General features: G+C 34.8%; 3 protein-coding genes and 2 pseudogenes across 3 annotated transcripts; 4 read left to right on the top strand and 1 right to left on the bottom strand.

Moving 5' to 3' along the window:
* Positions 1-10,691: 10,691 nt before the first annotated feature.
* On the top strand, positions 10,692-12,511 carry LOC113689431 (peroxidase 7-like). The gene is made up of 2 exons (XM_027207201.2): positions 10,692-10,988; positions 11,649-12,511. The coding sequence occupies exons 1-2, from the start codon at positions 10,692-10,694 to the stop codon at positions 12,393-12,395; spliced, it is 1,044 nt and encodes a 347-aa protein (XP_027063002.1). The 3' UTR covers positions 12,396-12,511.
* A 1,955-nt stretch (positions 12,512-14,466) lies between these two features.
* On the top strand, positions 14,467-16,668 carry LOC113690058 (amino acid transporter AVT1J). The gene is made up of 2 exons (XM_027207875.2): positions 14,467-15,353; positions 16,012-16,668. Exons 1-2 carry the CDS (start codon positions 14,592-14,594, stop codon positions 16,531-16,533), a joined length of 1,284 nt encoding a protein of 427 aa, XP_027063676.1. The 5' UTR covers positions 14,467-14,591; the 3' UTR covers positions 16,534-16,668.
* A 2,265-nt stretch (positions 16,669-18,933) lies between these two features.
* LOC113690185 (tryptophan decarboxylase TDC2-like) lies at positions 18,934-25,298 on the top strand (annotated as a pseudogene).
* A 10,549-nt stretch (positions 25,299-35,847) lies between these two features.
* Positions 35,848-37,718, top strand: LOC113690089 (tryptophan decarboxylase TDC2-like). Its single transcript, XM_027207906.2, has one exon. The coding sequence runs from the start codon at positions 36,032-36,034 to the stop codon at positions 37,544-37,546; it is 1,515 nt and encodes a 504-aa protein (XP_027063707.1). The 5' UTR covers positions 35,848-36,031; the 3' UTR covers positions 37,547-37,718.
* An 8,513-nt stretch (positions 37,719-46,231) lies between these two features.
* On the bottom strand, positions 46,232-57,551 carry LOC113688799 (protein DETOXIFICATION 40-like; annotated as a pseudogene).
* Positions 57,552-72,089: the final 14,538 nt, after the last annotated feature.

Below are 72,089 nucleotides of genomic sequence, written 5' to 3'. Positions count from 1 at the left end.
TACCCTAATAAATATCTATTCAAATAAAATACAAATTTTTGTATGAGTAGAATCGAATTTATAGGGATTGGAAAACATTTGTTTCTTCTACAGTTCAAAGAGGAGTTTTTATAAAAATGAGAATAATTAAACAACACAAATAAAAGGCCCAACTAATAATTTATTAAAAATGAAACAATAATAAATAAACTCTAGCCAAGAAATAATTTCAGAGATGGTTCACTCAATTGATCATCGATGCGTGATAATTTCATTTACTCACTGATAAACAAGTTATTATTACCAAACAAGCGATGACAATCAACTCCTCCTTATTGTAATAGCGGTTAAGGTACGACTATTAACTAATATACTAATCAAGAAATAACCCTAGGTATGATCTTAGAGTTCAATTTTTCAATTGCCTTAACAATTAGAGAAACCTTGTTCTAATCAAATAACACGGTACAAGGGTTATTTTAAGTCAGTCCATATGTTCTCCTGACAAAAATCCAATCATGCCGGTTACCACTAAATTAAAGCAATTAAACAATTACAGATTTAGCTGCTTTAATGGATTTTAGGTTATTAAATTAATCTAAATACTAGGCCCTTGATATTCAAATAACATAATAATCATGAGAAATTAAATCATAGAATCTACGAATACCAGTAAATAAAAGAAATAAATATAATTAATTTGATTTCATAACTTTAGATGAGCCAAATCCTCCATTGTTCCTTGACTAGAACACTAGTTCATCTCCGTTGAAGAAGAAATCGCACTCAAAATAGTCGAACGAATTGACATGGCTATTCTCAAAAATATGAGATGGAAGTCTGAAAGAAAAGAAGAGAAAGATGTTCCTCTTCTTTTTTGCTAAAGAGAAAGATACCTACTACTAATACTACTCGTCTCCAGTCCGGAGAAAAGAAAAGATAAAGAAAACTAACATGGCTTTCTTTTTCGCTTCCTACTACTAGTACTAGTCAACTACTACTACTTAGCGAAATCTAATTCCTCCTGGATAAGGGATTCTTTCCACAAAGTCAAGATAAATAAATTAGACTAGTGTTCTAACAGAGATAGAAGACCAATCATCCGATGAAGAGTGTGGCTTCGATTTAAGAGTGGAATTTGCGTGTCAAATCCTGAGTTTCCGACATGTAAAGTTAGATCTTGACGCACTCATACTAATTGCACAAAAATCCAGTTAAAAATTATGTTTTTAATCTCTTTTTGATCCGGATCCTAACAACCAATACAGTTATCAAATATAAGTAGAATCTACCAATTAATGCAATATTTGGCTAAAACAAGGGAAAAATATCATAATTAAATGACAAAAATGCAACCTATCAATTCTTTAATGATATGCTTTGTAATTCCTTAACTTTGGTTAGCTATGCTCTTAGTAGCCATGCAACATTTCGGAGGCTAATCTCCAAGCTACAACTATCCAGTCGCCAAGACTTTCTTCATTTTGGTCTTTACCTCCAGTTCCCCACTTCAAAGTAAACTTTGATGCGTCTATATCAACAATTCACCAAGTCGTTGGTATTGGTGTGGTTATCCGTAGCTGTAATGGTTTGTTCATTGCTAGCTTATTCAAGAAGGTGCACATCCTATCCAGGGCAGAGTTGGCAGACGCCCTTGCTACAAGGGAGGCGGTTTTGTTGGCCAAGGTATTGATGATCCCAAGCTTCATTGTTGAAGGAGACGCGTCCTCGATTATAAAGCAAATTAGTAGCTCCAACGAGATCCTCTCCGATTTAGGCACTGTTATAGAGGATATCGTATTTCCTTGTTTGACCAACACATTATGGATGTAGTCTAGATTTCTAGAGATGCAAATAAGGCTGCACATAATTTAGCAAATTTTGCTAGATCATCCAATCTCCTTGAATCTCTTTGGAATTCAGCCTGACTTTTTTCAAACAGTTGGTGCTGGACAATTTCCAGCAATCTAATTGCTTAATACAATCTTTTATTTTTCAAAAAAAAAATAAATTTTGTACCCCAAGTTTAATTCCATCTATCTAATTTCAGTATAACTCATTTCCTCTACAATTACTATTCTAATTGCTGATATTCTGGGTTCCTTAAGTTCATATCATAACAATTATCAAAGAAATGCAACAGCTTTTGCGTTGCTGTTGCCGATGAGTATCAAACTATCAATTCACCATTGGATGTATAAAAAGATATATCAGCATATAGATAATTTTAAAAATTTAAATTATTGAATGATATGACAAGAGTTTATTGAATTATAGTAATGGTATGGTATCCAAAAAGGATAATAGGAAATTCCTGAAATTCATACCCACACTTAATCCTATTCATTTACTTTCAAAAGAACCTGTCTCCCGCTATTGCTTGTACCTTTCAATCACTACAGTAAATGCAGAGAGCTTGGACCCAGTAATTCGCTATTGAATAGACAACCACCAAAACGAAAGATAAAAAATAAAAAAAACTACTCATAATAACAAAAGTTGCCTTGAGGTAACTTTCTAATGATCCAATCTTTCATGATGAAATTATAGACATCATTCAATAAATACTACCTTGAGGTAACTTGTCTGACGATCCTATCCTTTTTTAGCACAGCGTAAAATATGACATAAGTCACCATCTTTCCTCAAAGGCTATATACCGATTTTGTTTGTGATTTCGGCCGGGATACGCTAGTCCTGTTATAACGAAGGTAAGAACTCCACAGCTATTATGGTCAAAGGTAAGAGATTCCACACCATTTAAACAGACTCTATATTCTAATTAAGAACTGCAGTGGCAGAACCAAAGGCTAGGATTTTGGGCCAAGACTAGGAAAACTATATACTTAAGAAGGCACCCTTACATTTTAATTAAAAGTTTTAGCAGACAAATTCTAATTTTTTTTGTAAGAAAGTTTATTTTTTACAAAGATATGAAAAGTTTTAAAATTTTTAAGGGAATGTAAGACGATTCTAGAGAATAAATGATCATGCTCATGCACATATTATTTGGCATTGCAGACTTTTCAATACTTTATTCATGATTTGTTTAAATTTTTTTTTAGTAAATTCGATATACACTGACAGTGTATACATTATCACCATTGAATCCATGACATATGCGTACAAGTTGAATTTTGAATTCAAATTTTGCATAATTATCATTCATCTAGTGCTGATAGTGGTACACTGTCAGTGTAGAAAAGATTAATTCAAAATTTTTATATAATATATCTTGTTAATAGTTGTATATTTATTTTTGTGTAAGTATGATGAAAGAATAATTCTCCAGATCCCACAGATCCACAAACTTCTGAAGCAGTTAATTCGGGAAGAATTAACGGCAAATCTTCTCAGCACAAATGAAAATGCAAATTTTATGTTAATGACTAAAATGGAATGCTTGTTAGTTATGGTTTCTTAGTCTTTTTTTTTCTGATGTTATACAAACACCATAAAATAATCAAGAGAATATAGTCTGTAAAATGGTATATAAAATGATAAGGACAAGTTATTAAGGAAGAGAAACCAAAGAAAAGATCAAGAAGAAGATAATGACAAGCTAGTATATCATAATCGACAAATGAACAATTACGAATATCTTATATCGTATTAATGGAGGAATCTTGTCGTGACAAAGTTATTGCACATAGTATATAGGAAAAAGCTTAGACCATGTCACCAACATGTCTTCAATTTCATTCAGATCATATACAAAAAAGAGAGGAAAGATTATGACGATCATCATCTAGAAAACCAACTACTTTTAAAATAGTTGACCACCACAAATGACTTAAATTTGTATGAAGTGGGAGATTAATGATTCAAATCTTACCTTCCATCACTTTGCTACTAATGTAACTTTTCTAAATCTTTATAGATGCATAGTGTACTTATATGATGCGATCATGGTTCAATCCTTGTTTTCCTTGATCTAGTTGAGTCACCCTCTATGAGTATAGTAGATAGTGACGATTGACCGAAAATTTTTTTTTTGGTCATCTAGAATCTTTGTTGCTGACCCAAGAAGAAGGCTACATGAAATACCTAATACTTTGAATATAAGAACAGCCTAAGACGTAGATCCAAATGGTATCAGGACAAAAAGAAATTTAAAAATTTTGATCAGATTATTTAATGGAACCCTAAAAATTATGGTAAATTATCTTTTATCCCCTCTATAATTTGATGTTTTATCACATAGCTCCCTATACTTTAAAATCCTATATATAACTTCTCTGTGATTTAAAAATTTATATATTACCTTTTACCTTCCTATGATTTGGTGCTTTTTTTGGAGTTTTTGTAGAAAAAATATACTGTAACTATTTGAATTATGTGAAGATAAAAAAATGATTGAAAAATATGTTTACGATAAAAGTAAAAATTTTCTGGGGAAAAATGGCAATCCAACGGTTGGCAACGCTTCACTCTCTTAAGATAGATGCTTATATTTAATTGAAAAGAAAATGTTGAGAAAACAACTCATAAACTCGTTTGGACCGTACCTGGTGTGCATAACTAAATATAAAATTAAAGTTTCCCCTTTCCGCCATGAGAAGAAGACGTCTAAAATTAAAATATAGAGCAGAAGACGTCTGTTTCTGGATCTCCACATTTCTTGTACAGATTAACATTAGTCGTAATATGATGTCTAAATGCTCTTGCAACAATAGATGGACAATCGATGTCTAAATGCTCTAACCTCATATGATGTCTAATCACTTTTTTTAATAATGGTAATTGATAGTTGTTGATAATTAATTTGTTGATTATTTATTTCTTTTTGTCACAGAGTCATATTTGTCATATTTTGTTTCATTTTTACACAAATGAGACCATTACTTCTTTTTTTTTTTTCCAATTGAAAGATTTGAAATCAAAACCTTCTATTTATAATTTCTCTTATTTTATCACCCAACCTAAACCCCCCCTACTCACATTTCTCCCCAAATTAAAATGTTTACTTGGCAAATCGATTCAATTGAACAATGAGAGAACAAAGTAGGAATCGTGTACATTTTGAGTGCACATTCTATAATTTTTAGCTTTAATTGTGTTTTGGATCCAATAATAGCTTGAATTTTAATGACATTTTTTCTTTTTGACATGACATGTACAATTAGTTATGCTTTAATGGTGTTTTGTAATAACACCTTGAATTTCAATGACATTTTTTCTTTCGAACAAGTTACTTTTTCTGCCATGCACAGTTAGTTATGTTTTCTATAGGACTGAGGAAGTAGTTATTAGATTAAAATTTGAATGGAAGAAATCTTAAATACTGTGCACAAAGATTTCGGGCCTTTTTCTATTTGTTTTAAATGTCTACGATACAGCGGCAAGTGCTCGCCATTACAGGTAGAAAAGCTTAAAAAAGTACGAATTAGATCCTGAAATAAAGCCAAATCGATCGTGTCGGTGCTTCTATGAATCTACGTACTGTAGATAGCTTTTGTCTGGCTCGAGAAAAAGTTCGTGGCTTGCTGTTTCTTAACTAAATTTAGGATCTTTTCGTGTGGCTAGAAAATAAAGAGAAATCAAACGATGGTGTTAACGCCTGAATTTTAATTCCACAATGAAATACAGAAATAAAATCATGCGGATGTGGAGCTGCTAGGATTTGTCAGGGATAGAACCAAGGCAATGTTGACCAAACAAGATGATTTTTTTTTTGTACAAGAAAATTTGGATGGTTTCGATTTCAATCATCACCATTGGTATGTTTTTTCGAGATTATAATTTGTTTATAGAGTTATTTACAAATTATCAATTAATACAGTTCTAATTTGTAAAAGAAAATTTGGATGATTTAGATTTCAATCATCACCATTGGTATGTTTTTTGAAATTATAATTTGTTTTTAGAGTTATTTACAAATTATCAATTAATACAGATCTAATATCGATTGTGAGATTTAGACATACAACCTTTTATAAAAAAATAATTCGTTCTTATTAATTGTGCCAACATAAATTTGTACAATCAACAAGAGCGAATAAGCCTATGCGCCACAAGTGAATCTTGACTCTTGAGCAAGGACAAGGATTATAATAAGTAACCCCGGCTGTCCCTCGCCCCTAGCGCAATTCTTTGAGAAAATTAATTTCTACGGTTATAAAGTATGAAAATTTCTAATGTTGATCCATATTTGCTCCCCTTAAACTTATGAAATTGTATTTTGCCATCTATAGTGCTCCCTAGATGATTAAAAACAATTATTATGCATCTGCATCCACTTATAGTCAAATTTCAATATCAATCCAAGAATAAATTTTTTTGACATTTCTAAACTCTTGACTACTAAATTTAAGTACAATTTAGACTTGAAGCCTATTCAACAAAGACCAAGGATAATGTATGCTTAACAGAAATGGTCTTAATTCCACAATAAATAAATTCCATGTGTTGTGTCGGGAATTGACCCTAACTTAAAGTATTCGCTTTGCCAGCCACAGCTTATGAGTGACTGAATTTCGAGGCTCAAAAGTTTTTTATTAACTGGTCCGCACTCATGCATGATACGATGTTAATTGAGATTAAGTAAGGTCTTGTTTGATAATCTAATTTAATATTTAAATTTAATAAAATTAGATTTTAATATATTTAAATGTGTTTGATATACAAAATAAAACATTTGAATTAATTAGCTGACACTAAATTTCGTAACAAAACTTGCTATATAAATAAATGATAATTTATTTACTTATTACTTAATATGATATATAGTCAATTATATCATATTTTGTACTTAATAATAACGAATTCAGATCTTATATTTCAAATTTATAAATTCAGTTTTATCAAATGCACCTTGAATGATCTTGAGATTCTTGGTTCAACCGTTAAGTCCTCTCATTTCCCCTTCTCTTCGCAAGGTTCAAACTTCTTTTGTACCAAAATAAGTACTAGTTCCTATCACCTGTCTGACATGATGTAAGATTTGAAGGGAAGAAATATGAAGTAATCATGATTGTGTTGTTACCCACATATGTTGCCCAATGGGCTGTTCAATTGGGAAGTTTCACCAGATATGACGTCAAATTAATTGGTGGGCTTAGAAACACTTCTATAGATACTACTACTACAAATGATGGTCAATGGGCTTGTGAATTTGGACTACTTGGTTTTGGACGTATTTTGTGGATTAGAATTTAGAATGAGTCGTGAAGCCCTTTCTTTAAGATGATTTTGACAGCACCTCTTGTACGGAAGAAGGGAGAAAACAAAAAAGGTAAAAACGATCGAGGCCCTTCAAATTTCGGCACATTTTATGTTCCATTACAATTTCTTTCATTAGTAAAAACTAAAAGGTATTGCCATGACATTTGAAGGGAGGATTAGGATTGAGACAATCAACCCTACTAAACAAATCTAGCTTGGCCAAACTTAATTGGCAGTTGATGAAAGACACACATTGCCCTTGGGTTCAAATTCTTTCAGATCTCTACGTACATAGAAACCAACCTTTGAAAGAATTCCCTTTTAGTGTCATCAAGTCCAAAGGTTCCATAAACTTCAGAAATATTATAGTCAGAAACAACATTTTCAACCAAGGGTTGGGTTAGAACATAGGTGATGGTTAATCGATTAAGGTTTGGTCTGAAAAATGGTTATCAGCCAACACCCTCAGATTCTTAATTGAAGGACCACTACTACCAGAGGAAGATTAGTTATTGTTAGCTGATTTCTTTGACAGTAATGGTAATTGGAACTTCAATAAAATTTCTTTTCAACTTCCCCTCTCCATCCTAGATTTGATAAAAGCCATTCCTAGACCCCACCACTCTAAACAAACAGACAACCTCACATGGAGGATTTCTCCAGATGGGGAATTTCATCTCAAATCAGCTGATGAGATAGCTTGTAGGCTATATGTCAAGGCCCAAGAAAATAATCAAACACCCCACCCTCCAAACCAATCTTTCGCTTCGATTTGGACTACTCACACACACGTCTCATCGAACCAAACTTTTCCTCTGGTTAACTTCACAAGATAGACTTGCTACAAGACATCTCCTTCACAACAGAAACATCGTTCCTGACAATATTTGTCCTTTGTGCCCAGGACAGGTAGAGGATACTAATCATGTTTTGTGTAAATGTGTCCACGCCCAATTTGTTTGGATGGAACTCAATCCTATCTATTACCTATCTACTATACACATTCCTTTTCATATCTGGCTTAGAGAAGGATGTAAAATTTCCACACCCTCTCCTTACTACAATATTCCTTGGGGCACTCTCTTTTCCTTTACTTGCTGGACCATTTGGAAATCTAGGAATAAGAAGATTTTTGAGCCCAACACACCATAACCTCCACCAACCAAAACCAGCATTAAGTTAGCTATAATATTCTACTCCCTTGGACCAAATTCTAACCACCCCCCTCGCAGAAAATCCCAAATTCTTATCAGATGGATTTCCCCAATCCTTCATTGGTTCAAGCTCAACAGAGACGGATCAGCTTTAGGAAATCTAGGTCCTGCTGGATCTGGAGGTTTAATCAGAGACGCCTCCGGAGGCTGGATTAAAGGATACTACAGAAATTTAGGCTTTTCAACCAACATGCTAGCGGAGTGTTGGGGTATTTGGGATGGACTAGAACTAGCCCTTTCCTTAAATATTTTTCAACTAGAAGTTGAAGTTGACTGCGAAACTATTGTTACTTTGTTAAAATCTGCTACCAATCCTAATCATCATTTGAACTCTATCATTTTGGACCGCAGATTCCTCCTTTCGCAGCTGTGGCATGTTAAGATATCCCACACATATCGGGAGGTGAACAGATGCGCAGACACACTCGCAAGAATGGGAGGCAGATTACAATCCAACTTTATAACTTTTGCTAATTGTCCTCAAGAACTTGCCTTTGTCTATGATGAGGACTTGAAAGGAATCTGTTTTCCCTACACTATCTCTTGTGCACTGTAATAGATAGGGCGAAACTCTATTTTATTAATGTTTAATCCCTATTTCTACCAAAAAAAAAAGTTGTTAGACCTATAATCTCTATATTTGCAACAAGCACGCTCTCATCTTAAATTGTTAATTTTTTTTGTTCAATACATGCAAATTATTTAGTAAGTGGTTTGTATACAAAAATCACGTGTTTTGGAACTTAGTAACTTTAATTTTGGATACTTTGATACTTATGCATTTCGGTATCTTTCATTAGCTGTCGATGGGCATTAGCTCCACCACATTAATTTCGTTTGGTCACATAGCCGAATAATAGTAGGACCTTAATTTTGCTGATCGAAGGGCGGTCGAGAAAGGATTAAATCCAGGATCAATTGTGGTGGAGTCTTAGCATTTGAAATGAGATTAATAGTTGTCTAATTGGATTCTAATTCTCAATTGTGCTTGCCAAGAGTATTATTTCATAGTAGATAACGATTAGTGGTCTCAATCTGATGATCTTTGCAATGCATGGTTGAGCACTATTTTGACCAATTGATTTACATCAAGGATATGGTAAAATAATGGATTCTACAAGATAATGCATGAACCAGTTCCTAACGTAGTGTCCCTAGCTCATCCCACAAGGGCCACAACCTAACTACACTAATAGGTGCCTCGGATGATGTTGGACCAAGAAGTATTGATAAATTGGCTAGACTAAATAATTGTAGACTTTGAATGATTGGACTTTTATACCTTAAATTATTGTATTATGATTTTGTTGAATTATCACAGCTTAGTTAATGTTCTAAGATATGATTTGCAAAGGATGTAATCATAAATGGGGATTAGGCCCTAAATTGGATTTACTTCGTCTATCTAGGAAAGCATAGTGTGAAAATTTACTTCACTTTTTTTTGTTTTTTTTTTTTGGTTATGAATTTTTGGAAGGGAAGGAATGGAAAGAAAGAAATGGGGATGATATAGAATTCGTGAGGATACAATTTTCGTTTGAAATCATAATAAGAAGAACAATGACCCTTCTCCACATGCTGAACTTGCACATGATCATGCAAAATTAAGCAAGCCTCTGACATTTGAAGCTGGCTAGAAATAGTGCCATAGAAACTTTTGGAATATATCTTTAGCCTACCAAAGCAATTCTAGAGAGGGTTCTTGCTGACATTCTAACAAAAATAGTTCTAGCATTAAAATTTGAACCGTGAGAATAGCTCCTTTAAAGTTTTATTCATAAATGTTAAGTCAATATTCCTTTAAAGCTATTTTAACAAATCGAATAGCTTCTTACATGATGAAAGCAATAATTACAGTAATAGACATGTTTTTTTAACAAAAACAATAATCCATTAAGCTACGATAAGAACGAATCAACGTATTTCAACTACAACCAACTGTTTGTTTGTTATAATTTATAAAATTGTGTTTTATGTGTTGGCAGTACATATGCCATCACAACAATCTGTAAAGTTAATCTTCTTATACCAGGTGCATTTGGTTTTGCCGTAGTATCTGCACAAAGACTAAGGTTCTAACTTCCGCCCCCAGCTGTTACTCAAATCTACATATAATAATCACATCATTTGACTCATACATGTTGCCATGTTTCTACTAAGTGCTCCTCACGTATTCCATCAGAGCTTGCGGATCCCTTCAAATGGGAATGTATATATAGTCGTAAACAACAAAAGATATATACTACAAGCCAATTTTTGCATACATAATTCTCAATTTTCTCCAAAATTCAGCAATCTAAGATATTAGGATTGAGGTCTTAGAATTGAGCAAACATGAAATTGTGCTTCTATTTTGTTTTTGCCCTGTGTTTACTTGCTCATGTATTCATAGTAGTCTCAGCTAACCCTTTGATGCTACCAACTTTAAAAGCTACCAAATTACACAAGATTGAACCACGGAAAATCCCAAAAGTCATATCTCCTGCAGGTATCTTGTCCACCACTTACTATATTAAGTCTTGTCCAAACCTTGAGGGCATCATCCAGCAAAAGGTGAATGATTGGATCAAGAAGGATTACACGATTGCAGCAAGCATCATCCGCTTACATTTCCACGACTGTGCTGTTCGGGTACTTTCACTAATCTTATTTTTCCTCTTTTCATCAACGTTAATCATGTTTACTTGTTGGAGAAATGTGTATGTCACTCTGAGATTTCAAGTAAGATGATTTACTTTTCTTGATTAAAATTCTCCGAACAATATCTATATTTTTTGAGATTTATTTACTTCATACAAAAAACTTTGTTTTATGTACCTTAAGCACCTTAAATACATGGATTTACATGGATAATACCATTGTGCGTTAAATGACAATGACAACTTGGTTATTGTCTATATTTTCCTCGACCTCACTTTTAATAGTGGATTAATGACACATTATTTTAAACTTTTCTTTACCAAAAGAAGAATGACATTTCTCATACTACCATCTCTACGGCAATTTAGATATGACTTAAAGTAGTAAATTCTAGTTTGTTCTAGGCATGTCTATTCCGCCCTATAAATATAACAACATAGGTAAAAACAATCTTTCAGAGAGTATTAATTTTTCTTTATTAGAAAATACTACTTTTAGGCTTTTAGCACTCAATCTTTTGAAAACATTGCATTCTTTAATCTTCTTAAGTGCAAACTTTTCTTCTCAAAGAGCCAATTTTCTGCATCTGATTATGATCACCAATGTGGCCTCAAAGATATATAGAGTTAACCGTCATACTATGCATTGCAGGGATGCGATGCTTCAATCTTGCTGAACCATGCAGGGAGTGAAAGAGCAGCCCAGGCAAGCAAGACACTAAGAGGATTCGAATTAATCAACGAGATCAAAGCCGAAGTTGAGAGGAGGTGCCCAAGAACCGTCTCCTGTGCAGACATTCTCACAGCAGCAGCAAGAGATGCAACGGTCATTGCAGGAGGTCCTTTCTGGGAAGTGCCATTTGGTCGAAAAGATGGTCGAATTTCGCTCGCAAAAGAGGCAAACATGGTTCCGAATGGGCATGAAAATGTTACCACCCTAATTGATTTCTTCCAAAAAAGAGGCCTAAATATTGTTGATTTAGTCACTCTTTCGGGGTCACACACTATTGGAAGAAGCACCTGCATTTCGATCCAGCAAAGGCTCGATAACTTCAGAGGAACCGGGAAGCCTGATTCCTCAATGGATGTTGGATATCTGAATTTCTTGAAGAAACAATGTAGTCGTGACACGAACTTTGTCAATCTTGATGCGACAACTCCAAGAACTTTTGATGAAGTTTACTACAAAAATTTGCAAACAAAGAAGGGATTATTACAAACTGATCAGCTACTTTACTCGGATGCAAGAACTGCACCTCTTGTGGCGGCATTGGCATCTCAACCGCAACTCTTCATTAGCCAATTTGCAGTCTCCATGGTGAATCTTGGGAATGTCCAAGTTCTTACGGGTACTAAGAATGGTGAAATAAGGCATAATTGCAACTATGTCAATCCTTGATTAGATGAAGCAATGGGTATAATCTGCATTCGTGGTTTTCTTTCGTCTGATTTTACGCCTTTGTCTCAAACTTGAATTAGTTTATTTTTATCAACGGTATTTGATGTTGCCCAAATTGCTTTTTTATTCATTTACCTAATGTAATAGTTCCTTCTTGGACCTTTCACCTTTTAATTTGGTCAATACAATCTCTTCTGCGCTTAAACTTGACTGATTGGCGCACTAATTGTTTATCATCGTTTTTAAGGGAAGATCTTAATTAGTCCAAATGGGTGCTTGTGAATTCTACGGCTCGTACTTATCTATATTCTGTATATGGATGGATTGATCTACACATAGTTATAAAACCCGGTCCTGTCCGATGGTCAAACCGATCAACTCGGTAAATCGGTCATAGAACTGAGTTGAGTTGCTAATTAAACCACTTACATAACAAATTTGTTGACCAATCAACGATCGGACAATTCAATCGGTGAATCAGAAAAAAATTGTCGATTGAATCATTGGTTGAACCATTAACTTAAAAATTTTACTATTTTTATAATTTAAAATATATTATTATACTATATAATATAACTATTGCACAACTCAATTCGCAGTTAAACTGATGATCCGATAACTCGATCACCTCTTCAAATTGAGTTTCGGTTCGAGTTTAATAACTATCATATACAAGTAGACCATTTCATTGTCAAGTAGACTATATGCTCATTTGATTGCTTGTTCGATCATGAAAGTAATTGGATAATTATCTCTGTATCATCAAACCAGTTTTATCTGTAGAATGTTGAATGAATACAATAAGAAGTTTTTATATGCTGAAAAAATGTTTTAAAAAAAATCTGCTGTTGTATCCATCCTGTTTCAGCATGCAGAATTCACGTGGTTAATAAATGCCGAGAATGCGCATACATCTAACTAATAGACACGTCAGGATGTTGCTTCTAAACATTATTCTCCTAATTTTGGACGTAAATGAACGGCAAGATAGAGATGGCTATAGCATCCACGTTGATTAATTCGTTTGTTTCCAAGTTATCATTGAAAATTGACTAATGGATTTATGATTACACTTTAGAAATTTATTTGGCTACTTTAGTCGCCACAAAATTGACGGACTACAATTTAAAATAACCATTTCATGATTATATAGGGCCATGAAACTTAGATTGAAAATGTTATTAAAAAAATTGGTAAATTGCCTTTGCCCCCCTCCCCCTTTGATTTGGTGCTTTTACACATAAACCTCCTTATCGTTTAAAAACCTATACATAACTTGTTAGAAGGATTAAAGTGTAACCGTTAGTTTTCTGTTAAAACTAGAGATCAATAGTAGAAAGTCAAACTCAATCTAATAAATTGATAAACTCACCCTTTCACTACTTTTCTTTTTTTTTTTTCTTTTCTTTCTCTCTCTCTTTTTTTTTTTTGGGAAGAGAAGAGATGATTTTGAAAATCTATTCTTTGGCCTACAAAATTTTAATTTTTTCCAAATACAAAAGATATGGAAGGGAAATAAATAAATAAATAAGAAACAAAATAGATGGAAGGGAAACATAAAACAAATAAATAAGAAACAAAAATACCAGATCTTTTTTGTCTATAAATATCATTATAGGTTTTTAGCCAAATCTTTAATGGTATTTCTAGTTCTTATTTAGCTATTTTTTGTTTTAATTTGTTTTTTTAGGGAAAACAAGAAGTAATAAAAAGATAAATTTGCTAATTTATTAGTTTGATTTTGAGTTTTTTACTATTGAATATTGACCGTTAGTTTTAATAAAAAAATTAATGGTGATACTTTAACCCAAATTATGAGGAAGTTATATATAATTTTTTAAATTATAAGGGGTTATATGATAAAGCACCAAACTATAAAGGGATAAAAGGTAATTTATTCTTAGAAAAATAAGCATTACAAACAACCATTGCACGTTTCAAGTAAAGACAGACCCGTACCAATCATCCTATGGCTGAAGCCATATTCGATTTTCACTTTGCTTCATCGAACAAGTAGTGTTCCATACGAAAGAAATATCTTCCAAAGAAATCATTATCTTGAACAAAATCAAAACGTTGTTGCTGCTATGAATAGAAAGCCACCAAAAAGAGGCTAGACCACAATGTAATTCCACCTCTCTTTAGGCCACTATTGTTCACTTTGCTTTATCCAGCAAGTGTTTCACAAACTTATTCATGGATGAAACAGCAGAAAATAGCCACTCAGTTGCTATACCTCTCCTGGATGGAGCGAATGAATCCAATGAATTGAAGCCTGAAGGACATCTTTCCACTTTAGGCTGTACATCCTTTTGGAAAACATGCTTCCATGGAGTCAATTCTTTATCAGGTGTTGGGATACTCTCAGTCCCATATGCACTATCATCAGGTGGATGGTTAAGCTTATTCCTTCTCCTCATCATTGCATGCTCAACCCTCTACACTGGCTTCTTGATTCAAAGATGTATGGATTTGGAAACCACCATAAGGACTTTTCCTGATATGGGGCAACGGGCATTTGGGGCAAAAGGAAGAACACTTGTATCAATCATAATGAACGCTGAACTTTATTTGGTGGCTACTGGTTTCTTGATTATTGAAGGAGATAATTTGTCAAACTTATTTCCAGATGTTGGGTTTGCAATAGGTGGTTTTAATATTGGTGCAAGACAAAGTTTTGTTATCATGGTTGGACTTATAATTCTTCCCACGGTTTGGTTGAATAATATGAACATTCTTTCATATGTATCAGCTAGTGGAGTTGTGGCTTCAGTTGTACTTCTTTGCTCAATTTTGTGGACTGGTGCATTTGATGGGATTGGATTTCATGAAAAGGGAAGGGTAATAGGTTGGAGTGGAATCCCAACAGCTGCTAGTCTTTATGCCTTTTGCTATTGCTCTCATCCTGTTTTTCCAACCTTGTATACTTCCATGAGAAATCGGAGACAATTCCCAAAGGTACTGATGAATTCTCTTGATTGATACTCTCACCTCATTTCAATTGCTCTTTTTGAATATTTAAAAGAGTAATACTGTGATACTTTTTGATTTTTGATATATGCAACACAAAAAAAAGGAAGTGATATTTGCACTCCAGAATTAGCCTCTTGCACCTCTTGGAAGCATATTATTTAGTGAGTGAATTGAAATGCAAGGGACTAAAATGGGAGTGTGAATATCAATTTCAAAAAAAGGTTAAAAAGCTTTTTAAAAGAAAATTCTGAAAGAAACTTTCCAATAATTTTAAGTTGATGACATTCTGCTGTTAAATTTTTATTTTTTTTACTCCAAACTTCTATTGATTCGAGTATTCACTAGAACTGAATATGGACTGTTTTAACTCTAAAAACAAATGGTTACACCTGAGTAACAGGTGCAGTTTTTTAGAAGTGAAGAACTCAAGTTAATCCAAGTCTAGTGCTTTGTATATATAAGTGGCATTAGGGGAGGGTTTGGTTGGACGGTAAAATAGGAGTCCGGGATTGTAAGTTAGAGGTTGTTGGCTCAAAACCTCTCACCTAAGAAAAAAAGAAGGTGTAAATGGCATTATTCCTTTAACTCATTTTATTCTCTAAATATTTTCCTTGAACCTGATTTTTTTTTTCTTTTTTTACAGGTTTTGCTTCTTTGCTTTTTCTTCTGCACCCTTACCTATGCATTAATGGCAGTTTTGGGGTACCTAATGTTTGGTTCAAAAGTTCATTCTCAAATAACCTTAGACCTTCCAACCAATAAAATTAGCTCAAAAGTAGCCATATACACCACACTTGTCAATCCCATAGCCAAATATGCACTGATGGTTACGCCAATTGTGGATGCTATTGAAAATAGACTCCTCTCTGGTCACAAGAAAAGATCAGACAGCCTACTCATCAGAACCTGCCTCGTCTTCAGCACTGTCATTATCGCTGTGGCCATACCATTTTTTGGACAGCTAATGTCACTCGTGGGAGCATTTCTGAGCATTACAGCTTCTGTCATACTACCATCCTTGTGCTTCTTGAAGATTTCTGGCACCCACCAACGATTTAATTTGGAGTTTTTGATCATAACTGGAATGGTTTTGATGGGTACGGCAATTATGATTACTGGAACTTACACATCTTTGTTGGAGTTAATAATCAACTTTGCAATGTAAATTTGCATTGACACAAAATATTCTGCTGTTGTTTAGTACTGCTTTGCTAGGCGAAACATCAACACAGATTCCAAAACGGACGGCATGATTTTTAGGATTTTATAAAGTGGGGCATGCTTTTCTTTGTCTTTCTCATTTAATTCTCTTAGTCTTTTTTTTAATTCTCTTAGTCGTTGTGATCGTATTTTATATCTTTTTTTCGCACGTAATTTTGACCAGGGTACCATCAATTTGCCAATTCGCAATATTGGGCCTCTGACAATTTGCCGAGGAAATGTGAGTGTAAAAATTTTCGTATCTGAAGTTCTATTAAGACAGTACTACGTTGGCCCAATTATTTAGCAGTTTCAATTGTAATTAGTTGCCAGGAGACAAATGTCTGCTTTTCTTTGGGCTCAGAATTGGGCTATGGCCACAAGGGCCTGAACCGGTATTTTGTCAGACGTCTATCTTGTTCAAGTTCCTGTGTACCAAAGTCCTCAAATCGGTAATTCATGACAGGGGTGTGAATTCTTGATCCTACTTTTCAGTCTCAAAGCGCAAAGATTTTTCATGTAAAATAACTGAATTGCAAACATTTTAGCTGCAATTTCTAGTCTTCATTTTGTATGAGAAAATAAATGCCATTTTTCTAGAATGTAGAATGGAAATCCATCAAAGGAAGCTTTCTGCAGATTATGAACTTTCTAATGAATTTCTTAGGCTTCAGAAATCGATCGTAAAAGACATAGTATATACACACCCTTTCAATACTTTCATAATTAGTTAGTATGGTTGGCATGAATGTGATATGGTATCTAGTAATAAAATGGATGGTTAGTATGGTTAGCAATAATAATATGTGATACGGTATTTAATACTTTAACAATTGAATTAATCTTTCATACACTGACAATATATATACTATTAGTATTGAATAAATGATAATTATGCAAAAATTAAATTTGAAATTCAACTTTTGCATATATATATATATATATATATATATCATGGATTCAAGGATAATAGCGTATACACTTTTAATATATGTAAGATTTACTCTTAATAATTAGTTATTATGGTTAATATAGGTTGGGGAGTTAGTTGTTTTAATAGTTGATTAGTGTGATGTTTATTTGTAATGGAGGAAGGCATAATTGGCATTGACATTGAGGAGATTTTTTTCATCACTTAAGAATTAAAAGCAAGAGGACTGAGATTTCACTACCCTTCCCTACTTCCCTATTAATTTTCCTAAAAGACAAACAATTTTTTTTTTATTTTTTAGTATAAGTGAGAGGTATCGAACCCAAAATCTTTTACTTACATCTCTTTCACCGTACCATCCAATTCATTCCTTTTCCACTAACAATTCTAGAAACCAATATTAAGCACTAATGAATGGCCGAACAGACAAATTGAGGACAATATAGTAAACTCATGCCACCACATCACCTGTCATTGGCAAATGCGAGCTTTATCTTAAACGCTTTAGAGCATAAGTACATGTGAAACTCCAGAAATAGACAAACTACTTATGGTGCACAATAGGGGATCAAATGTAATCTTCATAACCTCAGCTAATAGTGGCAAAGTTAGGATCCAAGATTACGAGGGCAATTAGTTTGATGTACAATACAGTACAATCAAGGTAAAAAAATATTGTTAACATTTTAATAACCAGTATGATAATTGTGTGAATTTTGTTAAAATTATATAGCGCTTTACAATAATAACAACTAGATGACATTTTTTTTTGTATAATACACAAAATAATCTTTACATTTTTATGTGCCAAAAATGTTAAAATTTCTTTTCTATCTAAATTTTCAACTAGTACTTAGCTTCGTTTCAAACATGTCACCATTTATAAGCTAAGAGATAATTATAGATTTCAAGAATTTAGGGGGCAAAATAACGAAATGTAGGAACTTGTAAAATTTTTAAGGGGTGCAATTATAAGAAAAAATTGAAAATTGAAAATTTTTCCAAACCTATTTTCAAAATACTTTAAAGTTGAGGGGGGCAATTGCCCATTCTCACTTGAATGTGGCTCCGCTACTGTCAGCTAACACTTCTATTCTTTTAGGATTGCATGGCGAATTCTTACTAATTACCTTCTTGTTCAACTCTATTACATAAAATCCCCACGCCAAAAGTATGTTTCCAGTTATATTATAGTAGTATATATGCCCATGTTTCAATTTAATCTCACTAGGGAATGTCATTTTAAATAGTGCCCATTTGGTTGCTAGTAGTATAAGTAGTGGCCATTTTACCACAAAATTCGCACAAGCATTATCAACACTTCTCATTTCTCTCAAATCCAACTGCTTTCTTGGTTCATTCAATGCTCCTTGCTCCTACCTTTCCTACTCACCTCCATTAAATTTGTACAGAACCCAAGAGTCTCCAAAGAGAATGGGCGGCATTGATACAAATAATGAAGCTTCTTATGCAGCTTCACCAGTTGCACCATTCAGGCCACTTGATCCTGAAGAATTCAGGAAACAAGCCCATCTCATGGTTGATTTCATAGCTGACTATTACAAAAATATCGAAAACTATCCTGTTCTCAGCCAAGTTGAGCCTGGATATCTCCGAACCCGGCTACCAGAAACCGCCCCCTATCTCCCCGAGCCATTTGAAACCATTCTAGAAGACGTTCAAAAGGTTATAATCCCAGGAATGACTAACTGGTTAAGCCCTAACTTCTTTGCATATTTTCCTGTAACATGTAGCTCTGCCGCTTTTCTGGGAGAAATGTTGCGCACTGGCTTTAACTCTGTACCGGTCCACTGGCTTGCATCCCCGGCCGCCACCGAGCTCGAAATGGTTGTCATGGATTGGTTGGCTAACATGCTTAAGCTCCCTAAGTCCTTCATGTTTTCAGGCACCGGTGGCGGCGTTCTCCAAGGAAACACCAGTGAGGCTGTCCTTTGCACCCTCGTCGCCGCACGTGACCGGGCTTTGGAGACAATTGGCATCGAAAACTATTAGAGATAATGTATATAAGTTTGAATTGGTAAATAGATATTTAGATAGTGCATATAAGTTTGAATTGGTAAATAGATATCTAGCTAATATTTGTTAGTTAGGCTTTATCCTTAGCTGTATTTGTATTCAAATGAGATCAGTAGCTATCAGGAGCGATATTGGAGGTTTGTGTTGTATGTATATATCCCTTGACGGATGCTTAATGAAAACAACTTCTTCTTCCTCTGAAACCTTTTTCATGGTATCAGAGCATCCTCTGCAATCTCTGTCAACTGAAAAAAAACATGGAAGGAGATGGAAAGAAAATAGTGTCGCCATACACCTTGTATGCCAATGATAATCCTGGAAATATAATCACCCAGGTACAATTAAAAGAGGATAATTATGATGAATGGGCTAGAGCAATCCGGACTGCTCTCAGAGCCAAGAAGAAATTCGGATTCATGGATGGAACCATAGCACAACCGGATGAAGATTCCGATGAATTAGAAGACTGGTGGACAGTGAATTCCATGCTCATATCGTGGATGATGAACACAATTGAGCCGACGGTGCGATCTACTTTGACACACAGGGAGATTGCAAAGAATTTGTGGGAAGACATTAAAGAATGTTTCTCAGTGACTGATGGTGCACGAGTGCAGCAACTGAAGACATAATTGGCAAATTGCAAACAGCAAGGACTCTCCCTTATGAGTTACTATGCTAAATTGAAGCGATTGTGGGAAGAATTGGCGAATTATGATGCGATCTCTACGTGCAAGTGTGGGGGTTGTACGTGTAATGTAGCAACTGAAATAACAAAGAAACGAGAAGAAGAAAAACTTCATCAATTTCTGATGGGGTTAGACGACGCATATAGAACAGTGAGATTAAACATTTTGAGCACCACTCTATTGCCTAGTGTAAGCAAGGCGTATTCCTTGATATGCCAAGAAGAAAGGGTTCGAAATATTTCCAAGGAAGAAGAGATCAACAACGAAGCGGCTAGCTTTGTGGTTCAGGCCAAAGCAGGAATCAAGGATAGAAGTGCCATTTGTAAATATTGCAATCACGAAGGGCATGATGCTGAGGGATGTTTTCAGCTGATTGGATACCCCGATTGGTAGGGTGATCGACCTAAAATGTCTGGTTCGGGTCGAGGAAGACAGATTGGAGGAAGAGGACGTGGCAAGATGTCAGGAAGATGACGAAATGGGGCACGAGTTAATGCAGCTCAAGTAATTGAAAAATCCACTGCTGCAACAAAGGATTTTGCTACTCCTAAAGGACTGACAAATGAATAATGGGCAGCAGTTATGAGTCTATTGAACGCTTGCAACTCAGAATCAGGGAGTAATGAGAAGATGACTGGTAAGGAAAACTTTATATGGATAATTGATTCTGGCGCTACACAGCATATGACAGGAAATTCGAGCTGTCTATCTAGCTTGAACCAGATATTAGGCTATCCTATTGGCTTGCCTAATGGAGAACAGGTGCTGGCATTGCAAAAAGGATCAATTCGGATGGGACAAAATATTCAATTAGACAATGCTCTTCATGCTCCAGGATTATATTGCAATTTAATCTCAGTATCACAACTGGTTGATGACTCAAAATGTAATGTGTTGTTTACTGATAAGCTTTGTTTGATATAGGACCGCACTTCGAGGATGGTGATTGGAGCGGGTGAACGATGCAAGGGGCTTTATTACTTCAAGAAGGAGACGCCAGTCCAAGCACTTCAAACTCGGATGTTGGATTCATGTGATCTTTGGCATCGCAGAATGGGGCACCCGTTTTCAAAGGTCGTAGGTTTAATTTCTGGAATTAAGATTCAATTAGGTTCAAATAAAACTTGTGATGCTTGTTTTAAAGCTAAGCAAACGAGAGAAGTATTTTGTTCTAGTGATAGTAGAGCTAGTGAAACATTTGGATTGATTCATTGTGACTTGTGGGGACCATATCGAGTCTCTAGTTCTTGTAATGCATCTTATTTTCTTACGATTGTTGATGATTTTTCGAGATGTGTGTGGATATATTTGATGATAGATAAAATTGAAGTTGAAAATATTTTGCCAAATTTTGTTGCTATGGTTCATCGACAATTTGATAAGAATGTTAAGATAGTTAGAAGTGATAATGGCAGTGAGTTCATCAGTTTGAAGGGATATTTTTCTGACAAAGGGATAATACATCAAACTTCATGTGTGAGAACACCCCAATAGAATGGACGAGTGGAAAGAAAGCATCGACATATACTGAATGTGGCTAGAGCTTTGCGATTTCAAGCCAACTTACCAATCAGATTTTGGGGAGAATGTGTGTTAACTGCTGGCTATCTGATTAATCGTACCCCTTCTCAATTACTAGGAGGAAAAACACCTTATGAAATATTGTATGGTCACTTGCCTAATTATCGGTCAATTCGTACATTTGGTTGCTTGTGTTATGCAAAGAACTTGAATCATGAGAAGGATAAATTTTCTCCTCGAAGCCGTAAATGTATCTTTGTGGGTTATCCGTTTGGACAGAAAGGTTGGCGGTTGTATGATTTAGAAACAAGAAAGTATTTTGTGTCTCGGGATGTTGTCTTTTGTGAAGATGAGTTTCCATTTGCAGCTGACCACGCACCTGATCATGTTCAAACCTGTAAGCATAATTCAATACCATCTCAAATAGATGATTACCTTGAAGAAGAGGTCAGTGGTCAGACAAGAGACAAGGCAAAGGAGCGGCCTGATCATGTTCGTGAAACCCATGAGCATTTAGATTGTGTGCAGAATGACAATGCCGACGTAAGGGAGGGAGGTACAGCAATTGAACCTCGAATGGGGAACGTAGAGACAGTAGAAGGTGTGACAACACTTGGACGTGGACTTCGCTCCAAGAAAGCTTCTACAAGGCTGAAGGATTGTGTGACTTATGCAGTTCAAAGTGAAAGCCCCTCTGTAAGTTCAGCCAAACCATCATCATTCTCAGGTATGTCCTATGACTTAGCTCAATATGTTGATTACACAAAATTCTCACCATGTCATCAAGCTTTCTTGGCAGCCATCACAACAAATAATGAGCCAAGATTTTATCATCAAGCAGTTAAAGATGTCAGATGGAGAGAAGCTATGCAAAAAGAGATTGATGCACTCAAACAAAATGGCACATGGACTCTCGTTGACTTACCACCAGGGAAGAAAGCAATAGGAAGCAAATGGGTATACAAAATTAAGTATAATTCTGATGGGACCATTGAACGATACAAGGCACGATTGGTAATTCTTGGCAACAACCAAGTTGAAGGGATCGACTACAACGAAACCTTTGCACCAGTAGCAAAAATGGTTACGGTCCGCACATTTCTCTCTGTGGCAGCAGCTAAAGGATGGGGACTTCATTAAATGGATGTTCATAATGCTTTTCTCCATGGAGACTTAGCCGAAGAGGTTTACATGAAGCTACCTCTTGGATTTCACACTAACCAGCCCGGGAAGGTGTGTCGCTTGAGGAAGTCACTTTACGGTTTACGACAAGCACCACGTTGTTGGTTTGCAAAATTGGTTGAAGCTCTGAAACGGTATGGTTTTCTTCAGTCACAGTCTGATTATTCCTTGTTTACTTTGATGCGAGATGGGATACAGTTGGCTGTGTTAGTGTATGTGGATAACCTTATTATAGCTGGAAACAAAACGCATTTGATCAATGAATTCAAATCATACTTGCGCCAGTGTTTTCACATGAAAGATTTAGGTGTTTTGAAGTATTTTATGGGCGTTGAAGTAGCTCGAAATGCTGAAGGGATTTTCTTGTGTCAGCGAAAATATGCTTTAGATATCGTTCATGAAGCATGATTGTTAGGTGCTAAACCTTCGAAGTTTCCTATGGAGCAAAATCATCATCTCGCTTTAGCCAAGGGTGATTTGCTGTAGGACCCTGAACAATACCGAAGGCTGGTGGGACGATTGATTTACTTGAGCTTAACTCAGCCTGAGTTGTCCTATGGTGTGCATATTTTGGCACAATTTATGCAACAGCCACGGAAAGAGCATTGGGAGGCAGCCTTGCGCATCGTCCGATACTTGAAAGGTAGTCCAGGACAAGGCATTTTACTCCAAATTGATTGCAATCTTGAACTGAAGGCTTATTGCGATTCGGATTGGGGAGGTTGTCCATTAACTCGGAGATCACTTACAGGTTATTTCATCTTTCTTGGGAACTCTCCGATTTCATGGAAGACCAAGAAACAACATACGGTTTCTCGCTCATCTGCTGAAGCAGAATATCGCTCTTTGGCTGCAACGGTTTGTGAATTGAAATGGCTAAAAGGTCTGTTATTGTCTCTGGGCATGCATCATGATCAATCTGCTGGAGTATTTTGTGATAGCCAAGCCGCAATGCATATAGCTGCAAATCCTGTCTTTCATGAACGCACCAAACACATCGAAGTCGATTGCCATTTTGTTCGTGATGAAATACAGAAAGGTATGATCAAAACAGTTTATGTTCGAAGCCATGACCAGTTAGCAGACATTCTAACCAAAGCTTTGGGTTGAGCTCAGTTTGAGTTTCTTCTTTGCAAATTGGGCGTTCGTGATCCTCACGCTCCAACTTGAGGGAGGGTATTAGAGATAATGTATATAAGTTTGAATTGGTAAATAGATATCTAGATAATGCATATAAGTTTGAATTGGTAAATAGATATCTAGCTAATATTTGTTAGTTAGGCTTTATCCTTAGTTGTATTTGTATTCAAATGAGATCAGTAGCTATCAGGAGCGATATTGGAGGTTTGTGTTGTATGTATATATTCCTTGACGGATGCTTAATGAAAACAACTTCTTCTTCCTCTGAAACCTTTTTCAAAAACATTGGCAAACTCGTTGTTTATGGGTCTGATCAAACACACAGTTTTTTCATCAAGACTAGCAAGCTAGCTGGTATTTTCCCATGCAACATAAGAATAATCCCAACTACTGTTGAAGACAAATTTTCCTTGTCCCCCAAGGCATTAAGGAAGCAAATTGAAGCCGACATCGCAGATGGCCTAGTCCCGCTTTTCCTCTGTGCTACGGTGGGGACTACTTCAACCACTGCCATTGATCCAGTGGGTCAACTAGCTGAAGTTGCAAGTGAATTCGGCATGTGGATTCATGTCGATGCAGCTTATGCAGGTAGTGCATGTATATGTCCCGAGTTTAGGCAATACTTGGATGGGATTGAGAGAGTTGACTCATTGAGTTTCAACCCTCATAAGTGGCTTCTTTGTTTTTTGGACTGCTGCTGTTTGTGGGTCATGAAACCTGAGTTGATGGTGAAGTCACTAAGAACCAACCCGGAGTACTTGAGAAACAAAAGAAGCGAATTCGACGCAGTCATTGATTACAAAGACTGGCAAATTGGTACATCCAGACGCTTTAGTGCCTTAAAATTGTGGTTTGTCCTGCGTAGTTATGGGGTTGCAAACCTGCAAAGCCACATTCAATCCGATGTACAGATGGCCAAAATGTTTGAAGGGTTTGTGAAATCCGATCCAAGGTTTGAAATAATTGTACCGCCTGCATTTTCACTTGTATGTTTCCTGCTTAACCCCTTGAGAGAGTCCAATGCAACATATATACACTCAGCTCTTGAACGAGAAGCTGCTTGAGCTGGTAAACTCAACGGGCAAAGTGTACATGACTCATACAAAGATTGGAGGATTATACATGCTGAGATTTGCTGTTGGGAGCACCCTGACAGAGGATCGTCACGTTCGAGCTGCTTGGGAATTGATTAAAGAATGGGCCAATGCTTTACTTAAAGACAATCTTTAGAGAGATGGTTATATATGCTCCTGTTGAATCGACGTGATTATTTGGAAGCCTATGCTAAATTGTTCTCGATACCTAACTTAATTGATAAGGACATTAGTTAAGTGATTCTGAGCTTTTTTATTCGATCGCTCAAGCCCTCACTTTTTTCACTCCTCTTTGTAAAGCTCGAATCTCTCCATGAATAAAAAATGTTTTTAAACAATAAAAGGCTATGCCTTTTTTTTTGGTCTGATCATAATAAATTACTTTGGTGGAGTTCAATCATCTCGAATAATTATGCAATTTATAGTACAATTGAAACATTGAAAAATGCATATTACTTACCGGGAAAGAAAGTTAAGGTGTCGTCTAATTGTCAGCAGTCCCTTAATTTTCTTGGCAACTAATGCAAATAACATTACAAATTTTATTGGTCAGGTGGTTTTTCTTAGATTTGTAAGAGGGTATACCTCCCATCCACCTAAATCCTTTTACACTTAAAAATAAAGGATTAACTCCAATCAGTTACAGAGCATTATATAGGAAACAAAATTAACTCCTGACAAAATTTTACTATCATCAACCTAAAACCTATTTTAAATTTTATTTCCTAAACTAACTTTGATACCAACTCTAATCTAGTTACCGAATAATAAATCAACTTCTAAAACAACTAAAATTCTAAATATATTCGGTATATTTTTATGTCAACAATTCCGAGTTGCGGATGGCATTCACAGTTGGCCTCTTATTGCTGCGGATGTTCTCTGCCAGCAATTTTTTGCGTAGCACTCTGCAATTTCGCAATAAATTTAGCTCTCTATACTTTTTATTTTTTCCAACATTCTCGTTATCGTATTCTTTTAACATATTGTTTCTGGAAAGTGGGGAGAAAAAGCAAATGACAGGATGGGACACTGATAATTGATCTGCATTTCAAAATTATTGATGTATTTTGCAGTTTTGTTTAGGTACATATAAATGCATCCCTGGATCAATGAAAGCTTCAAAAAAAAAAAAAGAAAGAAAAGAGCAGATATTACTGTTCTTCCTTTAAAAAAAATAGTAGTATTGTTTATTGATGATTAGAGAATGTACACAAGCATTTACAAATTGCGAATCAAGTGCTAGTCAGCACAAAGAGCTAGACTATACAAAAGTAACTCGATTAAACTTTTGTGAAGATTTTTTTTAGGAAAGTTTTTTCTAGGAGGGCGGGTGAGTACTGAAGAAGCAGGAAGGAAGGGAGTAGGAGAATTTAAACTCAGAATCTCTAGAAACTTTAATGAATATAACTTGTGCAAAATCCCAATTTAATCTCAGTAATCAGTTCCCTTTACTCTTGGGCACACCCCTCCAAGGTACAACATAACTGATTTCCTTCATCACTCTATCAACAATCACCTCAGCAGTAGTCAATGTCACCTGTGATTAAAAGATCCTGTAGTCCCAAGAGTGAGCTTCAGTACCAGAGAATTAGATGAGTTGATATGGAAGATGATGAGATAGCCAAGCTCCTCATGTCATGTATAAATCCCTCTATGTATCAACTGCAGAGTTGAAGGTCCCTTGATCAAACACAAGTAGCACAGTCACATTGTAAGAATAGATGGTCGCAAGTTTCCAATGAAAAAAAAAAACACATATCATCGCCAGTATCACCCCACTTGAACAGGGTATCTTTCGTGAGCAGTCTGTTCCTACATAGCATCCAAAGGAGGAAAGAGTTTTTGGGAATATGCTTATTGAACCATACAAGGTAGTGCCAACTGCCAGCCAACTTCAACAGAAGTAGGGATAAGCACTGCTACTGCAGATTGGACAGAGAAAGCACCAGAACTGTGAACAGGCTATCTGATCACAGAGTCTTCACTTGAGGTGTTCGGATACTTGGAAGAAAGGAAGATGTAATATAAAGTTTTCTACAGCATCAGCTCTTCTTCTTCCAATTAGGAGTTTCCTTTCTCCTTTCTCTATCCAAGTCTAATGCTTTGAATATTTAAAGGGATATTATTCCTTTAATGCATATTTTAGTTACTAAATATTTTCCTTGAACCTGATTTTATTTATTTTTTCTTTTTTACATGTTTTATTTCTATGCTTTTTCTTCTACACCCTTACCTACGCTTTAATGGCAATGTTCACTCTCAAATAACCTGAAACCTTCCAACCAATAAGATTAGCTCAAAAGTAGCCATATACACCACATTGGTCAATCCAATAGCCAAATATGCATTGATGATTATACCAATTGAGAATGCCACTGAGAATCTGCTTATTCTTTAGCACAATCATTGTTGCTATAGCCATAACGTTTCTTGGATATCTAATGTCGCTCGTCAGACCGTCGTCGATTGTTACAGCTTCTGGCATAATACCATGCTTGTGCTTCTTGAAGATTTCAGCGATTTAAATTGGAGATATTGATCATAACTGGATTATTGTGATGGGCACAGCAATTGTGATAACTGGAACCTGCACGTCTTTATTGGAGATACTAAGAAATAAAGGAAGCTAGATTTAGGGATAGTAACGGGTGGTTTTGGTAACCCGTCCCACTGTCAAATAACCCCCTCGGGTCCCGCCCTCGCCCCCTCTGCAGATGCTCATGGGAGAAAGAAATTACCACAATCCTATCGGATGCAATTGAGCTGAGATATATATTTTTTTTTTTGGAAGATAAGAACATAAGGTACAAATTAGGTGCACTGAGAACAAACAACACAAGCATGGTAGAGCATATGTTTTTTGAATGTGGAAAGGCAAAGACAATTTGGAAACTGGCCACAGTCAATTGGGAGGGTCTAAAAGATCTCCAATTCAACTTCTGGAGATGGTGAAAAGGAATACTTCAGGCAAAGGAAAGACTCGAAGGTAAGGACCATATCGCCCTAACAATTAACATCCTGTGGCAAATATGGAAAGAGGGGAATAGAATAATACACAGGAAAGAGACAGTGAAGGAATTGACTTGTGTGCAAAGGGCACAACAAGAATGGTGGGAGTTCAAGAAAGCTGAGAAAGAAGATAGAAGAGTAAGCATTGCTAAAACAACTCAAGCTCAACTGATTAAATAGGAGCTGGAAGTCACCTGACCAAGGAATTATCAAACTAAATGTTGATGCTGCACTGACACCTCAAAGGCACAGAACAGGAAGAGGAATAGTGGCCAGAAACAATAGAGGAGAGCTTATAAAAGTTTGGGCACTACAAGAGGAAAAAAAAAAGGTGATCCCCTTACTGAAGAGGCATTGGCAATACGAAATGCCTTGATCATGGGCAAAGAGACATGATGGAGAAAAATTGAGATTCAATTTGACTGCAAAGGATTAGTGGAGAAAATCAACTCAAGGAACAACGCAGACAGCAGCATTGAGACCATCTTGGAAGACATGCAGGACTTGAGTGAGCTGTTTGACCAATGCACATTCTTCTTTGTCCATAGACCAGGAAATGAAATTTGTTATAGGCTAGCAAAAATTGCATTGAAACTAGTTAATGATGTAGTATGCGACAGCAGGGATCAAGGAACTTGCATAGATAGATTATAGGGCAGTTGTCCCTTGTTGTAACTAATACTTGTATTATCAAGTTTTAGTGATATAATACATTACCGTTTGACAAAAAAAAAAAAAAAGGAACAAACAACACAAATCTATACAAGTATTCTCTGGACAATTCCAAAATCTATCAACTTCCAGTTTGAACACCATATTCCCTCTTGATGTACTCAAGATGAGTCAATACAGATAGATGTACGAACTAGGGAACAAGTAGACCCATGGAAGGCTACGCTGGTAGATCACCACCGGAGCTGCTTCAGCAAACCTAACTCTCAACTTGCCATAATCGAAAACAGTGTGGTACCAATCCATGAATGACAAGTGCGCTATAACAAATACTACTGCTATTACAACTTGATTCATTTAGATTATTAATTGTGTATTATTTTTTTGTCAAAAAATATTAAGAGAATTTCATTAATAGTAAAAATTCTTTACAGTAACGAAGCTCGATGTGCTGTACAATTATTAGATATGTATAATTATTAGTTATATAGATTACATATATAATTTTTTATACATTATTTAATTGATGTGGGGATGAGATTAGGGATGCGACCGAAGTACGCACCTTTTCCTCCCCCCCCCCCCCAGCCGTTTAAGGCAAGGAGAGAAAAATCATCCCGCCCCGCTTCATTATCCATCTTATAAGAGTACTCGATTTTTCCAAGGCCAATATAGGGCTTTTCGACAATTTACCGAATACATGTATATCTGTAACGTGTCAGTGTCTTAAAGTCTACTGTAAACAAAGTTAGCCCAGCTAATTAAACGTTAGATCATAGATGTGATTTGTACCCTGGAGCCCTACTGTCTGCTTTTCGTTGGGCTCATAATGGGTTGTGTTGCTTTAAAGGTGATAAAAACAAGTCAATCCATTATCACTATCATTATTAAATCGTTTTGGCTACAGGAGAAGTTAATAGATAGAGAAGAAAACACTGGGTCAACGCCACGCCGGTCGAAACCCGTAACTTTTACACATCTATCATGGGTCTGTTTGGATTGTGAATTATTAGAAATATTTTTACTGTAGCACTTTTTGTGATGTGATGTATATGAGATAAAAAGGTAATTGGGAAGGTAAAAAGGTGTATTGGAAATTGTAATGATGATGTAAGCAAATAAATTTTGAGAAATAAAGCCCAATCCAAACAAAACCGATTTCATGTGTATATTATTTAGCACCAGACATTGACTTTTCAATAGTTTTACTAATCGAAACTACCCGATATGTATAAACACCCTTTCAAGCTCAACAATTGCTGCTCACCCTGAATGGTTGTATCTCTCTCTTTTTTTTTTTTTTTTGACTACCACCTTTGGGGTATTTTGGGGGGGGGGGGGGGCTAGGTGGTAAATACTTATGGTAACTGTTAATTTTTCAATAAAAATAGTGCTGATATAGGCAATCAGACAGATAAAATACCCCTTTCAAAAATTCATTGACCCCATGTAGATTATCTTTCTTTGGGATCAGATGCACCATGGTAACTGTACAACATATCTACAGAGTTGCACCATTAATTATGCTCTTGAACTTGTTCAAAATATTCACCTTTATGAGGCGGAGGGATAGGCACGGCTTCTAAGATGTTGCCAAATTCATCAAACCTTATCCCTCTAGGCGTAACTATTATTCCATCATTGTCACTTGAGGCTACCCAGACTTCTCCGGCATTAGTCCCTTCTACATAACCTGGGCCCTTGATTTCCTATGAGGCTGCAGAAGTTGGACCCTTCATTGAAACTGTAGCTTCATTGATTGAGGGATCATACTTGATTAATCATGATTGGGTAAAATACCAAAAAATTCCCCATAGCTTGTCAAATGTTCAAATTAAATCTCTCGGGTTTGGAAACCTACACTATAACTCTTTATAGTTTCAACTAAATTAAAAATTGGATGAAAAGTATCCAATCTAATGATTGTACGTGAAATGTCAATATTACCCCTGCTACACATGTAACACTTTTCATTCAATTTTCAATTTTGTCAAAACCGCAAAGAGTTATAATATAGTTTTCTAAATTAGAGGAAATTAAATTAAACATTCAGTAAAAATGTCAATATTCTATACCTACATCAAAGTCATTGAGAACAAGCGGAGAATAAATCACCTCTGGATCAAATAGGTGTACTAAGTATCAATTTTTCTTGCCAGCATCAAAATGCCATGAATTCCTGACTTGTCAGATCTAACATGACTTTTTAGATCTAACCCCTTAGATCTGAAAAGTCAGGAATTCATGGTGTTTTGATGGTGGTAAGGGAATTTGATAATCAATTAGATCTGAAAAATCAGGAATTCATAACGTTTTGATACTGGTAAGAGAATTTGATCCCCAAATAACATATCAAGAGCAACTTAAAGGCCTTTCTGGCGGTCATTGGACCAATGGTCATGTGCTCTCCCACAACAGGGTTTTAGCAGAGGTTCAAATATTATTTCTCATACACTTCTCTATTTCTTAAAAGAACCCCCAAAAAAATTGAAATAAGGAAATATGCGCGGTTTTTTGCAGAATTTTAATGTAGCCAAGATTGCGATAAAATTAGTTAGTCTTACTATAAGGAAATTTTTTTAAAAAATTTTTCCAGTAAAATTTTACACAAACATTTAAAAAATTCACTTGCCAAACGGGGCTTAGATTTCTTGCATCTCCTGCAACTTTTCTTTCACATTTTTAGACATAAAATCTTGCATATTTAAGTATACACGACTTGCCGTCATCGAGGTCATACTCACCATCACACTGACTGCAACACACGTGGACGCCAGGTGTTGGCCACGAGATTTCTTTGTCTCTTTTAGATTTTGACATTTAGCACTAGCTCTACGAATATTTGGGAAGTGCTCTAGGTTGTTAACACGTGGCATTGTAGCAATGTTTTGAAAACCCAACTGAGCCGGTTCGATGCACCTCTTCGGTTCACTAGTAAAATCAGAAAGTCAATTGAAGTAGTCCATCTCGATCAAGAACTTAATTAAACTCGTAAAAAATTGGACTTTTGACCTAGTTTATGCTAAATTTTTTCTTTTTTTTTTTATTTCAAAGTCATTCAAATCACTTAATAATTAAAAGAATTAAAGAAAAAAACTTTGAACTGGATTGACCTAATTGAATTCGATTTGAACCGCAACGAAAAAATTGAACTAATTTACTTAATGGTGTGATTTAAAAATTGCATTATAGCCTTAATTAAGTGAACAAAACCAAGCACCACTAAATAATAGGTATAAATATTCATTCCCCATTTAATTTGCTCACTAAATACTACTATATCTCTTCTCGTTAGGGCAAGAGAAGGAAAGGAAATCAGACAAACCTAATATAAAAGACAAGAAAGGAGAGTAGAGAAAATCAAAATTTATTCATCTTGTTTGGATTACAAAATAAAAGGCAAGAAAACTATCATGTGCTAGTTACATTTTTATCCATAATTTAAAAAGTGTAATTTTTTATAAACACATAATAGGGTTTTTAGAAAATTCTAAAATTTTCATTAATCTTGGTGACTTTTCCTCCATTTTTATTCATTTTTGGATAGAAAACAGGTTGATAAAAAATAACTAGACCTTATCCATTCCTTTCCCTTTCTCTCCTTTCGTTTTTCTCATAAAAAATCGTTCCAAACATAAAAAAAAATCTTATCCTTCCATTGTTTTTCCTTACTTTTCCTTCCTATTCCCTTATAACAAACACTGATTAGGACAGTTGCTAACTTGAGCATCAGTGCCCACCTCTGGAGATAAAAGCCCCGCCTCATTTGTAGGTCTTAATAATTTCTAGCTAGCTAGCTCACACAATCAATAAAGTACCATCAAATAGACTGCCCACCTCTGCATCAACCAATCTTGGCTTTTACACCGATCGTATAAAAATTAGTTGTCTCGTTTGGCCCCACCCTCACGTGCTTTACGTGAGACCAACAATCAGTCATTAGATTTAAGGGATAATTCCAGAAACCTTCCATGAGGTTTTTGATAATTTTACTAGCTTCCCCTAAACTTTATAAAATTATACAAACCTTCTCTATCTGCTCATGAAATTACACAAATATTTTCTCCTAGATCTGTATAATTTTATAAATTCTAGGGGAGGCTAGTGAAATTATCACAAATCTCAGGGGAGATTTTTGAAATTATCCCTAGATTCAAAGACAAAAGTGGTAATGTTGAGACAATTACCGTAACACTTTTTGTGATGTGATATATGTGACACAAAAATGTGATTAAAAAAATAAAAAATTAATTAAAATTTATGACGTAAATTATTTTATTTGAAATCATTTCAATCCAAACAAAATGAGTATCTTTCAAAAACTTTGTCAAAGTGTTGTAGTTGGGAATTTACTAGTTTGTCCGGTGTATTTAACTAAAAGTATAGCCTAGAGATGTGATCATTAATTCAACAACGAGATGCTTGCCTTTGGGACTTGATGATTGATCCTAAGAGCTATTTTTTGCACTCCTAATAAATAAGTCTTGCACCTTTCCGGGTCGTTGAAATTAAATGAGATCTGATTAGCTCTCAAGTTTTATTTGTTTGAAAGTGGGGGTAAACTTGAGGGTTCAAGAAATTGGTCCAACAAATTAAATGTTGAGTATTAAAAAGAGAGTTGTATGAAAAAGTCTACAAAAAATAAAAATTTTGGCCTTTCAAATGCACACACGTCGAATTATAAAGGTACACGTTATTTTTGGACCACGAAATCCAAGAGGAGAAAAGAAAAGAATATCTGCCCAATTTCGGAAAAATTAGTTGTGCAATTTCTGTTAGTTACCAAATTGTCCCTTTTAATCAGCGTAGTATTAGTTTACAAGATGTAATTACTGCATTATTTTGCTTGAAGGATGTGGGATTGCTGTCCTTCTATGTATGGCAAGTATCAGTCGGTCATAAGGGTTTTGGCACCCGTCTGTAGAGACGTGAGTTTGTATTTATTTTAATTTTTCAGTCAAAATGAAGTTAATTTACAAAAAATCGTCATAAAATATAGGTATATTTTAGGGGTACTGACGTGTGTCTACTGAATATTCATTAGAAAAATCAAATAAATAAACAACAAAAAGCATAAAAATATTTTCAAGAGGCAAATATGTTATTAAATGTCAATCGGAGACGGAAAACTCAAGAAACATTAATGCATATATAAACGGAAGAAAGATATGTAGTTTGTTTTATTAAGTCAAGTTACAATAGTAACACGGGGAGATCTTTTACAAGTAATCCTACCTGCTGTCCGTCTTTTTATCAACGATTAATCTTTCTTGCGTTAAGAGATTATGCATCCAATCTTTCTAGCGTAAAAATAAATAAATAAAATAAACTAACACTATCATGTAGGAAAAATAAATTCTTTTATTATTCTTAATTGATTTCAGCCATAAGAATAATTCTATCAGACTCGGATCTTCAAAGCAAAAATTGATATAAATCTAAAAAGGTAAATATACAAGTAGAGCAAAATGCATAGGTGTGATTGGTGCAAATCAGATCCTCAGTGCCACTTAACCAATAGCAACTCAAGGTCCGTTTAATAACATAAAAAAGTGCTGAATTTGAACTTTTTCAGACATTCAGATGTTTTGAGTGTTTGATAAATGAAAATTCATTTACTGGACTTGTTAAGTAGTGCTGAACCTGCGTGTATTTTTTTCAGCACAAGAATCCTAACTGAATGCTTAATTCTAATAAGAATAAATAGAATTACTTTAACTACCTTATCTTATCTACTAAATTTACCCTTGTTTATTAATTATGTTCAAAATTCTTATATAATTAAACAATCTAATATTCTCTATCTAATGATTTTCTATTTCTCTTTTCTCCCTTTTGAATGACTTTCACTTCTTCTCGGTACTCCTCATATAATATAATTAATCTTTTATATTAATTTGATTTAAAAATAAATATTATTGTTTTCATACCTTACATTTTTAGCTAATTAAATCATAGGTTCTATTTCTTTTTTGGATGAAAAGATATAAGGGAAAAATTGTCAAATTTAACTTATCAAGCATTCAGTTATAAATATTTATTAAATAGTATAAATAGGTTTAGCATTAAAATTCAGACATTCATATATTTCTTTCTAGTACTTAAAATTCAGCAAATTAATTATTTTAATATTCAGATTTCAAAATTCAAATTTAATTTTGTCAAACGGAACCTCAGTGTCACTCCGCTGAAGTTTGAAATCATTTGCCACGTCAGCATGGATTTGCTTATGTAATGTCTCGGGGGATAAGTAGAAAATCACTTGTATGACCTTACGATACCCTGGCCCATCCTGTTAAGGAAACCACGTTAAAGTGAAGTTTCCTGTACTTCCCCTAATTTTGTTGGTGGTAGAAGTACTTCCCCTCATTGATCTATCTGTTTGTGTGCTTGCACATGTGCATGCACAGCTACTTTTTTTTTTTTTTTCTCTCTTTTTGGTAGGAAAAGAGTGAAATTTAAGAAGTCAGAAAGAAAAGGATGGAATTTGAATACAAGACTTCGAATTCTTAAATTTCAATCTTAATTATCAAATCAAGGCCTTCTCGACCACATTAGTCCATGTACGTGTTACATTTATTTTTGAGTATTTAATATGATGAATGTTTACAAAATGTTCACATTGAACATGTAAAATAAACACGTTTTTTTAATCATCATTTTTCTTTTTTTAGCTGCTTTGATTTTTCACATATATCAATTAATCAAAAATAGTTGAACACCATTGTTGCAAAAAAAAAAAAAAAAAATTGCACATAATCTTTTATCCAAACACAACCTAATCTTCTGGCTACAGAAAAAAGCTGACCAGCGAATCATGTTCTATCTCTTAGCAGATACATCAACTCAAAATTCTACTCATATTGCACGAGGGAAATTGATCAATTGCATAAAATCTCCACACCGACTATATGTTTCCAGTCATATTATAGTAGTACTTAAGCCCATGTTTCAATAATATCTCAGTAAGGACAATTACTAGAAATACTGTCCATTTTTGCTGCTAGGGCTATAAATAGTGACCAGTTTACTGCAAAATTTGCACATTCATTATCAACACTTCTTCACATTTCTCTAAAACACAACTATGTTCTTGGTTTATAAAAAGCTTCTTGTTCCTATGGTTTCCTCCTTCACCTAGTCACCTCCATTAAATTTGCCCAAAACCAATTAGTCTCCAAGAGAATGGGCAGTATTGATGCAAATAACGGTGCTGCTTTTGCAACTTCACCAGTTGCACCATTCAAGCCACTTGATCCTGAAGAATTCAGAAAACAAGCCCATCGCATGGTTGACTTCATAGCTGACTATTACAAAAATATCGAAAACTATCCTGTTCTCAGCCAAGTTGAGCCCGGATATCTCCGAACCCGGCTGCCAGAAACCGCCCCGTATCTCCCTGAGCCATTTGAAACCATTTTAGAAGATATTCAAAAGACTATAATCCCTGGATTGACTAACTGGTTAAGCCCTAACTTTTTTGCATATTTTCCTGCTACAGTTAGCTCTGCCGCTTTTCTGGGAGAAATGCTGTGCACTGGCTTTAACTCTGTAGGGTTCAACTGGCTTGCATCCCCGGCCGCCACTGAGCTCGAAATGGTTGTCATGGATTGGTTGGCTAACATGCTTAAGCTCCCCAAGTCCTTCATGTTTTCCGGCACTGGTGGTGGTGTTTTGCAGGGAACCACCACTGAGGCTGTTCTTTGCACCCTCATCGCCGCCCGTGACCGCGCTCTTGAGACAATTGGCATTGACAACGTTGGCAAGCTCGTCGTTTATGGATCTGATCAAACACACAGCTTTTTCATCAAGACTTGCAAGTTAGCTGGTATTTTCCCATGCAATATAAGAATAATCCCTACTACTGCTGAAGACAACTTTTCTTTATCCCCCGAGGCTTTACATAAGCAAATCCAAGCTGACGTGGCAGATGGGCTGGTCCCACTTTTCCTATGTGTAACTGTGGGGACCACTTCCACCACCGCCGTTGACCCAGTGAGTCAGCTAGCTGAAGTTGCAAATGATTTCAATGTGTGGATTCATGTTGATGCTGCTTATGCAGGCAGCGCATGCATATGTCCCGAGTTCAGGCAACACTTGGATGGAATTGAACGAGTTGACTCACTGAGTTTGAGCCCTCATAAGTGGCTACTGTGTTTTTTGGATTGCTGTTGCTTGTGGGTCAAGAAACCCGAGTTGATGGTGAAGGCATTGAACACCAACCCGGAGTACTTGAGAAACCAAAGGAGTGAGTCCGACGCAGTTGTTGATTACAAAGATTGGCAAATTGGCACAGGCAAACGCTTCAGAGCGTTACGATTGTGGCTTATTATGCGTAGTTATGGAGTTGCAAATCTCCAAAGCCACATCCGATCCGATATCCAAATGGCTAAAATCTTCGAAGGGTTTGTGAAATCCGACCCGAGGTTTGAAATAGTTGTACCGCGTGCATTTTCACTTGTATGTTTCCGGCTTAATCCTTTGAGAATGTCACATGCAACGTACGTTGAGCTCTTAAATATGAAGCTACTCGACCTGGTTAACTCAACGGGCCGAGTTTATATGACTCACACTAAAGTTGGTGGTGTATATATGCTGAGATTTGCTGTGGGAGCCACACTAACAGAAGATCGCCACGTGTATGCTGCCTGGGAGTTGATTAAAGAATGCGCCGACGCTTTACTCGATGGAAATCTTTAGACCAATAATTGTGCCTGCTCCTTTCGGAATCGATAAGATTGTTCAAAGGGCACAATAAATTTGTTTGGTTTGGTCACAGTTAGGTACTTAGGTGGAGTTCAATCCTCTGAAAAGATTATGCAATTTATTGGTATCGCAATTGAAACTTATTGAATGGGACAGATTTCTTCCACCAGAGCCTTAATTAGTTAGATAAAGTAATTGATTGAACAAGTAATAATTCCATGGAGATATGTATGCAAAAATTTCACATCAAATCAAGTATGTTCGATCTTTGTCAATAAGGGTTTTCTCAGCCGATAAGAATGGCCGTGAATTTTGGGTACTTCTTTAGACAAAAACTAAGTCTGGCTAGCAATTTCTTTTTGGTAACTTATGTACAAATGACATTGGAAATTTCTATTGGCCCGGTTTCTATAGATTTAGGGGTATGTTAACTTCTAGCATTCCCCTAAATCTTTAAAGGGTTTTTTAACGAGTGCTCTAATACATATTATTTATCTAATTTACCATATATATACACATATTAAAAGTTATTATTTTCCTTTATATTTATGTATTTCTATTTAATTTTGCCTACTCTCTCTTATATTTATTTACTTTTTTTTAGTTAATCTTATATTTTTAAAAATATTACACTTGAAAGATATCTTAATGAGTGCCTTATGAGCATCCGTTAGATAAACCAATCTTTAAATATTTACAAGGAGAATTAAGAATTATTAATTTTCATATACCTTTTGGTTGCATAAAAAAGGAAATACAATAGAAACATCCGCAGTGCAATTAATTCAAGAAAGGAAAATCGTTCAAAATATCTCTCACATTTTGTAAAATAATTTTTTTCGTCCATCACTTTTAAAAGTGTAATTTTATGTCCATTATAAATTTACATTAATTAAATTTAGTCCCTATTGAGGTTTCCAAAATGTCTCTCTCTCTCTCTCTCTCTCTCTCTCTCTCACTTTTATGTATATATATGTGTAATATATATATATATATATACATAGATACATCTACATATATACACACCTATATCTATGTCTATGTATTGATATGAGCAATAGTTTACTGGCCATTGAGATTTTTATCCATATATATATATATATATATATATGTATATATATGTATGTATATTTACATACACACACACTAGTTGCGATGTTTATTATGTGGCTAAATTTGTTAAATGAGACTATATGTGCTGTGAAAGAAAGGAGGTATTCTAATAAATGTCGTGTAAAATAGAAATGATAGTCTATTTATGGCTTTGTAGAAAGTAAATGTCTAAAAATTTCTTGTTCATTACCTTTCAAATTTCTCTTTATCCGTCCCAGATGGTATTCAGTTAACGTCTTCGCTCTTGCTTGAAACTTAAAAAGGCAAGGACCAGCACTTGGGCTGGAGGAAGGCCTTTTTCTAGTATTCGAAAGAGCGTTTATTCATTTATCAAAACAAGGTCTTTAATACTCATAAACTGGAAAGAACTCTTGAAATAATGAGAAGTTATATTGGTCCAACGCTCATAGATTAGAATTTTCCTGCAATTCGACCATTTGCATGGGTAGGTTATCAAATGTCGATAAGTAAAACTCTTGTATGATCACAGGACGTTGATGTTGTTAGGGTCAGTATATTGCGTGTGTGTGAAATTACAAGGAATTAAAATTCGGCCACTAAATTTTATGTGCTTCAAGAATAATATGACGCTATACTAAAGTCCTATTTGGATTGCAAATTTTTATTTTTTTTATTAAAAAAAAGCACTATAGCAATGTGGTATATATATGAGCTAAAAAACTTTTAGGGAAATGTGTCGATAAAATTTTTTTTCAAAAACAATCCAAACAAAGCAACATTAGACAACCTCACAAGGGTCTGCCGACGGAGTTGATCGCATATCAATGTCGCCGTTAATACAAAATGGCGACATAAATCTACTTTCTTTTGAATTTGTTAAACAAATTAAGGAGTGACATTTGTACAAGATAACGCTCCGTTTGAGCATTAAATACATGAAGGTGTATTGCAGTGTCGTGAACAATCAAGGCCCTAGAGACCAGTGGAAAAAATTGCCAGAGATAGAAAGACTGAAAAGAACTTATTGTCAGTCATGCAATAGAGTCAACTGCCCTTAATGTACAAGAATTTGATTGATGGTAAATCAAGCCGCCAGAGACTAGTGGAAAAAATTGCCACAGATAGAAAGACTGAAAACTACTTATTGTCAATGATGAAAATAGAGTCAACTATCCTTAATGTACAAGAATTTTATTGTTCGTAAATCAAGCATAGCCTGCCAAACGAATCGGATGGGCTTTCGGACGGCTCGAGTCAGGCTCGTTCAATATCGAGTTCGAATCGAAATCAAGTTCGAATTCGGATTTAAAATATTAAACTCATTAGTTCGCGAGCCGACTCGCGAGTTCGAATATATATATATATATATATATATATATATATATATATATTATAATATTTTATTTTAAATATATATTATTTTATTTTAAGTATATATATATTATTTTATTATTTTAAGTATATAAAAAAATTTTATTTTTTATTTTAATAGTAAAATTACATATATATCCTTAATATTTTATTATTTATTAAAAAATATTATTGTATTTTTTTTAAAAAAATAAAATAATTATTTTTTATTTTTTTCGAGATCGAGCTCGAATTTTAAATTGTTAGCTCGTCGAGTTCGAGCTCGAGTTCAATAAAATTAAGTCAAAACTCGACTCGATTAGGCCAAAACTCGACTCGATTCGACTCGTTTGCAGCCCTAATCAAGCCCCAGAGATGAGTGGAAAAAATTGCTAGAGATTTGAGTGTCAATGATGCAAAATAGTCTTTTCCTTTTTTTTTTTTCTGGAAGGAAGATGATGCAAAAGAGTCCACTACACTTATTGGAATTTGATTATTGGATATTTTTTAGTGGGAGACTCCAAACCTTATAAAAGGAAGAAAGGAGAGGATTTTTAAGAGTCCACCAGAACTTCACAGTCGCATCATCTTGGGGAAAATTGTTTTTCATTTTTGACATAGATGGAGTATGAAATATTTCGAAGTACTGAGTATTTTAGTCTCTCTTTGTAATGCAATTCTAACCATGTCAGTTAAGACGTCAATTTTACAAATAAAATGAAGTACATAAAAAGGAGAACGAAAATGTATCGAGTGAAGTACATAGTTAAGACCCAGAAGAGGGGAAGGAAAAAAAAAGGGACCCAGACGGTGTCACCACTTTACCAGAAAATTATTTATTTTATTTTCATCTTTTTTCCCTTGTTGTATCACTTTCTCTTAGAGTTTAAAACGCTACAAGCTCACAAAAAATAAGACTGTCGTAGCTTGCAGTTAAAAAAAAATAAAAATGTACTAGTAGAGTTGATACATGTTTGAACTACGAGAGAATTCCAAAGTAGAAGCAATAAGTGAAAAAAATGGAAAACTCTATCCTAGCTGGAACATTGGTTTATTAGATAAATTTTAAACAGTTAATTCCACATTGCACCTTCAAACCAATGTTTTTAAACTCAGACCAGAGAGTAAATCGAAAAACCTTTTGATTCACAGTTCGATCGGTTCAACTGGTTCGACCTCGATTCAAAAGTTTAATAATTTTTTATTCATTTTAGTACTAAAAATTTTGAACAAAACTAAAATATTTATTTAAAAAAATAAAAAAATTAATAAAAATAGGTTGAATCTTTCAATTTTTACTGGTTCAATTAATTCTTTGATTTTTTAATTGAACCGAACCGGAGGCATGGCCAATTTGAACTGCGAACCGACTAGTTTGGTCCGATTTTCAAAACATGACTTCAAACTTGTATCACTCTTTTATTTTGCACTCTAAATTTTAATTTTAAATATTTTACATTCTAAACTCTCAATTTTAAACGTTTTGTATCCTAAATTCTTAAATTGGTCCCATTTAAATTCAATCAATGGCAATATTAATACACACTAACTCAACCCTCAAAAATCCAAAGAGTCGCCTCAAATCACTACTCAAGTCCTGCCACCTTCTTACAGGAGGATTATGGCGGTGGAGATTAATCTACCAAACAAAGCATTATATCCTAGCCCAAGTCGGTTAGATGATGAACCCATACATTGCTAGAACTTTGAGGAATGCTAGGGGACTCTGGATGGAGAGTCGGTGCTCGTCAACACATAATTAAGCCAAAAAATTGACACCGAACATTAGGCCCGTTCCTTTCAGCTGTTACCCACCGTGTTAGCTGAAGAAATTAGACGCTCTGGTTAGGGTAGGCACGGTTCGTACCCCGTTCCGTGAGACGTTGGGTCGATCCGGCCCTTATTTTACGAGTCAATCATTTTCTAACCTTAATCTACTTCGTGTATCAACGGGTACTCAATGATCGAAAACATGTTAAAAAAGGGTCGGATTAGCAGGTATCCACTAGCCCCTCTCATTACTTAAGTTTTTTTAAAAAATAATTTATACTAATTTATTTTTATATTTTCCAGATTCATCTAAGATTCAATATAGATTTTATACAAAAAAAAGTCTTATGTCGAGAAACAAACATGCAAAGATAATACAAGAAAAAAACCCAAATCTAATGAAAATTGTTATAAGTATTGCCCTTTTTTATACATATTCTACATTAATTTCATAACATCTACAAATGAATCTTTGTAAACAATTATAGATGCTCAAATTTGCGGTATAATTTGCTCAATAAAATTATTTAGTTAGTTCTAAAAATAATATTTTGTAGATGTGTATAAAAATAATATGTATGTGTGCGTGTGTGTGTGACGGATTGAGTATCCACGAGTTTTTAATTCTCCGACCTTAATCCGCCTGACATATAAATGGATACCTGATTCTCTTTTAAGTCGGTTAAATAATACAAATTGAATACCCCATTTTTCGAAACGAATCAGATCGGATTTTGGATCAGCGTATACTTTTGTCCACTCCTACTCTTTGGCAACGACCTAATAAACCTCCTGACACTAATTTCAGGCCTAATTATCTGTTTCTTCTCTTCTTCATATTAATTGGACGGAGCCATTCACTTGAATTTGGCTATTTTCAAGCCACAACGCCCAGGAAACAACATGGTTTTAAGGCCCAGATTGGAACACACAGACAGTACATACTTAAGGGAGTTTTAAATGTATAATTCTGGGAGTTTAAACAGAAGATTTAGAAGGGCAAGCCGAAAAACTTAAGGGATGAAAAAGAATATAGATGCAGAGTAGAGCAAAATTCCTGAAGATGGAAAACTAGAATTTCTTCCTCGTATATCCATAAAACACCAAGAGTAAAATTGGAATCTGTCCTTCTGGTCTGAAAAAAAAAATTATTCCAAGAATACTCTTGTTGGCATGATATTGCCTAAACTTAGAATCAGAGGCGAAACCTTTCTTCTGTCCCCAATTTAACTAATTAGATTTCCATAAAAATTCACCAGGTAGAGAGGACAGCGCATAAGCCTGTAAGGTATTAACAAGTGAGCTTCTAACAAGAGCTCAATTTTCTAGCAATGTTTTTTAACTCGGACTGATGATTGAACCAGCTGATTGCTCAGTTTTCGATTTTATTGGTTCAATTGACCGAATCACTGATTCTTTCATTTTATTTTATTTTTTAAATATAAATATCAAATAATAGGGAACTAAGTAGAAAATACCAAGAAAAATTCCAAAATCTGTCCGAACTTCCCCAGGAAGTTCAGTTCAGCCATTCGACAACAAAAAGGAAAAGAACCCATGACCATAATTTCAAAAAAAAAAGAATCATAAAATTCATGAATAATTTTATCCAGTATTCCGAAAAAGAATAAAAAGGTTTTACAACCAACACCAAGAAAGGAGAAAAAAAAAGGAAAAAAAGAACTCAATTTGAAGGTCTGGAAGATGGCTTCTAAACTTTATCATCAAAAATAAATGAGCAAGAAATTGATTTTATCGATCCGTTCTCATTCAAAGTGTTTGGATTGTAAGTTATTTGGGATATTTTTACTGTAACACTTTTTATGACGTGATGTATGTGAGATAAAAAGGTAATTGAAAAGATAAAAAAGTGTATTAGAAATTGTAATGATGATGTAAGCAAATAAAATTGGGGAAATAATGCTCAATCCAAACAAACCTATTGTTGTCCTTACTACTTGCGCTATTAATCCCACTGGACAGCAAAGTTGATTGGCTGATTGTCAAATTTTATGGACATCTTCATCATCTTCAATAAAGAAATTGAAGGAGGAAAACAAAAAACAAAAAACAAAAAACAAAAGTGGGCTGCAAAGAAGGTATATATGGGGATGGGATGAAGAAACCAATGGCGGGAAAAAGAAAAGAAAATTAAAGTGTAAGGAGATTAGGATTTTTTAAGTTTAAGTTGACTTGGGCATTTTGTTGGTTTAGCCCAATAACTTACATGAGAGACTCAGTCGTTGTAGTGAACGATTTGGGGCTTAAGTTTGTCCAGTGAGCCCAATAGCTCACATAATTGGGAAAACCAAAGACAAAACCCAAGGCTACACAAGTAGGGGTGCAGATGAGTCAACTCGCTCGCCAGTAACTTGTGAACGATTTGATTAAAAACTTGACTTGAACTCGAGATCGAGCTACACTTTTGGTATAACGAGTCGAGTTCGAACATCAGTAATAACTACTTAAATACTCGACGAGTTTAATCAAGTATTTATATTATTTATATATTATATATTTAAATTATGGAATGACTATTATAGATTTGTATTTTAATAAATTTACAGGAAATAATATTCAATAAAAAAGTGATGAATGGAAAAATGGTAATTTGATAAATCTAAAATGTTAAAAATTAAAAATAAGAAAAGAAAAGTCGCTCAACTTGAGCTCAAAACTCAAGGTCGAACTTGAGTAGCTTAAATGTGATAAGGCTTGCAGTTTACTCGAGATCAAACGAGTCGAATTCGATCTTAATTTTCATTATGTCAAGTTGAGTTCGAATTCAAATTTATATACTTGTTCGAGCTCAAGTAATATTGATAATGATCGAGTTCGAGCTAAGCATGGTGCTACTCGAGTTCAACTCGGTTTGATAGCATTCCTAGCTACAAGTCAAGAATAATAAAATCAGACTTGACTTGTTTAACCGATTCTATCCAATTTCGACTGACTTTTTTTTTTTTTTTTTTAATCACCCTCTGGCTTTCATATACAATTGGATCGATGCTACGACCGATTCGCAGTTGACCCAATCAAATCGATTGGTCGAGTCCAGTTCCAAAAATACTGCTTTCTAATGGCAAATGAATTGCCAACAAGAATTCTTGATTTGAAGAAGTGAAGCTAGTCAAGGTCATGCAAAAGCCTTAATGCTAGTTTTCTTGATTTGTAGGGAAAGATTTAGCTTTCAGCTGATGTTATTATTGGGATTTATTTGTGTCTTTGGAGTCGTTCCATGTGATCCTTTCTGATATCCAATTTGAGTTAAACCTAGGGCTGCAAACGAGCCGAGCCGAGTCGAGCTTTGAGCTAATCGAGCCGAGTCTCGACTAAATTTTACCAAGCTCGAGCTCGAGCTCGACGAGCTGGCAATTTTCGAGCTCGAGCTCGACTCGAATCAAGTTGAGCCGAGCTCGAGCTCGAAAAAAATTAAAAAAAATTATTTTATTTTTAAAAAAATAAAAAAAATAATATTTTTTTCTGAATAAATAATAAAATATTAAGTATATATACGTAATTTCACTATGAAAATAAAAAATTAAAATATATTTATATATAATATACGTAATTTTATTATTAAATAAAAATAAAAAATATATATAAATATATATACTCAAACTCGCGAGCCGGCTCGCGAGCTAACGAGCTTAATATTCTGAGCTCGAGTTCGAGCTCGAGTTTGACTCGAGCTGGCTCGAGCTCGACTCGAGCTTGACTCGAGCGGCTCGATTCGTTTGCAGCCCTAGTTAAACCAAACACTGGCCGTCTAAAATAAAGATTTACCTTATTTGGAATGTCATTTTTCTTCAAAAAATTTCTACGTTTTTTGTGAACGAATTTTTTTTTATCATATATATATCAAATTGCTATAGTAATTTTTTTTTATTTTTTTACAAAAACTCTAAAAATTACGATCCAAATGGGCTAGGCTTTCTGGTTGAATTTGAGTTAGCATACAAGCCAACGGTACATTATATCTTGGCAATTAGTAACTCCGACAAAATAATCCTTTAGTGTTTGACAAAAGAATTAGCTGTTTGGTTTTCTCTATTTGGATTAGCTGTTTTTGGGAATGTTTTTTAAAAACTTTGCTGTAGCAGAGTTTTTAGAATATATTTTGGAAAATTTTTAGAAAATATTTTGGAATATTTAAGAGTAGAAGAGTTTCTAGAATATATTTTGAGATATTTTTTAAAATTTTAAAAAAATTAAACTAATTTTTAGATTACCTTTTAAAGTACTTTTTAAAAATTTTTATTGTATTTGAAAAATTAGTTTTTGAAAAACACTCCAAAAACAGGGGAGCTTTAAACATTTCCTATTCCCCCGCCCCCCCTCCCTCTTTCCTCTCTCGCCAATTTTTACAGCGGAAATTATTTCTTCAAAAAGCATTGCTTTAGATTATTGATAGTTAGGAGTTAGGACCCCTCGAAAGGTCTTTGCATTAGATGTTTAGAAATGTATTGCACTGAAGAACCCTTTTTACTCCGTCAAGAGTGGTTGTCCTTTCTTGTCCTCCCATTTATTCAACCTTCTCTGAGCAATCTCCACCTGCATTCCAGTTAATATAACAGCTTAGATTAACCAAAACTACTGTGGCTTTACCATCCATACCTGAGTGCAATTGAATGCAATTTCAATAGCTACTGTCCCTCTTGATTGGGTAAAGAGTGGAATCTAAAGTTTGCTTGAAACTTTGTGAAGATTTGGACTCTTAACGATTATCGAAACTTTAGAGTGCTGCTTTAAAGTTGAGATATTTAACAAGAAACTAGAAGAATCACCTCTCTGTTCCAGTCTGTCTGATAAGTGGACCATATCAAGATGATAGTTTGCATCAATGTGCCGCAAATCATGCCAGTCCAGATACAAATCTCAAGTCAGACAAAATGTTGTTACTTGGATAAAATGTATTTTTTAGTTGTGGAATTCAGACAAAATTCTGGATCATGCTTACAGGTTTTTCATAGGATGACCATGTGGAAATGTTTTTTCCGATTAGGGGAGGAAATTAAAGAAAATTGTGTGATGCATTGTAGAATCCAGAGACTGAATCTTGCTACCTTGGCACCCAGATTGAAGTAGAATCCCAGCAATGCACCAAGAGGGATCCCAACAATATAATAGCAGCACACATTCACACATGCAACAAATGATTGCCAACCACACCCCACAGCAACACCTACAAGAAGCACATTTGACACCAAGCTTTTACTTTGGAGTAGGAAATGGCACAAACATAATTTTCACTTCTTGTTTCCTTTCTACTTTGGGCAAAATTTTATACTCCGAGATAACATTATTTGGAGATGCTATCCAGTAAAGTAATGAATCCAGAAAGAAATCTGTTGTAGGACTATTAGAAATGCTTACCAGACAAAACTGGTTGAATCCCATTCAGAACCAGTGCGAGTGAGAGCAACGGACACATATCAGAGACAGCATCAGAAACAACTTGACCACCTAATCTGATGGCGCAATGCGAGAATAACAAGGGCAATAATGAGTGTGATAGCAAATGACAAGCTTGTGACGATCGTAACGGAAAATGCAGCTGCCTTGGGCCGTGCAGCACCGAGCTCGTTGCCCACTCTCACGCTGTTCACAAATTTGCAGCAGGAGAAGTTGTTACAAAGGCAAATTCAAGAGAGCCCGGGTAGTCAGATGCATCAGATGAACTGAAGAAAGAAAGAGAAGAATACATAGCAGGGCTAACCTTGCTGCTGCATTGAATCCTATAGAGACCGTAAATACCCAACCCAAGATTGTCATGCTGCAAATGAATGCAAGATATTAGACAATCTGATGCGTTCTATGACTACCAATGTAGAATACTAAGAAAAGGTTCTACATCAAAGCTAGTAAATTATTAAAGATCCAATGTGGAAACTAGAGAACTGAATTATTAACGATTCTAATGCCTAAAAGTTGCATAGCTTAAGTAGGAAAGATTCAAGAAGGGTTTTTTCTCCTTACCAAATAGAGAGGGCATCCAAAGAAACCTCATGAAAAGATAACATAACCGATGCTCTGTCTCCTAGATTTCTGGTAGTTAGTTCTGCTTAGAATTAGTCTCCGATAGGTATATCTGTTGTAACAGAACACATCCTCTAGGCTGTATTTTGTGTTTAAATACTAAGGCAATCGCTAGGAAAGGAAAAGGGGGAAAACATTATATGCAAGCCTCTCTTCTTCCTCACCTCTCTTCTACATGGTATCAGAGCCTATCTCATACGAGATTAGGTTCTGATCTGCAACATCCATGGCAATTGGAAATACTCAGGTTGTTCTCCCAAATACTCATGACCCAAACAGTCCTCAAACCTTGATCACCATCCACAACTCCATCAAACTTACCTCCACAAATTATCTCTCTTGGAAAACTCAGATCGAAGCCATCCTCATAGGTTATGACCTGCACAAATTCATTGACGGTTCGCATCCGTCTCCTCCTGCTACCATCACTGCCAACAATGCAGCTTCCCCCAATCCGGCATATCAGACATGGCTGAGACAAGACAAGCTTTTGTTTGGCGCGCTGGTGGGCACGATGTCACCCAACCTTGTTCCGCTCATTGCTCAGTCAAAAACATCTCATGATGCTTGGAAAGCCCTCGCCAACACCTATGCTCGTCCCTCTCGTGGACATATCAAACAAATCAAGGACAACCTGAAGAACATCTCCAAAGGATCACAATCTGTTACCGATTACATGCAAGCCATCAAGACCAAAGCTGATGAACTTGCCACCCTTGGAAAACCACTTGATCATGAAGACTTAATTGAGAAAGTCTTGGACGGCCTTGATGACACATTCCAATCTGTCATTGATGCAGTCAATAGCCGCGACACGGTCATCACCTTTGATGAACTACATGAAAAACTCATCAACAAAGAGCTGTCCTTGCGCAATTCCTCACCAGGTTTTCCAGCCTCTGCCCACCTCACACACACACAACGCTCAAATCAGCGGTCACCGGGCAATCACCCACCATGGCCTGCTCGTCCTCCAACCTTGCAGTCCGCTCCCAGCCACTACAACCGACCAATGCGTCCATTTCTGGGCAAATGCCAGTGGTGCCGTGGTCAAGGTCATGTGGTCCCTCAGTGCACTCTCTTCCGCCAACAATTTCCTCATGCTTCACCACCATCACGCGCTGTCAGTTCACCGCCACTTCGTGCACCCCCTCCTTGGCAAGCTCAAGTTCATGTTGCTACCTCAAACTCCCCATCACATGATCCTTGGCTATTGGACAGTGGTGCTACGCATCACATTACAACTGACCTTCAAAACCTCTCCTTTCACAACCCCTATACTGGTCCAGATGAAATCATGATTGGAGATGGCTCTGGCATTCCTATCATACACACGGGTTCAACTTCTCTGCCTACTTCTTCTCACTCTTTCACTCTTTCTAATGTCCTTTGTGCTCCAACCATGAAACGTAATTTAATTTCCATTTCTCAGTTCTGCAAATCAAATAATGCCTCTATTGAATTCTTACCATCATCTTTCTTTGTGAAGGACCTTCAATCGAAAGCCATGCTCTTCCAAGGCCAAACTAAAAATGGTGTCTATGAGTGGCCCATCTCCTCGGCTTCATCACCATTGCTTGCTTTCTCCACAACAAAGACCACATACCCTGCCTGGCATCACCGACTTGGTCACCCATCACTACCGACACTCAAACACATGGTCTCATCATTCAATCTGGATGTCTCAAATTCTTCCTCTCTCAACTCTCATTGCAATTCTTGTCATTGTAATAAGAGTCACAAATTACCTTTCTCTGTGTCTACCTTGTTCACTTCTTCTCCACTTGAAATTGTCTTCACGGATGTTTGGACTTCACCTGTGTACTCCATTGACAACTTTAAATACTATATTCTCTTTGTTGATCATTTCACAAAATATATGTGGCTGTATCCGCTGAAACGCAAATCTGATGCTCGTAATGTTTTCATTTCCTTCAAGGCCTTGGTTGAAAAATTCTTCAACTGTGAAATCAAAACGCTTTACTCTGATAATGGTGGTGAATATCAGGCCCTCTCTTCCTTCCTAACAATCAATGGCATCTCTCATCTCACCTCTCCTCCTCATACTCCTGAACACAATGGCTATTCTGAACGTCGCCATCGTCATATTGTTGAAACTGGACTTTCTCTCCTTTCTCACGCATCTATGCCTCTGGCCTATTGGTCCTTTGCCTTTTCCACAGCCGTATATCTTATAAATCGTCTCTTGACACCTACTCTCAACAATGAGTCTCCATTCCTTAAACTTTTTGGCACTGTCCCTAACTACAATAAATTTCGAAGTTTTGGCTGCCTCTGCTATCCCTGGCTCCGTCCTTACACCTCTCACAAACTTGAACCCAAATCAACTCCTTGTCTCTTGGTTGGATATTCCTCTACTCAAAGTGCTTATCTCTGTCTTGATATATCCTCCAACCGATTGTACACCTCTCGTCATGTCCGTTTTGTTGAGTCTGTGTTTCCCTTTGCCAACTCTAATCTCACCCTCCCTCGGGTCACCTCCTCCACCACATCCGAATGGTGTTCTATGACTTTACCTGTCATTCCTTCTGTGTCCTCCTCCGTCCCAACAACCTCTCAACCCCAAGGACAACCTTTATCGTCGCAACCCGCATCCAGTTCTGGATTACCACCCATCTCCTCCCCTCCTACTCCAGCTGCAACTATATCCACAACCACCAACCCGACGCCCTCATCTCCTCAAGGCATAATTACTCGGTCCAAACACAACATTCACAAACCCATTCAAAAACTCAACCTCAATGCTGAACTCCACCATCCCACCCTTGTGCCCACCACCGTCAATCAAGCATTGAAAGATCCTCAATGGCGGCAAGCCATGTCCACAGAATTTGATGCTCTTCTTCGTAATGGCACGTGGGAACTTGTTCCATCTCATCCTACCCAAAATTTGGTAGGGTGTAAATGGATTTTTCGCATCAAGTACTTACCTGATGGCTCTGTTGACAGGTACAAAGTGCGTCTGGTGGCCAAAGGTTTTCATCAACGCCCAGGGGTTGATTTCACCGAGACCTTCAGTCCTGTCATCAAACCAACCATTGTGCGTCTGGTTCTTAGCCTTGCGATAAGTCAAGGCTGGTCCCTTCGCCAACTGGATGTCAACAATGCCTTTCTTCAAGGCACACTTTCAGAAGTGGTGTTTATGTCTCAACCTCCAGGCTTCATTGACCGTGATCATCCTCACCATGTCTGCAGGCTTCGCAAGGCCATCTACGGCCTCAAACAGGCTCCACGCGCCTGGTATCATGAATTACGCCAATTTCTGCTCACTTCAGGCTTTCATAACTCCACGGCAGATACCTCTCTATTCATATTCAACACTCAAGGAGTTATTCTTTATCTTCTTGTTTACGTTGATGATATCATTGTTACTGGAAACACAGCTCAAGCTGTACATCAGTTTCTTCAGCAACTCTCTATGCGCTTCTCCTTAAAGGATCTTGGGGACTTACACTACTTCCTGGGTGTTGAAACGCTTCCCCATGACGATGGTCTGTTTCTTAGTCAACGAAGGTATATTGTTGATCTTCTTCAAAAAACTCGGATGACTGAGGCAAAACCAGCCACTACACCTCTAGCAACAAGTCCGCCTCTTACCTTGCATGCTGGTACTCCCTTATCTAATCCTACAGAGTATCACACCATTGTTGGAAGTCTTCAGTACCTCTCCTTGACCCGTCCAGACATCACTTACACCGTCAATAAACTTTCTCAATTCATGCATCAACCAACGAATGAACATTGGACGGCTGTCAAACGCTTACTTCGCTATCTCTGTGGCACGTTAGATCATGGCATAACACTTCGTCGTAAGTCATCTCTTACTCTTCATGCTTTCTCCGATGCTGACTGGGCCGGCAACAAGGATGATTTTACTTCCACCAGTGCTTACATTGTTTATCTCGGCCATAATCCTGTATCTTGGAGCTCCAAGAAACAAAGAACTGTTGCCCGCTCTTCAACCGAAGCTGAGTATCGATCAGTTGCTGCCACGGCCGCTGAACTCCGATGGATTTGTTCTCTCCTCACTGAACTTGGCATTTCTATTCCCCATCAACCGGTGATTTATTGTGACAATGTTGGAGCCACAAACCTCTGTGCCAATCCAGTTTTTCACTCGCGTATGAAGCATGTTGCCTTAGACTATCATTTCATTCGTGAACAAGTACAAAACGGTCTCCTCAGAGTCTCTTATGTCTCAGCTTCTGATCAGCTTGCCGATGTCCTCACCAAGCCCCTGTCTCGCCAACAATTCACCATGGTTTTGAACAAGATTGGACTCACTCCACCACCGTCCATCTTGCGGGGGGATGAAAAGATAACATAACCGATGCTCTGTCTCCTAGATTTCTGGTAGTTAGTTCTGCTTAGAATTAGTCTCCGATAGGTATATATGTTGTAACAGAACACATCCTCTAGGCTGTATTTTGTGTTTAAATACTAAGGCAATCGCTAGGAAAGGAAAAGGGGGAAAACATTATATGCAAGCCTCTCTTCTTCCTCACCTCTCTTCTACACCTCAGGATTCTGAAGCATTCCTGATAAGAGAACAAGAATCAGGAAATACCAAGCTTCCAAACACAACATCACACCAGAGGCAACAGACAACTTAAAGAAGCCCCAAAGCCCGTGGAAGGCCTGAAAACTGAATCCACGCCAGGTTTCTCTAGTCCTTTTGCTATACAAAATGTAGATAAACTGCCCGATCACGATTATCCACCAAGACAAGCTCAACACCAATGATGAACCTAAGAGTCCAAGTCCAAGCTTGTAAATTGCAACCCAACTCAGAATGGCATGCAAAACAACCGTACCAGCTGAAATGAAAGCATTGGGAGCTACAATGCTCTGAGCCTGGAGAAACTTCTGAATAGGGAAGTTCACAGCATAGGCAAAAATCTGAGGGATAAGGCCGTAGGTGAACACGGCTGCTGCACTGGCAATTTTTTCTGATTCACCAAGTAACAGGAGGATAGGTTTGCAGAATATGTAGACAAACATGATGAAAACCGCTGTTATTGAAAGGAGAATAGTTGATCTTTGGAGATAAATTCCAATCATATCCAGTTTTTGAGCTCCAAATGCTTGTCCACAAAAAGTTTCCACTGCACTGCCCATGCCAAGCTGTTCATAAAACGTCAAATTCATTTCCTCATCAATCTTGAGTTTGTCAACTTTCAAGAATTTGAAATTCCAATTGAGAAAGTACCAGCCAACAATTCAGAACCATGCTATAAAAGATTACTTAACATCTAATTTATTTCTCATCCAATTATTTGAACAATTTATGAGAAATCCATTACACTCATAACAATGTTCAACACCGTCTACTGCTCAAAAACAGCCTCCTCCATTTCCTCAACAAAAAATAAAATAAAATAAAATAAAAATAAAACAGCTAGCATGTTTTACAAATCAAGATGTTCCCTTGACAAAAAAAAAAAAACTTAGGTCATCTAGAAACTTTCATTAGTGGGAAGCTAGCCAAAATATCTAATTGTTTAAATCCTTGGACTTTTGTGCCAGCATTTTCTTGTACTAATTATCAAAGTCTGGACTGAGCTGAAGAAAAAAAGATTCGTTAGCCAGTATAGTTCAATTGGCTTCTTGAGGATTATATAAAACTAAATCTTTTCTTTGTCATCATGCCTGGCACTTCTAGAAATATAAATCTGAGTACTTGGACCAACTTTTTATCTTTATTTACTAAAGGACAAATGGGAAGAAGGCAACACAATGGTAATAAAGTGAAACTACATACCCTATCAACTGCATCACATGAGTTAGATCTTTTTTCTGAAAAGCTTCGGCTTGCATGATGCAGTAGCCTTGCTGCCTAAAGTCTATGGTACAAAGAGCAAAAAAAAAAAAAAAAAAAAAAAAGGGAACTGTGCTTTTGGAAACTTCTTTTGGTTTTAATGGAAATTTATGTTCGCATTTGGGCAACAGAAAACAAAATTTAAACTCCCCTCTGAATCATAAATGGGGAAATCTTTTCAAAAAAAATAATAATAATGAGGAGACATTTTAATTAATAGGCAACTTGATTTGGAATACAAATCAAGAAAACGACAAAATAATTACTTGTTTAATGGAAACTTCTTGCCTGAAGAAGACAATAGACTGCCCAAAAGTGGTAATAGTTGAGGCCAGGTCGCTTTCATAAAAAAGGCATTGACAAATGGTCAATAGGACAATTGTGCAAAACAAGAAAAAAAAAATGTCAATAGGACAAAAACAATAGACAGTAGTACAAAGAAAGTTATATGTACAAAACAAATACTATATTGAGAAACTACTACAATAACTATAGCCACAAAAATCCAACATTTTGATGGTTTTAGTAAAGTCAAATATAATAAGAAAGTTGAAAAAATTGTCCATTTCAGATGCGGCCTGTCGTTTGAACAAACTCGGCTCCATTTGGATTAGCTGTTTTTGAAGATGTTTTTTAAAAACTTTACTGTAGTTGTGTATATGAAAAACTTTTATTGTATATGTTTTTTAGATTGTTTTTAGAGGAATTTTTAAAACATATTTTTAAGTATTTTTATAATTTACAATTTTTTTGAGATTTTTTAAAATATATACTGACTCTGTTTCTATATATAAATAGTTATTTATTTATATATAAAATATTTTTTATTTCAATTTTGTTTTATAATATATATTTATATATATAATATAAATATAATTTATAAATATAATATGTATATTAATATATATTTAATATACATATACAAATATATATAAATATATTTTAAACAAAATATTAATATTTAAATCTAAATATATTTATTTATTTCAATTGATATAATATATATAATATACATATTAATATACATAATTGAAATATACATATTAATATTAATGTAATATATATATATAATATAATATACATTATTCAAATATACAAATTGAAATATACATATTAATATTTATTAATATACATATTATAAAACAAAATTGAAATAAATATATTTATAAATATATATAAATATATTTTAAACAAAATATTTATATTTATGTTTAAATATATAATATTTATTTCAATTGATATAATATACATATTAATATACATAATTGAAATACACATATTAATATTACTATAATTTATATATATATATATAATTTTTTTTATCTTCCCTCCTCCCGTACCACCCAACTAGGGCTGCAAACGAATCGAGCCGCTCGCGAGCCGCTCGCGAGCGGCTCGAGTCAAGCTCGAGTCGAGCTCGAGATTAATCGAGCTCGAGTCGAGCTCGAGCCAGCTCGAGTCAAACTCGAGCTCGAACTCGAGCTCAGAATATTAAACTCGTTAGCTGGCGAGCCGGCTCGCGAGCTTGAGTATATATATTTATATATATTTTTTATTTTTATTTAATAATAAAATTATGTATATTATATATAAATATATTTTAATTTTTTATTTTCATAGTGAAATTACGTATATATCCTTAATATTTTATTATTTATTCAGAAAAAAATATTATTTTTTTTATTTTTTTAAAAATAAAATAATTTTTTTTAATTTTTTTCGAGCTCGAGCTCGAAAATTGCCAGCTCGTCGAGCTCGAGCTCGAGCTCGAGCTTGGTAAAATTTAGTCGAGGCTCGGCTCGATTAGCTCAAAGCTCGACTCGACTCGGCTCGTTTGCAGCCCTACACCCAACCCATCCCTTCCCCCTTATATATATATATATATATATATATATATATATATATATATAATATACATAATTGAAATATACGTATTATAAAATAAATTGAAATAAATATATTTATATATTTATAAATATATATAAATGTATTTTAAACAAAATATTTATATTTATATATAATTATATATTTATTTCAATTGATATAATATATATAATATACATATTAATAGTAATATAATATATATAATATAATATACATAATTGAAATATACATATTAATATATATTAATATACATATTATAAAACAAAATTGAAATAAAAAATATTATATATAAATAAATAAATATTAATATATATAACATAAAACGAAATCGAAATCGAAAAATTTGATTTCTATTTCCGATTTCAAAAACTCCATTACCGAATTCGAACCAAATTCACATAATTTGAAATCGAAAATTCCGAATATTTTTGTGTATTTGCAGTTGTTTTTGATATATTATTTGGATATGATGTTTTTAGAGTTGTTTTTGTTTGTGTATTACTATAACATTGTAGATGAAAAATTATTTTTTAAAAAATGCTGAATCCAAACGGAGCCGTTTTTTAGTATTAAAATGACTCTGTACTTTGCAGAAGTCAGATTAACATTCATTATTTGTCCAAAAACTTACGTTAGAATTGCGCAATCCTTGTCATTTGTTAATTGCTTTGAAGTCCATTCAATCATTATAGTAAACCAAATCACAAGAGATTATGTGTATTAACCAAAAGTTTAAAAAACAAGAATGATAGTGTATACTTCATAATTGTAATGTGAACAAATAAATCGATGTTACAAAGTTTTTGTAAATAATTTACAATAGTCAGTAAATTCTCAGAAAACAAGAGAAAGAAGAAGAGGAGAAACAAACAACACAGTTGACATTGCCTTCCAACGTACCAACTGATTATTGGTAGATGCCATCCATGTTTTCATTTGAATAAACTGTCCTCTTTTTTCCTTTCTTTCTTTTTTTCTCTTTCAAATTGGAAGACTAAAGGGATGATTACTTCCTAAACTAAAGAAAGATTAAAGATGTTGAAAGAAATTCCTTGGTTCTAAACCTTGTAGCAACAAAACTTAACCACATTTAACACCATTCCAAAATCAGTCTAAATTTCAACTTCCCTCAAAGCGAAAGATGAAAATTAGATAAACAATTACTCAACGGTTGACGTTTGCAGATAATATTTTTAATTGAGTTTCTTGTCAAAGGAGGATAAGAAAAAGAAAGTAATTCCTGATCCACCACAAAAAAGGAAAAAAAGAGAAATAATAATAATAACAAAATAAAAGAAAAACCGCACTTGTTGATCTAGTATATGAATGAAATTGTTCTTTAGAAAGATAAAAAATGTGGCACTAGGTCAATAAGAGACTTTTACATGCTAAAGTTTCACGATCACGGTATTGTCGCACGCTGGAAAACTAAGGTGGAGTAAAAAAAAAGGTACGTTAAAGAAGAAAACCCTTTAAATTGATCAACCAAAAAGATCAAGAAAAGGTAGAAAGTCAAAGGTCCACCTTTTAATTATCAGCCATGATTTCATCCATCCTCTTCATTTAATTTATTTTACAAAAGTGAAAAATGCACTTATCGCGTTTGGGTCAGGTTGCGGTGCCGGGCCCGAGTCGCAGGTGATTAGTCGGGCCCCGTAAAGATTGACCCGAATACCCCTGTGTCGACAAAATAAAAAAAAAATGCACTACATGTGCTCAAATCTCACAACCCTGTAACACCAAATCATTTATCTACAATTCTTTTCACAAAATTAATATGCACCATAAAGTTACTAAAATAGAGGGATCATGCACATAAGTCATGATCCACATCTTCCAAGCCTATGTAAAACCTTTTTGTAGTATGAATATGTGACAGTGTACGAGAGATCAGAGAAAGTTTTTACCATGACACCGTAAGCAAAAGTCTGGATCCCATTATTCCCAAGACTAGCAGCAGCAAGTTCAAGATTTCCAAGATGACCAGAGAAAATCTGTGTAAAAACAGACATAAAATAGTTAACCATATAGACAGCTGCAGCAGGAGCGGCCTACCGGACCAAAAGCTTCAGTTCAATCCATGTCGCGGCGACAACTCGCTTAGCAATCGGAACATCAGTGTTATTCAACACCCTTTCTAGTTGAACACTTAATTCCTTTTGGCTTTCTTCTTCTAGTGTTTTGGCCTTTGGGTTCAAGGTTTGTGTCTCTGCTGCATTATTGTTGTAGTTGTTCTCGAGTGGAGGAAGAAGTAGAGGGTGGTTTAGGCCATTGTCGTTGGAACCCATGTCGGAGATTTGGTTGCCGAGCACCACCGTGTACGGTGGTGGTGGAAGAACTTGCCAGGTGGGATGGCTTTTGGTTTTCTGGGGAGGTGACGTTATGGGAGAGACGGGGAGGGGACTAGATGTTATACAGGACTTCTCAATGGTCTGTTGCATGAAAAACCACTAAAAAAATAAGTAATAAAATAAGGCAAAGTTGTGAATCTCTATGCATTCCTTCCTCCAAAAAAAAAAAATCATCTCTATGCATTCCTTATACTTTGGACCCACAGAAACCGTTGGTACAGATGATTGTGATAGATAACTCAAGTGAGATTTCTGTGGCCAATTCGCATATATGAACTAGTCATGTTCAAACATATTATTTCCTTGTCATGTTTCGTCTTTTTCATTATTTCAAAATTCGAGTCACACCACAATTCTTTTATCTAACATTTCACTTTTACCCTTGATAAGAGGTGATTTAAAAATCTTGTGGGATTTAAAAAAGTATTCTTATCTGAAGAAGGAAGTGGAGCATTAGTGGCACCACAGTTATATTTGTGGTGCAGTTTGTCATGTGAATCTTACAACTAAGGGAAAGGTCTGAATGACATGGGATCCAAAAATCATTATTATTATAATACAAGGGCATAAATAGGTTTTTGGGTAAAAAACAAAAAAGCCCCTATGATAAGTCTAATATACAGAAAAGCCTCCTATGATTTCAAAATATACAACACGATACCTCATACTTTGAACTAAATTGTAAAGGTGACGAAATCCGTTAAATTTAACGAAAATAATTTATTGAAACCTAAAAAAAAATTATATCTAATTTTTATCAAATATACCTATTCTACCCCTTAACCCTCAATTCTCTCTATTTAGAGAATAAAACAAATGATTTTTGAGCTGTTTTTTGCTTAATTATATCAGGGCATTTTGGTCGTTTTGTCCATTTCCGTTAAGTTTAACGGATTCCGTCACCTTTACAATTTAGTTCAAAGCATGAGGGGTCGTGTTATATATTTTAAAACCATGGGGGGCTTTTCTGTGTATTAGATTTATCACAGGGGGCCTTTTTGTTTTTTACTCTAGTTTTTTATATGGATGGTTGGGCAAGGGTGGAAAAAACCTATCAAATTGAAATCAGTTTCAACTGTTACTAAAAAGTTAGAATTTCGATAATCGTCCATTATTTGAGGATGGAGGGAATATTATTTTAGAAACGTCTTTTTCTATTTTGCATCCACATATTAAATACACCGAAAAATAAAAAAGAAAAAGGATGCATTTGTCGCAAAATTTTTGAAATTTATACCCATCCCTTGAATGGTATCCACCTTTTCAAAAACAACTGTGAATTTTGCAGAAAAAAATGATACCCTGCCCATCGTTATTTTTGGTCTTTAGGGCACAAAATGAGACACGATATTAAAATAATATATCTTGCCTTGGCTGCTGTCTTATATATTTTTAGCATTGCTGGATTTCACACGTAAATATGACTGCCGTAACAACACGCTAGTAGTGTAATCTTTTTAAAACATTTCTTCTTCTTCTTTTTGTTTTTTTACCCTCTCACCTCTCCCATACTTCTCATCTTGCTCCAGGGGTCAGGTATAGGATATGAAACTTAAACTTAAGAGTGACGAAGACTCTAAAGGCCGTTAATTTCTTCTCTTGTTTTCTAGTTACATGATGTTAGATTCATGAGTAAAAGGTTATGTCTCACATTGGTCCGAGAGATAGAGAAAAATCGATTAATATGTAAGCAATGGTCAAAGACCTTATGGCTTAAGCTTTTGAGTCAGAATTGGGTTCCTGACTTACATATTGGGTTCTTTGGTGAACTTTTTCAAGGTGTTTTTTCTTATCAAATTAGTATCAGAGTTTCTGGTTATAAGACTGGATTACTCATAGGCAAGTGGATCCTTCTCGGAGTTAGACCGGTGAAAATTCTTTTCTTGGTGGTGGATTGAAGTGCCAAGGAGTTTGGATGGTGTTAGACCAGATGCGCCATGGATTTGGCAGAGGTCCAAAATGCAGTTTGGATGTTGAAGAAGAGTGTATCCATGTTTGGAAGAAAATGTGACTTTAAGTGATAAAATAAATTTGCATTGAGTATTAAAGTGGGCTCGAAGAAGGGTTTGTAAATTTGGGTTTAATATGGAGGAGATTTGTTAGAATCATGAGTAAAGGGTTATGTCCCACATTGGTTTGAGAGATAGAGAAAAAGCGGTTAATATTTAAGTAAGGGTTAAAGACCTAATCGCTTAAACTTTTGGATCAGAATTGAATTTCTGACTTACATATTGGGCTCTTTGGTGAACTCTTTCGAGATGTGTTTGCCTATCACATGAAAATACTTTCATTTTTTGAGAGTTTCATGTTGTGTGAAGTGCCAAAGCATAAAAGAAATGTTGCAACTTGTGTTGGAGAAGATTAAATTAGAGATACATGAAGTTTTGTAAGAGAATCAAAATGTTATTACTCTCTCTCTCTCTCTCTCTCTCTCTCTCTCTCTCTGTTGTTTCTCAAAAATGCAATTTATTGTCTAAAAGGTTATAATGATAAAATAGTTTCAAGACTTCAAAACTGTGGCTCACGCACAAAATTATATTTCTTTTCCACTTTTTAATTAATTTTGATTCTACAAATTTCCTGGACTGAAGTATAACGTGCTAAATTAATACGGTATATCTGCTCAAATTTGGTGATTTTTTTTTGGTGTCTTTAAGTAAAACAGCATATAAGGCACGACTATGCCTCAAGCAGTTGAGACGACAAGGACAGAGTCAAGAGCAAGTGGATCATCATGGCACGGGTATGTCTTCCGAAGTTGGCTTCATGGCTTAATAGTAAGTTCCATAATCTATATATAGTGGGTGGTCTTCACTCAATTTATGATTATATGATCCGTACAAACATGAAAGTTTTCAACATAAGAATACTAATCAAAATAGCAAGAATACTTTTTCCGGAGCTGCTATAATATCCACCACTTAGAAAACGTTTTTGATATCTTTTTATATTACTTTTATTTAATTAAAGGACTAAAACACTCTTTATTCACAATTAGTTGTTCATTGATGTCTTCATTATGTATTTTCCAAAAGGGCATGGAGGACACCAGTATTGGGTTAATAATTTTTTTAAAAAATAAAAGTGACATTGTTTGCAGGAAGAAAAGTCTGAAAAGATAAAATGAAATAGGAAGAGACCTGAGAGAAGGAGGTGGCAATAATTTTTTTTTTTTTTTTTTTTTTTTGCAGAGATAGTAATAGAAGAATTTATTGTGCTGAATGGCAGATCACAGATGGTAGTTGAAAGATGAGAGTAATTTTGGCAAAATGATGGATTGTCAGTGAAAGTTGTTTCAACGTTTTAATGAAATAAAATAAAAGATGATAAAATTGTCTTAGAAGCTTATAAAGTTGCGGTGACACCATTTTTCTTTCTTTTTTCTTATTGGTATAAATCATATGCGGATTTTTCACTAATTGATGTTCAGGCTGCGGAATTTGCCTTCATATTAGATTACAGATTTGGGGTTAAGCATTCAAACATAGAAGGGCGAAACTCCAATCATCTTGTTTTCAAATTTTATTTTATCAGGTTTAGCATTTTTTTTTTGGGATTTTTGTTCCAAGATCAATATTAAGTCCTATCAACATACTACTTAATTTGTTTTCGATGCCAAGTACTTGTAATGCCTTTTCTGTAATAGAACTATAGAGGCAAAAATGATTTCAGCCTGGATGATTTACATTATCTTTTGGTATATTGAAATTAATGTTTACTTTTTAATAAAAAATTTACTTTAGTTGAGCTGTGATTTATTTTAGTCCATTATTCACATAGGAGTTTTTATTGTCAGATTATTATCCTTTATCACAAGATTAGCTTAAACAATTTCATTATATGCATATATCTCTATGCTTATAGATGGATTTGAAGCACAATCAATGATTGATTCAAAAAATTTACAACCTAGATCAATTCTATGACATATTAACGGTGGAGGAAAAGCCACATTTCCACACAGAATATAGTGAAAAAATGTGATTTTTTAAAATTTAATCTTGTTTACGTACAATGGTGTAAATTAGGTTTTTGGGGGAGGTGAATTTATTGGAGAATTGGGAGAAGATGCTATATAGGACTTCTCAATGGATAGTTGCATGAAAAATCCAAAATTTTAATAAGAAATAAAGTAAGGCAATGGTGTGAATTAATTCTATGCATGTCCTTACACCATGGACCCATTAGATTTTTGCCAGATAGTAGATTACAAATAAAAGAATAACATTGGTACAAATAATTGTGATGGAAAATAATTTGTTGATTATGTGGTCAATTGGCATGTGTGAACTCGAACTGTTCAAACTTATTGTTGTTTTCGATTTTCTATTTTCTATTTGGGCAAATTACATTTTACCCCCTGTGGTTTAGCATTTTTTACATAACTCCCCTATGGTTTCAAAAATTATATATAACCCCCTCATGGTTTGGATTAAAGTATCAAAGTGACGGAAATAGTCATTTGTAATAAAACTTCTAGAAATGTCGTAATTACCCTTATAAATACATGACACACTAATCCCGTATGATTTTTATATTTTACTATATAACCCCCTTATGATTTTTACTTTACCATATAATTCCCTTATGATTTTTAAAATATACACATAACCCCCCTTGGTTAATAAATAATTTTCAACTTTACATAAGGGTATTTTTGACATTTTAGGAGACTTCGTTATGACTGATCATTCCTGTCACTTTGACACTTTAATCCAAACTATGAGGGGGTTATATATAGCTTTTGAAACCATAGAGGAGTTATGTAAAAAAAATACTAAACCACAGGGGGTAAAGTGGAATTTGCCCCTTCTATTTTGCACCCACATATTAAGCACACCAGAAAAGATGATTTTGTCATAATATTTTAAAATTTATACCCTTGAATGGTATCCACCTTTGTGAAAGAGATAAAGACATCTTGCCTTGGCTGCTATCTTATTTATCGAGCTTTGCTGGATTTCACATTTAAATAAATTCTAGTAGTGCAATTTTTGAAAACTTTTTTTCCCATATTTTCTAGTTACATAAAAATTTCTTCAATTTGAAGAATTTCACATTGTATGAAATGCCGAAGCATAAAAGGAATGCCACAACTTGTGTTGGAGAAGATTAAATTAGAGACACGTGAACTTTTGTAGGAGAATCAAAACGTTACCTCTCTCTCTCTCTTTTTGCAATAATAATATCTATCCTACTCCTATATTAGAGGGGAGGAAGAAACTAAAGAAACTTTCATAGGGCAAAGGAAGCATTATATTTTCTTGTGATGTATTAGACAGGGTTTGAACTTCCAACCTAGTGTATACAAGAGATTTAAAGAGGCTTTCCCTAGCCATTGGAATAAGGCCCCATGGTTTTCTCTCTCTCGTTTTCTCAAAAATGCAATTTGTTTTCCTAAAGGTTTGACAATAAAGAAGTTCGAAGAATTTAATATTATGGCTAGGGTACAAAACTGTTTTCTTTTGTACTTTTAAATTAATTTTTGACTCTACGAATTTTCTAGACTGAAATATATCATGCTAAATTAAAATGGAATATCTACTCAAAAGATCGGTCAAACCTTTTTTTTTTCCCCTTTATCGTTTTTAGGAAATAAGACAACATATAAAGCCAAGTTATGTCCTTAAATGTAATGTAGCTAGGCAGCCAGGCCTAAAACACAAGCAATTGACTAAACAAGGACAGAAAATACAGATCAAGAGTCTGTGGATCATCATGGCCGGTACTAGAGGTGGCAATATGGATAAATGGTTCATAATTGGTTTTGACTTAATGGATGGTGGATAAAATTTATCCAATCCATTTAGATCCATTTAATAAATGGATCTAAATGGATGGATCTAAATGGATTAAATAAAAATCAATTATCCATTTATAATCCATTTAAATATTTTTGTTACTTTTTTTTTGTATTACCATTTCTTGTAAATTCAAGCCACAAAATACCACGGATGTAAATTCAAGCAAAATGAACCTTCATTTCACTAAAAAACTATCTGAAATTATTATTATTATTATTTTTTTTATTATTATATATCTATATATATATTACATATTACAGAGTAGCCATATATTGCAAACTAGCCCAAACAATAGAAGTCCTGTATAGACCGTACGTAGGGTATCTACAAATTCGGCATCCATGGAATTTAATTATGGCCCATATTATCTTCTACTTTTAGCCTTGACTGCATTTAAATTTATCTCAAATTCGGCATTTCCCTCTCAATTAATTAAGTCCAAGAACAGATACCAGTTTTCTGTTGTACTTTAAAAAATAAGAGAGATCTTAGAACAAGTAAAAGTTCATAGATATATGATTCAAGTGGATTAATTAACCGATTTGTAAACTTATTAATGTGTTTGTTACCAAAAAGAAAATGATCAAATTTACCCCTCCTAAGTCAAAATCCTCTCATGGTCTGATGTTGACCCACTTTCTTAGCAAATGAATTAGATTTCACTAAGTGAAGAATTAAAATAAACTAGTAACTCACCTTATTCAAAAATGCATTTAAATGAATAACTATATTTTTCTTGTTCTAGTTACTAGTTCATGTAAGCAAAATTTTCACACCCCAATTGCAATTTTAGGATGGCTCCTTTTTTAGTCATTTCCTTTCCCTCTCTTTTATTTGGTTTTTAAGTAAATGGATATATATGGTTTTAATGGATAATCCATATAAATCCATTTAATTTAATGGTTTTACTTTGATCAACCATTTAAAACCAATACTATAAATGGATAATCCATTATCCATTTAATTATGGATTATATGGATGGATAAATGGATTTCAATCCAAATTGCCGCTTCTAGCCGGTACACTTGAATTAAATATTCAGAGGTTGATTTTAAAGTTCAATGAGAATTATAATCTAGAGTAGGTCTTCAGTCAAATCATGAATTTATACAAGCTTCAGCAATAATACTATTAGTCATGAAATTATACAAGCTTGAATTTGAAATAATTATTGAAACATTTTTTGTGATGTAATATATGTAAGATAAAAAGGTGGATTGAGAAATATGTTTATGATACATGCGAAATATTATTTGAAAAAATTTGCTATCCAGAGACTCCAACTATTTTCAGATCAGCAATAATATGATAATGTCCACAGATTTCTGAACGTTTAGCAACACATACAAGCTTGAAAGTTTAACATCATTTGATGCATGTGAGATAACATATTATTGAAAAAAAAAAAAAAAAGATAACAAAAGTTGTGTTTAAGAAGCAACTTTTTTTTTTTTGGCAAAAAATGAACTATCCCAACAAACTAGTGCTATTATAATTGAAAGAAGAAAAGTCTGAAATGACAAAATGAACCGGGAGGAGACTTAGAGAAGGAAGTGGCACAATTTTTCTCAGAGATGGTAAGAGAAGAATTTATTGCGATGAATGGTGGACGGTCGTTGAGGGAAAAGGCTAATTCTACCATGGAAAAGTGATGGGTTTAAATGAAAAGTTGTTCTAATCCTTTAATCAAATCAAAGAATCTTATTTACTTTGGTCCAGTATACACATGGAGTCTAGTTGCTCCCAAAAAAACAAAGGAGTCCTTGTTTCAAATGCGTGAATTAGGAGATAACCAAATACTTGAGGAGTTAATGCTGGATTATTGACCTTACTAATTAGATTAGGAAAACTTCATCCTGCACATATGTCTATGCTTATATATATGGATTGGCAGCATAATTAATCATTGATTCAAAGAACTCACGATCTAGACCAATTCAATGATAAACTAACTGTGGAGGAAAAAGAAAAACCACATAAAATACAATAAATCACGCAATTTTGGCATTTTAATGCACAGTGGCATACTACATGTGAGGCAACAGAGACAAGTTATGCGGCAACATTAGATTTAAAAAAACACGTGTCAATATTCACATTTGGCGGATTTTTTTTTTTTTTTTTTTTTTTTTGCATTGAGCTAAGAAACTTGCCGCTGGAATCTATATACAGACGGTAGTAAACCAAAAATAGAAACATTTAAAGTTACCACCAACTTTTTTTTGCTATAGCTTTCATTGATTCTGATGATCTTTAAGAAGGTTTGATCAGTTTTTTGTTTGACCCTCATTATTAACCTAGATAATTCTTGGTTATTGTTAACAATTTTTGTTTGATCGGTCCTATTTAACAAAACTGAGGAATTTTGTTAAAAACCGTCTCCTTATTTTTGTGTTGTTATCCAAAAAAAAAAATTTTTTTCCGGAACTGTCTGTATTCAATTAGCGTTAATTCAAGTACCAAGAAGTTCGTCAATAATTTTTGAATCATCAGTGGGACAAATGAAAAAAAAAATTATTCTACACAGCTGATTTTTTACGTTTGCAGATTTTAAGGATCTTGGTTTGAAAGGCAACTCATTAGCGTGTTTTTAGTCAAAATGTATAATCAATCTTTGACCAAATTGAAAATACCATTGGAATTTGTTGGATTAGAATGAAAATAGAAGAATTGATTCAGTTCTTTTTTTTTTTTTTTATTTGTTAAACAGATCTTTTTATTGATATAGTAACAAGAATCCCATAGCAGGATTTACAATCCTAAAATTACACTACCACAAAAGCTATAGCATAATCCCCCAACCAATCTCAAAGGAATATACACTGATCAAAGATCCATGCCTGCCAAGCTAATCTCCCAGTCCTCCATGTTCTTATGCACCCCTCTCCAGCTCACAATCACAGCTTCAATCTCCAAGACTACAACATGATCTTCCCCACCTTGAGCTTCAATCTGATCACAACTCAATTGATTATTGCTGATTTAATTTTTTTTTTTTTTGGTTTCTTGCCTACCATATTAGTACACAGTAGCAGCCAATGAGCATCTCATAAGTTGACTTTTGAAAGAATACTCAGTTGAGTGTCAGCAATGCCAATACATCTCACTAGACCAGGGGCATGAACCTCTCTATAAGCAAGATTCAGACTCTGAATTTGTCTCCACACCCTGAAACGTCATAGAGCAAGCAAAAGAATAGGCGGCCACAAGTTTCTATATTACAGCAGTAAAATACACAAGAATCATTATTGACCACTCCAAATTCCTTTAGTCGGCTTCTAGTATTGAGTCAACCTCTGCAAAGCAACCACATGATAAAGGCAAATCTTGGGATAAAAGGCTTGTGCCACACCACCTTGTACCACACTGATAGTGATAGTGAGATAATTGTGCATTTTATTCGTTGGTGTTTGGTCTTGATTTTGGTCAATTATTGTGTAGAGAAATAAGTTTCTGCTCATATTTGGTATTTGTGTTACCTGCAGGCAACTGAGGTCAAAAGTGACAAAAAGAAATGAATTTCTAGAAGACCAGTCCCTCCGGAGCATGCCCACGCCAGAGACCGCAGAATTACGTGAAAGAGACTGCAGAACTACGTGAAAAAGACGGACCGCAGGTCCTATCCCTGGAGCTACTTCCTTTCTCTGGAGACACATTCTGAACCTATGTGGGATTAGGAAACCTTTGCAGAGAAGACTATTGGCAACAATTCAATGAGTGGAATAAGGAAGCAAACCTTTGAGAAACAAACTCTAATTCGGAAAGGAAGTGTGCGGCAGCAAGGATTCAAAGAGAAAACAGCAATAGACTAGGAAGACATCTTTTGAATCTTGTTGACTTTTCTCTTTGTTTTTCTCTTCCTCTTAATGCAAGTCTTAGACGAGCGGCTACACCTTTTTACTTTTCATCAACTAAATTCCATGAAAACTTTGAATTGCTTCGTCATTATGCAGCAAGGCTAAACGCCTTTATCTAGTTGAGGAATAATCAAAACCCGGAGCATGAATAATTGTGAGATCATTTTGTTTATTATAAATTCAGCTTTTGTGAGTATTTAATTATTCCTTGTTTGAATAGCCTATTATTGTTTAGATCTATTGGATTAATGTGGCCAGTTATTCAATTGTCTGAATAGTATACTGTCAATTAGGACAGGGGTGCATATCACTTGATTGTCTTAAATTAGTGGTGAACGGGATAATTTCATTGCCTCGCAAGCAGTCTAATCTAGTTTAAATGAACCCGCATGTGTGTTTGTTAACTAAAATTGGGTCTCTCTAATTCCTAACATTGTGAATAGATTAAATCCTTCGAGCGTTTTTGGGGTTATCTATTTTACAAGATGGCGGTTTAAGAGCGCCTCTGGACCACCATATAATTAAGGAGAGATTGGTGGTTTAGCGGTTGTTGAATTGTTTTTAACCAATTTATTTGTGAACGTATGAATTAGTTCCGATATCTATGATCAATTGCATGAACCGGTGCCGAGATTATCTCCTTGACTAGGTTGTGTCAATTAATTATTTATTATATTATTTAGCTACTGCACTTTCTTGCTATTAGAAATTCAGTATCTTTTACATCTTTAATTTGTCTCTTTTATCTCTATGTAGATGATCTCATTATTTCAGGTAATGATGCCACGATTGTGCAGCGAGTTAAGAAATATTTGAGCAGTTGTTTTCATATGAAGGATTTGGAACAGTTGAAATATTTTTTGGGTATAGAGGTAGCAAGAAATGCTGAAGGGATTTTTCTTTGTCAGTGAAAATATGCCTTGGATGTCATCTCTGAGGTTGGTTTGCTGGGAACTAAGCCAGCAAAAACTCCACTGGAGCAGAATCATAAACTTGCACTTGTTGAAGGGGATGATGCTAGTGACCCTGCTCAATTTGGCTGGTAGGCAGACTAATTTACTTAACTATTACACGATTTGAATTGAGCTACTGTGTCCATATTCTTGCTCAATTTATGCAGCAACCAAAGAAGACCCATTGGGAAGCTGCATTACGAGTAGTCTGATATTTGAAGGGTAATCCTGGACAGGGAATCCTTTTGCGGGCCAACTCTGATCTTAAATTGTATTCATACTGTGACTCCGATTGGGCAAGTTGTCCCTTGACAAGACGCTCCTTGCCAGGTTATTTTATTTGCTTGGGCAGATCACCTGTCTCATGGAAAACCAAGAAACAACAGTGTTTCACGCTCCTCTGCTAAGGCAGAATATCGGTCAATAACTACAGCAGCTTGTGAACTTAAGTGGTTAAGGGTTTGCTGCTATTTCTTGGTGTTGATCATTCTAGTTCCATGCGCTTGTACTGTGATAGTCAATCAGCTTTACACATTGCGGCGAATCCTATATATCATGAGCGTATGAAACACATCGAGGTTGATTGTCATTTCATTCGAGACGAGATACAAAATGGGAACATTGAAACAGCTCATGTACGTACGACTCTACAACTTGCTGATATTTTCACTAAAGCTTTGGGTACTGATCAGTTTCAATTTCTTCTTAGCAAGTTGGGCATCTCCAATCTTCATGCTCCAACTTGAGGGGGGGTATTGAGGAAATTGCAAAAATTAATGCAACAATTTATGGAATGATGCTTTAGGAAATTGCAGAAATTAGTGCAGCAATTTACGGTATGTAATTTTTTGGTAGTTTACTATTTTATAGGAAATCTTTCTTTGTACAGAGATAGAAATTATATAGGTAGGTTCCTTATCTCTGTAGTTTACTAATTGTATAGGAAATCTTTCTTCGTATAGATATAGAAATTATATAGGTAGGTTCCTTATCTCTCCTTATCTCTGTATATAAATACACCTTTGAGGTCAAAGAGAAGATCAAGGTTTCTTTGATACCAGTATCTCTGTTTTCTTCAGTTACCACTTCAGTTCTTGACCTAATGCAAACTTAATTTCGATTAAAATTAAATGTTGGAATAGCCAGTTTGGTATATGCGGTCAGAAAATTATTGACCGCTCGTGGTTTACCTTTTGCGTGTTCTAGTTCAATGGTCTAGAAATTAATGATAAATCCTGTCCTGAATATAGCATAAGGGAGTAATTCGTCCTTTATTCTCTTTGCTTTTCTTTTTCTGTTTTACTAGTCTTCTTACAGATTAATTACTCAGTTTCCATAGACAAATCTTACAGAAGAATGTTTGTTATAATGACGATCATGTATAATTAATATGAAGGTCCAAATCTAACAAACAAATAAGAGGGCTGCTAGTCCAAAATGTAAACAATCTGGCCAGGATATTGATTCAATACTCTTATCAAAATACTAGTACAAAGTAGTAGTTAAAAGTTTTGAATAGATCATGGACGTTTTGGAAGTCTTTTTTTTTATTTTTTTTTATAATTCAAACCCAAGCCTTATTGCAATTCTTTTTATACAAATATATATGTTAAACACTTTCATTTTGTATTTGACAAATATGTTACTAGTTGAAAATTGGTATCTAAATAATTGTACTCGTTTCTCATGACTACAACCAATTGGAAAGGCATAAATTGCTTAACACAATTGGTTATAGAAGGCAAGAATGATTACAAATATCACACCAAGCTCTGTTTGTAATTAGTCTTTTTCTTGATCACATGACACATGGCCTACGCAGTGAATAATCATTACCGAGTGTAGAACAGAATGCCAAAAAAAATCTTGAAGGTCCTGCATCTTATTTGAAAATAAAAATTCTAATATGAGGGCAACATACTGAATTTGATTAAACTTTATCCGGGTATTATTCTCTATTAGGTTTATGATTAAGATGATGTTTCAGAACAAGACACGACGAATTATCCATTAGCTATGATGGTTTGCCCTAGTTTAATTTGGTATTGGTATTTCTTTTGTCATATCAAGAAACGATTATCGTAAAATTGATTGCTCAAAGGGATTGCTGTAAATGAAACAACCCTTAAATCTTATAAGAAGTTATAATATTTTGGCAATTTTAACATGACATGGATCTCAACTTAAGTCTAATAAGCTGAGATAAATTTTATTATATAGTTCCAAAAAGTACGGGCCATTTTGTGTTTGGCAAATATCAACAAAAAGAGAAAACAATAGATTATAACTCTAATAAATTTGAAATATATTCTAGTATAGTCTATTCAAAGCATTGATTTATTAAACAAAAAAGTCCACGCTAGAGTGCAAAATAAAAATTCGCAAATCCATATGAAAATAATTTGAACATTGAATTGAAATTAATAGCATGCAAGAAGATATCGATAGTGTACTGCACAACCACAAGGACTTCATCTCCAATGGGGACTTTGTACAGTAGAAATGCTTTTCAGATATGAATTAAGTTATATCTATTATCTTGTTTCTATTGGAGATCAATGAGAATTAATTGGAGACATCTTAATTAAGCACAAAATCAGCTGGTTACATTAACTGATCATTGTTTTTATTTTGGGAAAATGACCTGTTTCATCCCTCACTTTTAAAATGAAGCAAATTCGTTCCTGACATTTAAAAATTAAAGGTATTACATCCTTGAACCTAATTTTCAATCTGAATCAAACCATCCAATAACCTAGTAATAAATTTCAAAAATAAAATTGATAGATCATTCGGTCAATTTCATCATATTCACATGACATTTAGTAAACCAAAAAAATAAAAATTATAACATAAAAGGCCATTCTTTGTCTTGGAATAGTAGAGTTTTTTTTTTTTTTTTATAAATCTTTTCATGCACCGTTAGTATATCCGCTTGCGAATCTAAATGTGTATCATAAATATAAAATTTGGTGCCGTCAATGTATACAATGATAACGTAGAAAAGATTAATCTTTCTTTTTAATGTTATAATTTTTTATTTTTTCTTTGTAGGTTCATTAAATTTCACATGAATATCAAGTTGAGTTAATCAAGTGATCTACCAATTACACCCCCAAAATTTGTAATCAGGTTGATTGGTGGTTTGATTCAGATTGAAATTTGGATTCAGGGATGTAATAATTTCAGTTTTTAAATGTCAAGGACAAAATTGCTTCATTTTAAAAGTGATGGACGAAAAGAATATTTTTGTGAAATGTGAAGGATGAAACCGATCATTTTCCCTTTTATTTTTTCAATTTTTTTAGGGTTGAGCCAAAATTAAAACTGATAAATCTCTTGGTTTTCTTCCACTGAACCCAGTTTTTCTAGTCCAATTACGAAAAAATTGTCACTTAAAGGCTGCAAATTAAGGTAATAGATTTAAAAGAGTTTAAACCAGTTTTCCATATGTCTATTGTAACTACTTAAAATCTATAGGGAAAGAGTTGAACGGTTCTCTCTTTTTTTTTTTTGCCTACTGTTATGCTCAAGATAAAGTTTATACAAGTATCTGTCCATTGCCATAGGAAGGCAAATTCCTGAATATTGAATACAGCATCTGACCAAAAAAAA

This window comes from Coffea arabica, chromosome 5c, assembly GCF_036785885.1.
Source record: "Coffea arabica cultivar ET-39 chromosome 5c, Coffea Arabica ET-39 HiFi, whole genome shotgun sequence".
NCBI lineage: Eukaryota > Viridiplantae > Streptophyta > Magnoliopsida > Gentianales > Rubiaceae > Coffea > Coffea arabica.
This window is presented reverse-complemented; position numbering and strand designations above follow the sequence as displayed.

Excerpts from the sequence above, each read along its gene's own strand:
- LOC113689431 (XM_027207201.2), top strand. The coding sequence starts at position 10,692 with ATGAAATTGTGCTTCTATTTTGTTTTTGCCCTGTGTTTACTTGCTCAT. Across the intron at positions 10,989-11,648 it reads TCCACGACTGTGCTGTTCGG|GGATGCGATGCTTCAATCTT; the intron begins GTACTTTCACTA and ends TATGCATTGCAG.
- LOC113690089 (XM_027207906.2), top strand. The coding sequence starts at position 36,032 with ATGGGCAGTATTGATGCAAATAACGGTGCTGCTTTTGCAACTTCACCA.
- LOC113690058 (XM_027207875.2), top strand. The coding sequence starts at position 14,592 with ATGGATGAAACAGCAGAAAATAGCCACTCAGTTGCTATACCTCTCCTG. Across the intron at positions 15,354-16,011 it reads ATCGGAGACAATTCCCAAAG|GTTTTGCTTCTTTGCTTTTT; the intron begins GTACTGATGAAT and ends CTTTTTTTACAG.